The sequence below is a fragment of the Tasmannia lanceolata genome, unplaced genomic scaffold, assembly GCF_043159265.1.
Source record: "Tasmannia lanceolata isolate RefF3 unplaced genomic scaffold, GAP_Taslan_0.1 ptg000015l, whole genome shotgun sequence".
Lineage (NCBI taxonomy): Eukaryota > Viridiplantae > Streptophyta > Magnoliopsida > Canellales > Winteraceae > Tasmannia > Tasmannia lanceolata.
In genome coordinates, this window is record NW_027518692.1 from 23,280,981 (window position 1) to 23,338,158 (window position 57,178).

Genomic DNA, 57,178 nt, shown 5'->3' on the forward strand with positions numbered 1-57,178 from the left:
GTCTATCATTAATAGTACCCGAGTATTACACACAAACATATATATATATATATATATATATATATATATATATATATATAGAGAGAGAGAGAGAGAGAGAGAGAGAGAGTTTATGCAAAACACATCCAATATGCGGATGGGTTTGCAAATACAAATCCTAGAGGACCATTTGGATAAAGGGTAAAATAAATTTTGATTTTTTCTTGGAAAATGAGTTTTCTAATATTTGGCTAAACTTATTTTCATGGTTTTGCTGCTCAAATCTGGCTTTCGTACTCGGATGGGCCCCGTCCTCTATCTCGTCAAGCAGAAGATTAGTTGGACGAAGAGTTGTTGGTTGATCTCAAGCCATGCACTCACTGACAAAAGTTAAAGACACATGGAATTGGAACTCCGGGGGAAGCCTTCGACGCTCAACTCAGACAGAGGCAACATAATGATCGAGAACCGAGCACAAATGGATGAGAGAGTTCTCGGTAGTCTGAGTGGGGTGTCGGGTGTGCGCACCTGGGGGAAAGTTGCAGATCACTAGTATGGGTGCCAGTACGGTCAGCCAGAGATGGCAGGTCAACAACATGATGAGGTATGAGACGTATATTGACCTTGATGGTGACAACCAAGTGGTTGGTAGGAGATGCCACCTGGTATTGTCACAAATGTTGACAAGTCCATAGTTGGTGGGTGATAGGACCTTGTACGACAGCTAGCTAGCAATGATGAACTGATGGCAAAACAAAGAGTCGGTGAGTTGGTGGATGATGCCCTGTGAGATTGGCGAAGGCCATGGGGCCTCGGCCGACACATATTCGGTATTCTGCCACTCAGTAGCACTCTGTCATGGGCTATCGAGCGGTGGTCGGTTGAGGGCTTGCCTCTGGGCTAGGGGAGTGTTCCTGCCGCGAGGCACCTCTTGGATATGGTTCTCGGCTCCGAGTGCTCTCCCTCGCCCGAGGGCTTTCCTCTTGGCCGAGGACTGGTTCTTGGCTCCACGAAATGGGGTGGTCGGCGACGCTCAGTACTCGGCGATCGAGTACCTCTTCACGGTAAGAGCCAAGAGGCAGCCTTGCCGCTACATGTCTTTCGCGGGTCCCTTGCCATGTGTCTCCATGCCATTGGTAGCTTGATTTCCCCCCCAACACATGGAATTTGCTTTACAAGATAAAAAGTATCCATTGTTTTCAAAGAAAAATTTACCTTGTTTGACTTTGGAAATATTTTTTGTGTAATTGTTTTCTTAGCTCTGTTTCTTTCTACATAAATGGGTGCAAAACAAAATTTTACAGCCATTTTAAAGTGAGAAAATGGGCGTAAATTTTATTTTATGCCCATTTTACATCAAAAGAGACTCCATGAAATTTTTTACCCCATATCCAAAGTGCTATTGGTGAACAAACCCATAAATCTATTCCTCAAATTTCTATTTCTCTTTTCCTCTTTGTAATTTGACCATCTCGGTCTTTTTTGCTTAATATATTCTTGGCTATCATTCAAAAAAAAAAAAACCCCATAAATCTAAAGAGTAAGAGCCTTTTTCGATGCCACAAAAATTAGTCCTTATTTGCAAATACAATTATTTTAATTCAATCTTATTTGCTAATTAGGACATAAAGCCATGTTTGGAAGCCATTAACCATATTATTTCTAAAGCTGTTATAAAAGTTATTTGCAAATAATCATATTGAACTTCAAAGCCATGTGGAAACAAGGTTATATGCACATAATACTTAAGGGCTCGTGTCACCCTCAACTATTAGAAAAATGGCATAGCATTTGTCGTAAATGTTCTAGGAAGGGTTCATGTCAACTTCAAAACTAATATAAAAATTGTCTAAGCGCATATTCCTATAATTTCACCAACACAAGAACTGCCAATTGCCTTTGTCTGGATTGGAAATTTGTTTTGTTTGCCCAAAAAAGAGTCGATTGGTTTCCTCTGAGGATCTTTCCCTCATTCACCAACTTTCCAACTCTTTCCCCTTTTAATTTCTCTAGTAGAAATGTAGCCAAATGGGGTGTCTATAAAAATCCAGCGATTACCAAAAAAACAGAAAACGTCCAACGTGCCAACATGTCTTCTTCCTCTTCCTTAGCTTTCCATGTGCATGGGTCTGTGAACAGACCTTCAGTTCCACCCCATATTCATCATCTCAAGACCTTACTTTCTTCCAATGTAAATGTAATTCACTCAAGACCCAAACAATTTCACCTCATTTATTTGTTAGCTCTTGTCTTAGTCTTTTTCTTTGCAATGAATGGAGCAAGAATGAATGAGAGTATTATCATTAGTCACTTACTCACTTTGATTCTTTTTTAATTTTTAAAAAGCCTTTCTTGAGAGAGTTGAAGCAACTTCCTATGAGAATTGATATTTCTAAAGCAATAAAAAAGACTTCTGAGAGAATTTTGGATGCTTTTGTGGACTCCGTCTTTCAATTCGTCGATCAACCAACGCTCCCATCTCAGGTATGGTTGCCGGAGAAATTAGAGTTACCATTAATCTGCAGGGAAGAACTTAGTATTCTTTCTTCACACTAAAACTGTGATTGATGAACTTTCTACCATTGTTATTACCATCATCATTATTGCTCTTGTTTGATATTGGCACCGATTCTTTATTTTGACTCTTCTCATTGGCTTTACTTGGTTTTGGAGTGAAACAAAGATAAGGGAGCCAAAACCAAGATGTTTGGGTTTGCATTGTGTTTGTTTTCTAGTGCTAGTTTGAACCCATGAGGTATAAAAAGACAAAAAAACTCATGAAATCTCCATTTGTGAAATTTACAGATTAACTTTGGACCAGTTGAGGAGATAGGAGAAGCTGTGAAGGTTAACTGTATAGAAGGGGAGATTCCCATAGATTTTCCAGAGGGTGTTTACATAAGAAATGGTAAGTAAATGCTCTTGAACTACTTACACTTTGGGTGTGGCACTTCGGGTCTGTTTGGATGCACGTTAAGTAGAAGTGGAAAGAAAGTTAAATAATATTATTATATCGTTTTGCAAGTAATAACAAAGTACAAGTAAAATTCTCATGTCGTTTTCCTAGTATATACAGAAAAGTAAAAAATATTATTTACTTTCCTTCTCCTCTTGGTTTTAGAGGAAGCTCAAAAAGTCTATTATTTCAACAATGAAAGGGATTGAACCAGCATGGCAATAATCAAATGTACAATCCAAGTTTTAGCTTATAAAACCCCGGCTTTAGCTTGTAAAATCCAGGATTTTACAATCCTGGATTATAAAATCCTTGTATCCAAACTGCCCCATTGTGTGTGGGTGTGTTTTTTTTTTTTTTTTTTACATTTTGGAAATTTATAACTTGGGTGGGTAGCTAAAGCATGAATTCGGAGACTTGGGTCATACTCACGTAGCAGAAAGAGCTAAATTCCTCCTGTGAACTCTCTTTCGTATTCTTCATAGAAGAAGAAATATTGGAATATGGCACAACAGAGCTGAGAAACAAATTGCTTTTGTCAAAACCGTGAATACACAAAGTGGAAGCTCACTAAAAATAACGTGAAAGCACGCTCTGTAGAAGAAAACGTAAAACTGCACTCTGGACTTTCATTCACATTAACCGCATTACATACATTGAGTAGTTTTTCTTAGCTTTGTAACCAGTCGTGCAACTTGGGTCAAGGTGGCAAACGTGCCGTGCCGGGCCGGCACGGCCCGAACAAATGAGGCCCGGATAGGCCGGGCACGGCACGGCACGGAAGGGTTCATGGGCCATGCCGAAATCCTCGAGGCTAGGCACGGCACAGCCCGAGGCTAGCCGTGCCGGCCCATGTTTTTTTTTTTTTTTGAAAATATATGTTTTGGACGAAAATACCCCCCAAACTAGCCGTTTGAAACAACTTTTGGGGGGTATTTTTGGGTTTTTAAAAAAAAAAAACATTTTATAAAGGGGTATCCGGGCTTGCGGGCCGTGCTGTGCCGGGCCTTGGCAAACTGGCCGTGCCGTGCCGGCCCGCCGGGCCACTCAACCAGGTCCTGCACAGCCGGCGACTTCGTGCCGGGCTGGCACTACACGCTCACTATAGCTATTTGTGCCGTGCGGGCACGGCCCGTGGCATGTCGTGCCTTGCCGAGCCGCGGGCCGGCACGACCCGTTTGCCACCTTGAAACTTGGGTCAGGTTTTACCCGACCCGCATCGACCCGACCCGAAAATACCCTGGTTTGGGTTCTTAAATCATGGGTCTTGGGTAGGGCCGGGCTTCAGGTTGAAAAACCTGACTCAATCTAGGGTAGGGTCGGGTTTCATGTTGAAAAACCCAAAACTCAACCCGACTCAAAACATATAAAGTCAATATTGCACATATTAGTAATATCATTGAATTTAGTATTGTTGCATTTTAAATGAATATTATGTGGTTATATGAAATTTATGGTTACACTCTTTGGTTTGCCGTATGGTTACAAGTGGAGTTTCAATCATTGTCAACAATTACAGAACTACCATCCTCTGCAAACCGGGTGCATGTTTGCATTTGTTTGCAAGTGAGTCCTTGCTTAATAAGCATGGAACCAATGTTTTACATAAAAAAGGTTAAATGCAAGCATCTAAGCACTCATACACCTATATATCCCATGCCACCGAGCTTATTTCTCTCTGCATTTAATCTCAGTATGGCCTATCCATGGATGGCGACTCTGAGTTATTTTAGGTACGTCTTGGTTTCGAGCCCTGGCTCCAGATCAAGAGGTATCTCTTTCATTTATCGCCACTCGTGCTATGCTATGAGGGTGTCACCTGTTTTGAGAGTTCCTTGATAGAGCTCTCCTTCACATGTAGATGATCCAAAGGATCGACGAGGGACTCGTTCCCCTCGCCGCCTCCTCAGGATCGGGGTTCACACCCATTTTCCTAGCAGTGCTCTAACGGTAAAATAATGATTCTAATGAAAGATAAACTCAAACTCTACAACTCACAAAAAAGGACTCTTTGATTGAGTAGGTGATGATGTTCACAATTCTCCCCCTCAACATTGACTCATCAAACTAACTACAATTCAAAATCATCGACCTTGCCCCTCTGACGTCGTGCACGAGACACCGATGACTCTAGCACTCCCCTTCAGCGTTAACTCTCCACAAGCCACGCTAAGTTCCCTTTGTGAAAATTTTCGTGATCTATCAATTCGCCCCTCCTTGACACCTTTTGTATCTTCAAAAAATATTGAATCATCCACCTTACAAACACAAGCCAAATTTGCATACTTCGGATTTGACTTTGGAATACGTATCGGTCTATGTGGTTTGGAAATTGAACTCATGTTCCTCAAGATCTCCAAGTTGTGATGATCGCAATTCTTCTGGTGAAACTAGAGTATCTTTTTTCACGCAGTGAACTTTTTCTAGTCTTCCATGGATTAGAACTCTTGCTTGTCGAACTGCCATTTTGTGGGGTTGCCATCGAACTTTGATGTGGCCGCTACTCTGACTCTTACACATCGCCATTCATCTGTGAGCGATCAATTGTGATTTTCATCATTTGGATCGAATCTGGATTTGCTACATCGTGATTTTCTTATAGTAGCACAATTGAATTCAATCTCTCTTTTAAACTGCCAATCAAATCAGTTGAATCTGGCAATGCGGTATTTTCTATTGACCATCACGACAATGATTCATTGAACAACACATATCTCGACACATAGACCCTTTTCGTACATGGATCCAAGCATCTCCATCATTTTCTTTTCTCATCATAACCAATGAACATGGCTCGAACTGTCGCTTTCTCCATCTTTGCCCTCTCCTGCTTTGGTACAAGAACGTAGCAAACACAACCAAACGCATTGAAATGCTTAACTATGGCCTCCCCCCGTTGAGCTTTTGGTAAGGCGACTCATAACGAAGTCGTTGGCGAGGAAGTTGATTTGTTATATACGATCATGCATATACACTCTGCCCAATATTGAGGACGGACATTTCTCCCATGTAACATACTCCTGCTCATCTCAACTAAGTGCATGTTCTTTCTCTCTGCAACTCTCTTTTGCTGTAAGGTTTCAAGGCAGGTGAATGGTCTTTTAGTTTTGTAATCCATCAAATAAGTGGAAAGAAACTAAGAAGTGTATTCTCCACCATTATCGGTTCTCAAACAACCTATCTTAAATTTCATTTCTGCTTCCATATGTGCACAGAAATCTTTGATTTTTCAAAGACTTCAAATTTCTCCTGTAAAAAATACACCCACACGTATCTCGAAAAATCATCCGCAAATATAACAAAATAATAGTTTTCACTTCCAAACTTCTGCTTCATTAGACCGCACGCATCAGAGTGAACCAACTCCAATGGTCGTTTTGAGTGGAACTCTGATCGAGGAAAAGGTTGTGATGGGCTTTTCCAAACTGACATCCATCACAGGCCGTATCTCCCCCGCTCTCGAGAAGTGGTAAACCTCCGACAAGATTTCGTTTCGCCATAATTTTTAACTTGTCATATGCAACATGAGAAATGCATGCATGCCACAAATCTGGAGTTTCGTTACTGCCAGCTTTAGCAACATAAGCAGTTCCTATTGATAGTACGCACATCATCTTCATCCAATTCCCATGCATGATCGGATTGCCGGAGACATCCATTTACATCATCTGGTCCAAATAGCACGTATTGGCCCGCATATGTGATCTGTGCCACAAATACTAAACTTTTCACCATATCCGGAACTTGATACACATCTTCGAGGATGCTATTTCCCTCACCACACCGTGAGGTAACCATCACATCACCCACATCCACAGCAAGGATGGGATTATTAGCCGCGACAACCGCATGATTTCCATCATATTTCCACAACCACGAACTTATTTCGATTTCCAGTCATGTGGCGCGAGCATCCAGAGTCAATTAACTAATCATTTTCGTAATCAATAGTCTTCTTTCCGGAATAACTTGTTGCACACACTTGACTCTTCATAATAGGGGATTCTGCAACATTCAATGCAAAATAAACCCCCCCTTAAAGTCATATCCCGTAGCAGTCTCTTCCACTGCCTCATCATAAGCAAAAGAAGCTTACATATCCCATTCACCATCGTCATCCTCCTCCTTATCTCTGGATTTGATGACAACATTCCCTTCATCGGTCTCAATCTTAACCCAACAATTTCTTCTAATATGATCTAGCTTACCACATCGATAACAATAAAACTTACGTTTTTCTTATGCTTTATCATTGCTTTTAGCCTGATTGCCTTTCATACAACCATCCTTCAGCTTCTTATTTTACTGCCACTTCCGCTTGCTAGTCTCTGCAAGTGCTTCGTCACCCTCTTTTACTGACAAACCACCAATCTGCTTTATTAACATCTCTTGATTAATAAGAGATCCTCCATTTCTAAGAGAGAAGGTTGAGTTGGCCAACCATGTATAGTGGTAAGAAATCTGCTAAACTTGGGCCTCAAGCCGCGGATAATCAACCTCCGCACCTAGCTTTCACTAATCTTAAATTCCCCATCTAACTGAGAGATCTAATTACAACCGTGCATCATTCACCCGTGAAAAAAGAGATGAGAGTGCCTCCCATGCCTTTTTCGGAGTTTTTGCATCTCTAATATGCTCAATCAACTCTTTCTGTATTGACACTTTCAATACATACAACGCTTTTCTGCATGGATCTTCCACTTCCGCAGTGCATCCACTCTATCTTTTGGTGCCTCAGTGTCATTGCCGTTCACCATCTCTCATAGATGTAATTGGTATTGTTGAGCGTTTCGATCCCCGCTAACTTAACAACGTTTTCCATCATCTCTTCTTCCAATCTTGATATCACCTTGACACAACCAAATAACAAACAGGTATTCCAACCTCGATATCACTTCGAAGCAAACCAAAGAACAAACTGGTAATCCGATCGACCACTCTTGCTCTGATACCAATTGTGAACTTCTCTTTGGTATTCTAGAAGAAAGAGAACTATTGAATTTCAAAGGAGTTGTTTTGCTAAAAACATAATTCACACAATGAGTTGCAGAAACAGTGGATGCACACTTTTTTTTAACGTGAAAGCACTCAACATTTAATCGTCCAGCTTTTATATACATAACTTGTTGCTCTGTTGGATAACCAAACCAACCTCTAGATAAATACAAATCACTACTTTCATGCTACCTACTTTTACAAAAACTCCATTACTAAGCTAAGAATTTAGATAATCTAAAACTCACCATGTAACTAGCCCTACATTTTTGGATAAATAGTAAAACTAGCAACTTCTAGAAATCAAAGACCTAAAATAAATGGACTCTATGAGTTGGTGATGACTTCACACCTCCATTTTAGAGAATTTTAATAGCAAAAAGATCTAAACCTCTCACTCCGCAAATGGGAGCTAAACTTTACTACACTTTGCAGGCCCAAATCCCCTCTTTGGAGCTTTAAACTCGACAGTGTCAATGTTTGGAAGATCAAGTGAGACATGGATTGAAGGAGAAGGAATGCTTCATGCGGTGTATTTTACTAAGGATTCTCATGGAAATTGGAGCGTCTCCTACAAGAACAGATATGTTGAATCAGAGACATTTAAGATAGAGAAAGAAAGAAACAGACCCTCTTTTCTTCCCGCCATTGAAGGGGATTCTCCAGCTATTTTGGCGGCTTATTTGCTAAACCAGGTAAGAGATCAATACCGGTAAATTTGATGTAATATTTGGGTTTTTGCAAAATAAGCCTTCTACTTTGCTTTACTTTCAAATAGACTCTTCAAGTTTGACAATAAACAGATGCTTGCCATAATTTTGGAACCAAAATACGAATGAGATTAGTTGCTTAGGTCTTAAGTTGGCTGTTATGGTTTCTTTTTTCTTATAAATAGATGGTATCAAAGCATTGTAATGGACTTTTATTGATTTTATGAAATAAGATAGAGAAGAGAGAAATGTGTTTCTCCAATTTGCGCTAGTAGGTGTGATTGCCATTCAAATATGGTAAAACGCTCTCACACACATTGTAAGCTACATCATTTGGTATCAGAGGAATACTACAATGTATGATATTAGAGCTAGGCTACATCACTGCCCCATCAAAACATGAGGTAAAATGGTGGGCCCCACATGATTCATTGGTTTGATTTAAGTTGGTGGGCCCACCCTATCAAAACATATCATTGAGACATTTTGATCTTATTAGAAGGTGATTTACTGATTTTGATCTTTTAACATGTAAAGACATTTTGGTCTTTTTACAGGTCAAAAAAATCTATCATGGGTGTTTTAGTCACAAATTGATGGCATGAAAAGATTTGCAAAATTCACTCAAATGTGATGGCTCTGTTTGTATATCATCAAACTAGAATCTTTCTGCAAACTAACCCTATTTATATTTACATAACCAATCTTTCTGACTCCATATTGGGTTTCAACAGCTAAGATTCGGCAAAGTAAACAAGTACATAAGCAACACCAATATTTTCGAACATTCAGGGAAAATCTACACAATTGCAGAGAATCATATACCACAAGAGATAGACATCTCAACCCTCAGAACATTGGATAACTGGGATGTCAATGGAACTTGGGATCGCCCTTTCACTAGCCACCCAAAGGTTATTTATTTGCTCTATCATCTTTATTTCATCTGAACTTTCAATATTTTAAGCATAAAATGATTCTTAATTAGTAATTTAACTTTGCTAATTTATTATTTTATGTGGAACAGAGAGCTCCTGGAACTGGGGAGCTTGTAATCATGGGGGTAGATGCAAGGGAACCTTTCTTTGTTTTAGGAATTATCTCAGGTAACCACTTCATTTTCTTTAGTTTATTCCAGACACTTTGGTTGATGCACAAGGTAAAGAGTTTGAATAGAAAATGAAAATGCACTTTTCCATTCATGGGTTTGATTAGTTATTCTGTTTGTAGCTGATGGGAAGAAGTTAGCACATAAAGTCGACCTCAAGTTCAAGAGAAGCTCCATTTGCCATGAGATAGGTGTTACTGAGAAGTAAGATTGATTTTCATGTCATTTTCTAGTTGCTTAAGCTTGAAAGTCTTGTTAGGAACTACTGGAATCAAGCTTGATTAGTTTAAGAGGGATAACAAATAAGAAATTATATCAATCTATTGTGTTGAGAAAATTGGGCAAAATCCGATCTGATTGTGCACAAATAAATGGAAAAGTAACAGTAAATAAGCTACAAGATGAACACCAAGATTTACGTGGTTCGACCAAGATGCCTACATCCAGGGGCGAGAACACAATCTTCACTATGAGACATCAAAATACAAGGATTACAATAGATTGACAGAAAATATGCAAACCTGCAACCCTTTCCTTCTCCTCTCAACCAAGACCGTACTCAAGAGGAACCTGAGAAAAACTCAACAGAATGGCTGAGGAGCCTGAGAAAAATCCCAAGAAGAAACCCTACTCCTCTCTCTCTCTCTCTCTCTCTCTCTCTCTCTCTCTCTCTCTCTCTCTCTCTCACACACACACACACACACACACACACACACACACACACACACTCACACACACACACAACAATAGAAAATCCTCTCTTGTTTGCCTCTACTTAGCCTTCCCGCCAAGAGAAAACCATTTGCTAAAGAGCTTTATAACTAGATTTTTCCAATACCTAAAAACCTTTCTAATTTAGATTCCACTGAATTCCATGAAACCGTGGGAAACAAGGTAACTTTCCCAACATATTGGTTTAAATGGACAAATGTACCTTCTGATGTCTATAAACATGAACCTTGAATCCTCTCTGCAAATATATTCCAATGGTGTACCCAAGTGGCAGTTTTTGAGCCAAAATATAAAAATTTCTTGGGTAGTTGGACTTCCTTGGGTAGTTGGACTACAATGGAAACCTTCTTCCAGGCTGACAGAAACTTCTCTTGCAGATTAGTAGTTTTTAGGACTCAATATTTCTACCCATGGAAATGGAATTCTCAAGGGACTTATTCATGGAACTTGGGTATGAGAGAAGAGCCAAAGGCTTGGATCTAGATGGCTGAGAAAATGTAATCAAGGACTAATGCATTTGTGTTTTTGTTCTCAGGTACAACATAATCATTGATTGTCCACTTACTCTAGACATAGATAGGCTCGTTAAAGGAGGACCGTGAGTATTTTTCTGTCATGAAACTTCAATATTATTATCAATGAATCTGTCGTGAATCTTCAATTTTTCTGACAAAATCTGTATTTTGTATCATAGATTAATAAAGTATGAGAAAGAAGGTTATGCAAGAATAGGTGTGATGCCTCGCTATGGAGATGCATATTCAATTAAGTGGTTCGAGGTAGAACCACATTGCACTTTTCACATTTTCAATTGCTTCGATGATGGAGATGAGGTAATTAACTAGAAATTTTTGTTGAATATTTCCTTGTTACTGCCTCCAGGAGTTTCGATGTCTTGGTTGTTTCTGCTCTTGGTTTTAAATTTCGGCCGAAATACCGAAATTTCGGGTTTCATCCGGGACTGAAATTTAAAACCGAAACCGAAATTATAAGATTTTCACCGAAATTTCCACCAAAAACGAAATTTCATTTTCAGCTGAGGCCAAAACCGAAACTGAAATTTCAATCCTTGTTTTCGATAAAATTAATTAACTAGGACAAGAGCAAAATTTTGATCTGTTTCCAGTAAAGTACTAGCAATAGAGAAGCAGAACAATTCAATATCAATTAGAGAAATCTAATGGATGTTGTAACTTTGTATTCTGAAACAGGTTGTGGTGAGGGGTTGCAGAGCACTAGGTTCAATCATACCAGGACCAGATTTGGGTCTCAATAAATTTGAATGGTTTTCAAGAGGATTTAAGCCTATCTCTGCAAGTGAGGAGAGTGTTTATCATTCCAAAGAAGACGGGTTATTTTTCTCTCGCTCGTATGAATGGACATTAAACATGGAAACTGGGGTAGTTGAGGAAAGAAATCTCACAGGGACTGAGTTCGCCATGGAGTTCCCTATGATCAACAATAACTTCACTGGTTTACAGAATAAGTATGGGTACTCCCAAGTTGTAGATTCCATTGCAAGCTCTAGTTGTGGTAAGAAAAGATTCATATGCTTTTGGAATTTAAATTTTCTTTCCAATTTTGTAAGTGATTATTTAGTTGAACAAAACATTCTTATCTACTTAATTGCAGGTTTGTCTAAATTTGGGAGGCTAGCCAAATTACACTTTGATGAGCAAGATAGCAAGATTTCTAAGGTAACAAACTTGTATGCCTCTAAAACAACTACAACCATGTTTTTATTTCTTTATTTTACTTTTTTTGTTGGATTCAAAGTTTAAAAGCAATTTACTGTAATAATTAATCTGAATAGACAATGATTATCTATGCTTATCTATGGTTATCTTTGAATAGACAACACTTTAACTTCCTTTTCTATCTGTCAAAGTATAAAAGATAAATAACGCCTTTCTCCAACAGCTTAAGCTTTTGTAGAAGTTGGTAAGTTAACATGGTATCAGAGCCAAAGGTCTCAAGTTCAAACCTCCCGGATAGCAAAAATCCACATGCGATGGTCGGGCCAAAGTGGGACCACATGTGCCACGTGTTTACCAAGTGGGCCACACGTGTGGGGGAGTGTCAAAGTATAAAAGATAAATAATGCCTTTCTCCAACAGCTTAAGCTTTTGGAGAAGTTGGTAAGTTAACACTATCTTTCAAACCCCAAAATCAATTGTTAATGTGCCTTATGCTCATAGATGAGATTCTCAGTTGGATTCGAAGTTTAAAAGCAATTTAGTGTAATAATTCCACAGTCATTACTCTGAATGGACAATGCTTGTCTATGGTTTAACACTTTAACTTCCTCTTCTATCTTTCAACCCCCAAAATCGTTTGTTCATGTGCATTATTTTCGTAGATAAGATACTCTGAAAATCAGAATCTTTTGATTATCCAGCAAACAAAAAAAGAAGTGTGCAAGAGTTCTTGTGTACTAATAACAATGATTTTTGAATCAGAGGGAGAATGATTCTGGAGAAATGATCAAGGTGGACTATCATATACTTGGGGAAAACTACTTCTGTTCAGGAGCTGCCTTTGTCTCCAGGAATGGAGGTTCTGAGGAAGATGATGGTTGGATAGTATCTTTTGTTCATAATGAAGACACTAACATATCTCAAGTAAGTTCATAGCCTATCCAAAATATTGCAATTTGGAATTTCTCTCCTTATGGTTGCACTAGCAGTACATCACTATGTTAAAGTTCCAAGGGCATTCTATGACAAATTTTCACTCATTCTTTTTATAGATAAGATGGTGTTAGGCAGATTCTATCAGATAATTATTAAAAAATTAGAATGGTTCCATCAATTTCTACTCATATCTTAGTAAGGATGGAAAGGAAGTTATAGTGCAATACTTGTAAACTATAATTTAAACCAATTGGAAAGTTTCTGATAGAACCCATATTTCCAAACTTGTGGAAGAGATCTTGCTCCCTCAATATACATTGAATCGATCCAAACCCACCATCACCCTTATTTGACAGTGTTTGTCTGGGAGAAACCATGGAAAAACCTTAGATTTGTTGTCATGTCTAAATTTTTTGTTATTTTTAGTTTTAAATGTCCACTTATTCGTCCTTGCAGGTTCATATAATTGAGACACAGAAGTTTGATGGTCACCCAATTGCCAAAATAGCGCTGCCCCAGAGGGTCCCATATGGATTTCATGGCACATTTATCCCGAAGCCAACTTAATTTTAGCAAATAATTCTTCCCAGCTTATCCTGTCTTGAATGGAAGGATAAATCTTCCAGAGAGCTTGAATGAATTCATTAGAAGCTTCCATGTGAAAATTGAAAATACAGGGTTGAGGCTGAGTTAAGCTACTGTATAAATGTGCCGACCAAAGAAATATGTGCAGATGTTGGAAGATTATTTTTTTTAACCTGATCTGGGGTTTGAGAATCTTCAAAATCCAACCCTTGCCCACAGGTTGTCGAGTTCTCTAAAATTCCAGTTATGCAGATATTCCATGCCTTTGAAGTGGATTGGTGGGAATCATATCCATTCATCATCAGATGGAATTACTCGAAAAAAAGGCACCACCAATCCTAGACCCTAGACCCAAAGTTATTCTCAAGTTTTGATGAAGCAATCAGTTAATGTAGTCAAAATTGGAGGATTTTTGCTCTTCTCCAAGATTATTGCTGGAAGATTTTCCCTATTTACTGCCAAGGAAACCAGGCAGTGTTTGTATTATCTTATTCATTGACTCAGGCTAAAAACAAGTTTTTATTCTTGTCCTGCTGATCTCGAAATCAGTTGGATTTTACATGAAGATGAAAATGTGGTTATGCAATAATGTGAGCCTCTTATAATAAGTATTCATCTGTAGTCTATCCATATTTATTTGCTAGCTTCATGTTGAAGCTGTTTTATCTTTTCTTTATGTTTTTGACTTTTGAAAGAAATTATCATGGTTTAGATAACTGATCAATTTGCATTAGGCAGAGAGAGTGATTGTGGTGCCTCTGTCATCCCTCCATTTCATTAACCACACTAGCATGCGAGCCTATGCAAAGATAAAGTAACCAATCACATGCTGGAAAGTAAGCAAGCTGAGAGTAAACAAACACACAAGGAACTAAAAAACAAACACACAATAAGTCTAAAAGATGTAAGGAAAGGTTGATGGTGGCTCGGATGAGTGGAGCTCGAGCTCCCTCTCTTCCGTTGATCAACATATATAAAATTCACACAGCAACAGCAAGCGTCCCAATCGAAGAAGAAGAGGTGGCTATGCTCTATTGCAACCGGAAATAGCCGGATTCCGGCGAGGTTGCCGAAGGAAGACACAACAGCATTGCGCTCTTTCTCTGATTTCTCTTTAAAACCAGCAAACCCCAATTGGAATAGAAATGGTTGAAATGGGTTTGGTTTGTATTTAGGACTTGAGATTTGCTGAAAGAAATTGCAGAGGTGGCAGTAACAGATGAGATAGTAACAGATGAGATAGAAATTTCAAGGGGTTTAAAAGTGGTTGTGAAGAAGAAGAAGTGGCTGTAAATGAAGGGTCTGATGGTGATTGTATGGTAATGGTGAAGAAGCAATGGAGGTGGAACCAAGGTAGAGGATGTTAAAGATTTTTCAAAATCAAGTGTTTTTGGTCAAAACAATTTTTGGAAAATATTTTCTTTAAGTGTGTTTTGGAAAAAGAAAAACTTTTCTTTGGAAATAGTTGCTTTTTGCAAGAGAAAGATAATAGTGTAATGTAGTTGAAAAGATAGTCCCAAATCGGATGAGAGAAAAGAAAGAGAAGGGCTTATAAAGCACTACACTTTTCTATTACTTGTTTGATTGCACATTGGGTTGAACCCATGGTTGGACCCGCGGGACGGTGCAACGCACCGTTCGCGCACGCGCGGCGTGGGCAATGGGCTATAGGGCGCATAGTGGCGCTTTATTGGCGCTTTTTTAGGCGCACTTTGCACTTCGCTAGGAATTTAAATATCCCAACAGACTCTCTAGGATTGATCTGGTTCGTTGAATCGCGTATGGGCGCGATCTAACGGCCAGAATTCAAACCGATCTGGAAAGACTCTATACAGGGGTGCTTTTCACACTGAAAAGACACCAGAGGCTCTATAAAAGTTGCAGAACCCAATCATTTCAAAGTACAATCGAATTTACCCATTTCTGGATAAATTCTTAAGACTTCTAGTGCATTATACTCTCTTTCTTGCTCCCACCAAAATTCGTTTTACTAAACTATTTTCTTATTGTTTATCTAATTACTGTTATACTGCAGTAACAGAAATTAGACTGATTCTCTTAGGCTTGTAAGATTCTAAGGGCATTTCGGATTTGACTCCGCTTGTGCATAGCGTCGTCAAATTAGTAGGACATTCCTACTGGCTTCATTGTATCTTGGAGGCAGTTCGCGGATCCCCTTTGCACACTTCTAGTGGGGGCGAAATCTGTCTTAAGGAAAGCGATTTCGCGCCTTGAAGCAAACTGGTTACTGCTTTTTCTTTCCAACAGATACATAATTAATTCTCTAACAAGGATGGGTGGAGGTTGATGGTGGCTAGGATGAGTGGAGCTCGAGCTCCCTCTCTCTCTCTCTTCCCAAAATGAGACCCACCCACTAGTGCTTCCTTGGACAGCCCCCCATGGTGTATTTTTTTTTTTCATCTCTTATATTTTCTACGGGTGGCTCAGGTAATAAATGAGGCAGCATTTGGTTTTTGTTTTTGCTACACATGGGGTTGGTATTGGCACACCCAAGTTAGATATTTCACTCAATTTCTAGTTTAAACAAAGGAAAACAATGTAAGTACAATTATACTTTGATAATTGCACTAAACCAGCTTGTCTTGTCCTGCATTTTTTATATATTTTTCCTTAAAAATGTAATGGCCATTTGACTATGGTTTAGCACTAAAAGCCAAGGTAAGCTAATGAAAATATCAATGTACGATCGCACCAGCATCATCGAAACTTGGAGATTCCAACAGAGGAGTGCCAATACTAGAACTCGGGGGTATTTTGTAATTCTTCCAAATTTGGGGAAAATGAAAGGGAAGACTAAGGCAGTTAAACGAAGGGTTTTATGAGGAATCTGGAGCTTTTCTGAGCTTCGAATATTCAGTAAAGGTTTTACAAATAGGGTTCTTCTTGGAGTTTTGGGTTCACTACACATTTAGGGCTCAAATTTTCGGAAATTTCAGGACTCGACTTTAGGATTTGGTTTCAGAATTGGTTTCAAGAACTCTATTCCATTTTGGGATTTTATTCGATTCTGGGAACTAGGGGTCCGGTCAAAATGGGGAGTCTACAGGGCTCCGCCTCTACGACAGTTCATCTAGCTGGAGGAAATCGACTTCCTCAGATCGGGGAATCTCCACCTTCGGCTCCTCAAACCCCCATAGCACCCACACATGAACAGTTTAATTAGCTATTCCGGCAAGTGAAAGACTTGGATGGAATGCTTTGAGCTTTCGTCACTGGCACGACAGTTTTACCAAAGGGACAGCCCGCAGCTCGAGCATCCGAGGTTCCAGTCTCACCTGTCGTATCAGAGCAGGATGATCAATCTCCTCCTAGAAGAAATCCGAGGGGCATATGCCAACTGAGAAACTAAGTGGCCTCGGCCTCCGCGTCGAGCCCAGGTGCGGACCATGCGTACCTTTGAACATGGTTTTTTTTTTGGGAAAATGACCAAATAGAAGGGGTTTCTACTGACTATGACATTTCAAGAGGGGTGTTTTCTAAATCACCAATCAAGAGTGCATATGACTAAAATGCCCTTGACTCTCTCTCTCTCTCTCTCTCTCTCTCTCTCCCCCTATCAAATCACTTTTTTGAAATGATTACATTTAGAGAAAAACAAATCCCAAAACCCACCTTTTTCCCTCTTCTTCTTCTTCTTCCCACCTACCAAAAAACGTACGTATGAAAAACCCAAAAACCTCCATTGTTAGATGCCAAAAGCTCCATTCTATTGCTGAAAACCTCATTTTTAGATGTGAAAGCCTTCCTAACCCTTCATTGCATTGCACAACGCCTCCATTTTCAACAAATATTGGAAAAAAAACGTTATTGGATTTGGAAATCTTAAAAATCTTCACTAGAAACCACCATTCCATTGCAGAAAGCTTCCATTTAATGTAAAGGTGTGTATTTTTACCCCTCTCCTCTCTCTTTCCATTATAAGACATGTTTATAAACTTGAATGAAAGTTTTCCATGTTAAACTATTGTCTTCCATTGCAGAAAGCCTTCAATTACTATTTAATCTTATTTAAATTACTTTAAACACTTTATAATCATTGTTATTTTTCTGTAAACCACTAATTTCTTAAGTTTAACCAGTATTTCACTACCATAAACCGGTACTGAAGTGGGTGTTTATAAGTGGTTTATATAGCTTCTTTGGTTAAGAATCCTCCGTAGTAGTTTATAATCGTAATTAGTGGTTTATTAAGGCTTACCAGTGGTTTAGAGTGTTTAAAATTAGTTTATAAGGATTTATAAATGATTTATACAGGGTGAGCAGTAGTTTATAGTGTTTATAAGTGGTTTAGAGTGTTTACAACTGGTTTATATAAGGTAAACAGTGGTTTATATAAGGCTATCAGTGATTTAGAGTGTTTATAAGTGGTTTATGTAGGCTTATCAGTGGTTTAGAGTGTTTATCATTGGTTTATACAGGGTAAGAAGTAGTTTATACTGTTTATAAGTGGTTTATATAAGCTTATCAGTGGTTTAGAGTGTTTACAACTGGTTTATATAGGGTAAACAGTGGCTTATATAAGCCTATCAGTGGTTTAGACTGTTTATAAGTGGTTTATGTAGGCTTATCAGTGGTTTAGAGTATTTATACATGGTTTATACAGGGTAAGAAGTAGTTTATAGTGTTTGTAAGTGGTTTATATAGGTTTATCAGTGGTTTAGAGTTTTTACAACTGGTTTATATAGGGTAAACAATGGTTTATATAAGCCTATCAGTGGTTTAGACTGTTTATAAGTGGTTTATGTAGGCTTATCAGTGGTTTAGAGTGTTTATACATGGTTTATACAGGGTAAGAAGTGGTTTATATAGACTTACCAGTGGTTTTAGAGTGGCTTATCAGTGGTTTATAGTGTTTATAAGTGGTTTATATAACCCTATCAGTGGTTTAGAGTGTTTATAAGTGGTTTATATAGACTTACCAGTGGTTTTAGAGTGTTTATAAGTTGTTTATTTAGGATTACCAATGGTTTAGAGTGTTTATAAGTGGTTTATATTGGCTTAACAGTGGTTTATAGAATTTATAAGTGGTTTATATAGGGTAAGCAGTGGTTCATATTTCCTTGTCATGACTTAGTAGTGGTCTAGAGTGTTTAAAAGTGGCCCGAATTGTCTTAGTAGTGGTTTATGTTGTTTTATGGAGATTTAGTAGTGGTTGAAGTTGTGCATAATTCTAAAATGGCTGCTTTACTTGTTAATTGGAATGATTTTTTTTTAATTGGTTATTTTGACAATTGTTTAATTTTGTGTAAACAGAAGAACGGTAGAACGAAGAGCTTCTTTTATCTTACACGTCGACGGCTTTGTAAAGGATGCGGTATCATTTGAATACATCGGCGGGAAGAAGTTGCCCGTAATTGTGGGTCGAAAAAAAATTGTGAAAAAATTGGAAGCAATTAGGGGTTTAAACCAAACTTTAGGGCTCTAAACCATACAATTCTAAGAAATTAGGGGTTCAAACAAAACTTTACGACTTTAAACCATATATTTCTAAAAAACATAACCAAACTTTAAGGCTTTAAACCATAGATTTCTAAAAAAAAATTAGGGTTTTAGTTGTTGATTTTCCAAACTGAAAGAGAGAGAGAGTACCAACCCTAACTTATTGGTTTGAGTCTAAACTGATTTGGGAAAATTATAGAGTTTTCTAAACTGATTTTCCAAAATATACGGTTTTCTCAACTAATTTGGGAAAATATAGGGTTTTCTAAACTAAATTTCTAAACCAAACTTGGAGGTTTAAACCAATAATCTGTGAAAAATTTGGGGAAAATTAGGGGTTTAAACCAAACTTTAAGGCTTTAAACTAGGGGTGGACATGGTTCCGGTTCGAACCGAGGAACCGAACCGAACCGGAACATATGGTTCGGTTTGGTGCTGTTCTATATGTATATGGTTCGGTTCCGGTTCCGAAATCCGGGAACCGGTTCAGATTCGGTTCGGTTCTGGGTTTCGGATTCCGGAACCGAAAACCGAACCGAGAACCGACCCTCACCTTAAGTTCTTAAAATCACCCCCCGCCAATTTGATAAAATCACCCCACTATCTATATAAAGTTTATAAACACTCTGGACTGCCAGAAAAATGGAAAATGGTACAATAAAAAAGTGCATGAGAGGCCTGATATGCGCCCACCCATGTCAGATAGTGTGATCTGAACCCTTTGGTAGACCCTGTTGTGAACATGACATGATCAGAAAGTTAGTCTCACCGGATGATCCCAAACATCCAATCAATGCCTACAAACAGACAGCTGCAAAAACAGAGTAATATCCACAATCAGGTTGTATGGATGAATTGTTAGAAATTAGGGGTGGACATGGCCTAATAAACAGGGCCATTGGTGAAGGTTGGGTAAACCCAGAACCGAACCGATTATATATGGTTCTGGTTCGGTTCGGTTCCATATATATATGGTTCGGTTCTGGTTCCAATTTCAGGGAACCGATTATATATGGTTCGGTTCTGGGTTTAGCCCAAAACCGAACCGAACCGAACCATGTCCACCCCTACTTTAAACCATAGATTTCTAAAAAAATTAAGGGTTTAAACAACTGAAAGGGAGAGACTACCAACCTGTGAGAGGAGGTTCACTCAGAATAAGAGGATACCGGAGAGAGGTGCACGAACCTGAGGGGCATTGTGACCCTCTAATGGACGGTTGGGATCATCCCATGAGAGAAAAGGGCATTGTGGCCCTCTAATGGACGGTTGGGATCATCCCATGAGAGAGAGAGGGGCATTGTGACCCTCTAATAGACGGTTGGGATCATCCCATGAGAGAGAGGGGGGCATTGTGGCCCTTTAATGGACGGTTGGGATCATCCCATGAGAGAGAGGGGGGCATTGGGGCCCTCTAATGGATGGTTGGGATCATCCCACGAGAGAGAGAGAGAGAGAGAGAGAGAGAGAGAGAGAGAGAGAGAGAGAGAGGGCATTGTGGCCCTCTAATGGATTGTTGGGATCATCCCATGAGAGAGAAAGAGAGAGGAATTGTGGCCCTCTAATAGACGGTTGGGATCATCCCATGAGAGAGAGGGGGGCATTGTGGTCCTTTAATGGACGGTTGGGATCATCCCATGAGAGAGAGGGGGGCATTGGGGCCCTTTAATGGACGGTTGGGATCATCCCATGATAGAGAGGGGGGCATTGGGGCCCTCTAATGGACGGTTGGGATCATCCCACGAGAGAGAGAGAGAGAGAGAGAGAGAGAGAGAGAGAGAGAGAGAGAGAGAGAGAGAGAGAGAGAGAGAGAGAGCCCTCTAATGGACTGTTGGGATCATCCCATGAGAGAGAAAGAGAGAGGAATTGTGACCCTCTAATTGATGGTTGGGATCATCCCATGAGAGAGAGAGAGAGGTGACGGTATTTTAAAAATGAGGGTATTTTTGTCCTAAACCCTTGCAAACCAGTCACCATCACTATAGATTGGTTATTTCCAAGTCTCACCTCTTCATATGTCATAGTCAGTAGAAAGTCCTTTCATTTGGTCATTTTCCCTTTTTTTTTTTTTTTTTTTTTTAATAGATGGGTCCTAGGCATTTTATAATACTTGCCTCTTTAGGAGTCTTTCCTTATTGGCGAGCTTCCCTAAGGCCCTATTGGGATTGTAAGAAAAACATTTCTGGCATAAGTTTTTCCTCCAGAAATATTTTTCTTTACACAATTTGGGGGTAAATAATATGATCATGGTTAATTTAATGGGATATCATCATAAATTGGAGGTCCTTTTAAATAAAAGTTGGGTTGGGTTGGTTAAAGTTATCTATTTTCGTATCTAATAAAAGTAGGGAATTTTAGAAATATTTTTCCTTTCCAAACTTTTTCAGAAATTTCTTGCAATCCAAACAGGGCCTAAGGAATTGGTTTCCATGTTTATCTGTGATCCCTTCAATTTCCTCACGCGACTTGGATTCTTATTTGAACCTCCGAACTTTAGTAAAGTTGTCATCCTAGGTTCTGTCTTTCCCCTATGGCGCTTTCCGCTTAGTCCGAGGTTACTATGGTTGGAGAGCAGGCAAAATGACCTCCATGCCCTTTATCGTAAGCGGCAATTTCGGTTGCCAAAGTTGGCTTAGATGCGCATGTCATTCCTCTATTGGATGGATAGATTTTACTCCTAACAATAGATATGTAATTAAGAGAGGAAAATTTTGTGTCTGTTACATCAAGAGGGGAAAATCTTGGTAGATGCAATCAAATGTGTTGGTGCAATTCAGAATGTAAGGCCATGTTTGGATACCTCATGTTTTTGTATTTGGATTTGGATTTGAGTTTTGGATACAAAATACATCAATAATCCTCATGCTAATGCTGTAGAGAGAGAGAGAGAGAGAGAGAGAGAGAGAGAGAGAGAGAGAGAGGGGGACGTCTGGCAGTCAGCAGCAAGGTCGAGGAGCAGCGAGGGTGAAGGCAATTGCTACAAATATTGATTTTCAAATAATGTCTTGTAGAACATATTTGCAAATTGGATTTTTTTTCACTGTTGTAGCTGATTTGGAAATCTAAGGATCTGCAAATTGGATTTTTTTTCCACTGTTGTAGCTGATTTGGAAATCTAAGGATCTGATCCAGTTCCAAATCTCAACTTCAAATGTGAGAAATCCAAATCTAAATCTTGTGGATATCCAAACGGGGCATAGAAGTTTAAAATTATTCAAAATTCTATAACAAGAATGCAAATTTGTAATCAATGATGGGTTATTTTGGGTTTAAGAACATAATTAATGCTCGAATTAGGAACAGACACGTGGGGGTAATTTCAGAATAATTGGCTACTCAGTCAAGTAGGGGTGCAACATGGGTTGGGTTCAACTTAAGCCAAAACGACTACATGACCATACAATATTAAACCTAACCCAAATTACTAATTTTTGTTAAGTTAATAATGATAAAAATCAATTTTAGAAATATAAGGTCATAATCATAATGTAATACAGGGATTTGCAAGAAACCATGGCACAATGCATTTTACAGACGGGCTGTGGTATGAGAGAGCAGCCACCTCATATGGATTAAATGAATGAGACAAAATCTGAGCATATGTAGCTGCTCTCTCATGCAACAGCCCGTCCGCGAAAAGCCTTCTGCGATGGTCCCTAGCAACTCAAGTAATTTATTACTTTATTAGTCATCAGTTTAGGAGTTACATACCAACGTACAACTGTATGACTTGGTCAAAAATTATTCTCATCCATTGCTTTGGAAGAAATAGTCCCACATTGCTTTGGAAGAAAATTATTCCCATCCATATAAGAAGGAGAGTAGGAGAAAGGCTTGCCCATGTATAAAACATACGTGCGCAGGCCGGGCTGAGGCCCGGGTTTAAATGAAAAGGTTCTTTTTATTGCAAAAAACATTTCACAAATGTGACTGTCTGAAGAAAAACGTTTTGTCTCTTTAATGGTTATAAAAAGGGAAGAGAACACGGTATTTGAAGCACAAAGATTTCTGGTTTTAGCAAGCAAGGATACTTTCTGTTCTGTTTCTACTATTCCTCTTCCTTCGTTCCGTTCCGATTTGAGCACAGTTCTACGGTGGTTCTGGGTGGACCAGCCAGCGAGTGCACGTGGATTGGAGCCATATTTGGCTGTTTTATCCTGAAGCGTCGGTTCGGGAATCCCGGTTGCACCGGTAGGGGGCGGATACGATTATTAAGGAGAGTGACCAAGTGGCACGACTCAGCCTTGTCCTTTTCAATCAGATTTGAGAAAGGTTTTCTCCAAAAGGAATAAGTATAGTTTTTTATTTCGATTCCAACAGAAAATTATTGCAAAAAGGGGTTTGTATAATAAAATAGATGACAAGCAAGTCCAGATCAAGGCTTTGATTTTTAAAAACCTAACACAGTCAGGTCGGCGTAAGAGAGAAGAAATTGTATCTATAACAAAAAGGAATAAGTCAAAGAAAGCATGGGTTGAGATACGATGTTACGTTTAAAGATATTTTATGGATTACTTTGCTCAACACGATGAAAGCTACTTTTCAAGGAAACCAGTATCTTCATAGAGGGAAATGATATCCTTACTATCTCATTTTTATTAAATGGCACATCTCTCTTCATTTTTCCCACTTTTAAAATGAAAAAGGAAAATGATATCAGCACAACCATATTTTGATACTTTCACAAACCATCTTGTCTCTTAGTATTTAAAGAGCTGTCAGAAGATTAATATATTTACAAAAAAGCTCTCCCAGACCAATTAAAGAGTACATAGACAGCAGGGTTTGTGTAAATATCAAAATATGGTTGTGCTGATAACATTTTCCTAGAAAATTGTTTTAATAAATTGATCAAGAATGCCATTGTCAAAACATAGAGTGCAGGTATAATTTCCTAATCATAAATATTTTTTTTAGGGAATGTCTAGGCAAGTTAGCAAAAGCAATTTTCAAGCCAATTCTTATTCAAGAGAGGTGCCACCTCATTGCATTAAATGAATAAGACAAATTCCGCTACGAGGTGGCTCCTTTCTTGAAAAAGAACAGCTGCAAAATAACTTCATGCGAAATTGCCTAGTTGTTCCCATATTTTTATAGTAGTAACAGTAATAAAATCAGAATTCAACGACATGAAACCAAAAAAACAAAAAACAATAAAATTTGCCAAATTTAGAACCACAAAATTCATGTAAATGGCGTAGTTGCATGTTTTGCATATTTCAATACGCGTGATATGCATGTGATCGAAACTTGTAGAGGTGACATTAATGTGACATGGCCAGTGATGAAACATTTTGTTAAAGCATTTATGGGGAGTTTTATTTTCACTAATTTGTCCAATATGGTGTGAAACATAATATCCAATCAGGAAATCGTAAAACATCAGTTCCGTAAATACTCGCTCTTGTCACTTTGACAATCGCACCTGTTAGTGTCGGAAATCCCGCACCGGTCCTCTCGGGCTAGGTGGGATCTTGCGTGCGGTAGGCTCGGCTCCTTTGGATGACTTGCAACCGGCAAGCACAAGGAACTCGTTAGAGGGCCCGGAGTTTGGACTCCTAAGGATACTCCGATGCTTAAGTCAGGACATCCACCAACAAAAGAACTGAGTGCTAGGTTGGAAAAGCAAAGAACAAGGTGGAGAGAGTGTTGAATGTCTTGCGTACCTTAAAGTTTGGTCTCTTTATATAGACTCAGTCCTCGACAATTTGAGAAGAGAGCAGACCCGCCACTAGAAGAGATAAAATTTAGCACTTCTGTAAATTTGAATGGTGTTTCTTGAATTTGAACTCTACTGCAAAGCCATTTCTATGGGTGTAACTCGGGTCGGGTTGGGTCGGGTTGAGGTCAACCCAACCCGACCCGACCCGAGGAACCCATTTTTCCAACCCGAACCCGGCCCGACCTGATTTCCAACCCGACGAGGTTCGACCCGACCCGACCTTAGAGACCCATTTTTCCAACCCGACCCGACTTCAACCTGAGTTTTTAAGCTTAAAAAAATAAAAAATTATAAAAAATGTCGGACCTAACCCGAGTTGCACCCCTAGCCATTTCAGCATGCCCATCGTCACACTCATTATGTGACCTTCTCTCTTTTGCCTATCAGTATAATTTTGAAGCAAAAAAAGCCTCACGATAAATTAATGAATTTAGTATTGAAACCTATCAGCAAAGCCCTCCAATCATTTTTTTTGGAAAACTCAGCTCTTTCGAGAAATGCAGGAAATACGCTAACCTAATTGTTTTCGTTTCTAGGATACTTGAACAGTCCCTGATTTTGAATTATAAGTCTGGGACTACCCTCATTGCTGAGAATCATTGATCATTCACATATTGAGCTCTACCTTCAGATAAATGTAATGAACTTACGAAAACAAACAAAATTTTGTTCAAGACTTCTATGCATGTCTCTAAGTTGTATATTTGGAAGTAGGAATTGACTTGCTTTAGAATTGGTATTTGAAAGAAACTGTCTCGAGCGAACTCCATAGATATTGTGTGAACTTATGGCACAGAGATATGCTCTGTTATTCTATGCGATATAGGTTGCCAATCTTTGGATATGGTCATTTCTTTAGTAAATTGCCCTCTCCGCATGGTGAATAGGAAGGATCAAGTAAGGAAGTGCACCACTTCACGTGTTACAATTTAGCTTAGTAATCGTAAAGAGAGAAAAGCTATTCATGTGTGTGAATTTTGACAACGAAATTCTTTTAAGGGGGAAGAATGAAATACCCCATGTCTGTAAATCTCATTTAAACTAATGATATTCTCATCAAATTAAACTGAAAATCTGGATTAGGGCTTCCTAATCCCTAATATAAATACTAATCTCTAGGAGTTTTTTTTTTTTTTTTTGAAATTAATAATCTCTAGCAGTTTTCCCCAGATGAAATCCTAAACTAAGAGAGAAAAAGAGAAAGACAGGGGAGGTCCTACTGTCTTTTTCCCAATTTGGTACCAAAGAGTGTTTCATACTTCTATGATATTCCGTGTACCATTATTAGACACTTTCATGATCATTTGAAAGATTAATTGATGCCAGGTGATTGAATCCGAATCCCGAAGAGATTGGAGTTGCATTTTCTGGTATTCCTCGGACTTATATCATTGTTGGGTAACCCTATTCTTTTGAATCTGATATGTAACCCTCTTTGATGAAATTTGATTTGTAGACCTAACCTTCTTTCATGAACCCTTGGTCTAACATGCCTCTACAATTTGGTACTTCTGCTCTTCATATTCATTGGCTTACTTCTGATGCTACTCTATCAATGGTCATTTTATCGACTAATTTGTCATTTCGAATTGTAAACCCTTTTGGGCTTTGGTACTTTCACATGCTGTTGATTTGCCCGTTATTTCTCTGACCATGGATAAGTTTTGACTACTTATCATATTGATTTATCTGACAATGGATATGTTTTGACTGCATATCGCATTGATTCATGGAAACTTCAATATATGCTTCTGAGAAACTCTTGCATATATATACTTTCATGATTAGTGTGACATTCCGTTTTAGCACTTCCTGCTAGGCTTCGGTTTGAATTTCGAGCCTGCCAATGGGGAATGCATAATTTGTTAGTAATTCTTAATCTAGCCAATGAGAAACAAATAACACGGTTTTAATTATGGACACTGTCAATGGGGAACACATAATACATTGGTAATTTTGGACCTTGCCAATGGGGAACGCTTATAACATTGGTATCTGGATCTCGCATATGCGGGTTAATATGTTGGATACGTTGACAAGAATGTTAGAGTTGGTGCCCTAAAACCCAGTATATTTCACATGTTAATCAATAAAAGTTTTTTTTTTATGACAATTAATGAGCACTAAAAGTTAAATATGTGTGACATGTTACTTGTTATTGACACATATTTGTCTTTAGGTAGCAAAGTAGGAAACCCATGCTCATAGCTAGATTTACAGATCCTAGGGAGTAAGGAGATATGGGATTCCGATTCTTTGCAGACCTTAGTAGTTCGTAGTTTGGGTTGAGGTTGGATACCTCTTCCTGTACACAACTAGCATCTATCTTGCCTACATGCACGAGATGTGGAGTGACTTATCTCAATCACTTGGGTAGTGGACCCTAAGCAAGATGTAATGGGTACGACAATGAGATTGCGTACTGAACCGGATCACATTATAATAGCTTGTGGACAGGAGACAGTTGAGCTATTCTACCAGACGTGACCCTTCACATTTTCTTTGACCTGAGGGGTCATATTGGTCTGTTGGCGAGTCTTTCATTTTTTTCTCTATTTAATCATGATTCTCTTGGAGTCACCAGGGGATAGTACTGGAGTGTTAGACAAACCTTCGAGGTCAATAGTGATACTCGACATAGAATTCTCTACCTATTTAATAGGATAACATATATTGTTTTAGTCAGAGCAGTAGGCCTAGAAAAATACCTGGCCAGTAGATTTGATAAGATGTTTATCAAAAGGATTTCACAAAATAAGTTTTGAAATGATTTTCAAATACATTTGCAGGCCGCCACTGCTTGACTTGAAAGTATACCATAAGTGAGCTCAAGGGGTAGTTGATATCCACCCCCGTAGAACTCAACTCGGTAGATGTGGACTTGGGGAAATGACTTGCACATTTGATGTGATTAGGGATATGATGATTTGACGGTTATCTTCAGGGTTACGTCTTGATGGAGGCCACTGACTCAATGCGATTGTAGCATTAGCTATGGAGCAATAATCGCAGTGGGGCCCATTTGTGAGTTCTGCAGAATCTACGGTTAAATTCCTGCTACGATCCCACTCACTACTCGGTTGACCTATTATAATCTATTGGATAGAGGTCCCGCATTTATTTAGTTGCTTACACGAACTAGTTCCATGACATTGGATGCATTGAAAGGATATACACAATGTATATAGTGTATATGCACTATGGGATACATTGGGACTACCAAAATGGTTAAGTAATAACCATGAGGGTATTTTGAGAATATCATAAAATATATTCGAGCTTTAATCCTATTAGATAGGATTGGATTGTATTAATTTAATTGGGAATTAAATATAAAATGCAATGGAAATTTAAATTGGATAAGTGGACCTACATGGGACGAAATTGGGTGGGACCCATGTCCACACCTCATGTGGTGTGCCATTATCAATATTCGAATTCAAATAATATTTCAAATATTATTGCTAAATTTGTTTTTACAAATTAAAGCAACTCATGTGATGAAATTAGAATAAGAGAGAGAGAATAAAACATTAACCAAACAAAATTGAAAACAAAGAACACCACACAAGGCAACCCAAGGTTGCTTGGGCAGCAAGCATTCCCCCTTGAGACTCCCATGTTGGTTTTCAATTGTGGGGTGGCTTGTTAACCCAATTGAAGCTTCCAATTGTGACTAGTTTTCTTAGTTTTTGGGATTTTTCTAGAAACTTTGGATTGTGCATACGAAAATTGAAAACTCTATAAATACAAAACATATTGCTGGAGTTTTCTACAGCTCTTTCATAATTCCATGTGCTGGAAATTGGTAGAGACATCCCAAAGTCTTTCTCTTCTATTCTCTCAATTTCATCAACTAGTTTTGTCTTTTGAAGGTCGAAGACAACCATCCAACTAAGCTCCATTGATCTAAACATATAGTCTCATATTATATTTTGATTTAGATCAAAGTACTAAGCGAACAAAGAGCTGTGCACAAGATCCTTTGCGCAACAAAAGAAATCCATCGATTCAATTAGCGGTTTCGCGTCGATTAGATCGCGGGCGAATTTTCGAGGAGTAGATCAAGCGGACATGTTTTTCTCTATAGTAAGTAAAGGTATTTATATTTGTGTTTATTAAATCATAATAAAATCAATTAGTCCCTAGGAATCCTGGGTTAGAGCAATTTTTTTGTTCTACACAGTTTATTCTTCCGCTATGTGTAGCAATTTTGCTCGGGGTTTTTCAACCTTTCTAACAAAGAATTCCTGTAGGAATGAGTTTCGACACCATGGACCGTCGGTGACAAAATAACTAGCTTTATGTTTCTAGATTAAGCCTATGACCCAGAAGTATTTTGATTCTTATTCTGTTTTTGTTTCTATTATGTTTCTGTTTCCGTCTTCTTTCTATTTCTATTTTAGTATATGACTTATGCATATCCTTATTTATTCTTCTCCAATACGACCTTCTAACTTTTTATTACATAATTTTGTTAGGATTACTTTGGATTGTTTCAAGTTTACTTATGCTAAACTACGTATTGGAATTGATGCTCATATCATGTTTTGGTTTCGTCTTGCGCTATTATTCTGTTTTGAACATTGTTTCACATGCATACTTAGACCCTGCTAGAGTAGTTACAGATTACTTATTTGAGCTTTAGCACACTCATGATTTATATTTTCAGATTTTAAATCCTATCTCGGCTTGAGAGCTTGGAGAAAATTCTCCAGCTTAGTTTCGGAGATATATTGTTCATCCATACATCTGATTTAGATGTGATTATTATTTGTTATATTTATCTTGAAGGACTGTAAAGATTAATAGCTTACTGAAATTGAGAACAGTGTATGATTAAGTTATTTATGAGGTGTTAGTGGCTCTGAAAAATGTTTGGATTCATTGTATGTGATGTCGAATGCTTTGCACGCTTGCAAGGTTCACCTCTGAAAAATGTTTGGATTCATATTGTATGTGATGTCGAATGCTTTGCACGCTTGTAAGGTTCACCTCTGAAAAATGTTTGGATTCATTGTATGTGATGTCGAATGCTTTGCACGCTTGTAAGGTTCACCTCTCAGGTGTGCGACGTTGCCGGGCGCTTGGCCTATATCTTTGGTTGGGAGCGTGACATTAGATCTGTTCTCTGGTGATTGTCAGACCACCTTTGACCATATGGACTTTCCTTCCACACCATGTTGGCCGAGCCTGGAAGAGACTCATCGTCATTAATTGCTTCAAGCCGCTGGAGGTCACTACGTTTTACACTAAAAGAACTTACCCTTGAATCAAAACCGATTATTTTTCTTGGGAAATTACCCTTGAATCAAAACCGATTATTTTTCTTGGGAAATGATATCGACACAGCTATGTTTTAATAATTGCACAAACTCAGTTTGTCTTTCCTTTTATAATCGGCCTGCGAGAGCTTTTTTGGGAACTATTATAACCTTTGACAGCTCTTTAAATAATTGAAGACAAGAAGAGTAAGTGCAATTATTATATCATTTCCCTTTTTTCTTGGGAAATAGATTTCCGCTATTCTAGTGGAACACCTTTCGCTAGACAGACTTTCCTCGGGCACCTTATTGGCCATGGAAAAAAACTCTAGTCGATGTGGTTAGCCGGCCAATGTTTCTAGCTACTATTTTTAAATTTTATCCGTAGACCATGGAAAAAAACTCTAATCGATGTTGGTTAGCCGGCCAATGTTTCTAGCTACTATTTTTAAATTTTATCCGTAGAACATGTGTATTTTGGTTATTTTGCTTGAAGCAAGATTATTCCCAGAAGAGTCAGGTTCTCTTTCTTGTTTTCTTGCGTACTTGTCGCATGCAGCATCTGGATTTTTGCAAATTAGTCTATGCTTTGCAAAATTATTGTTAAAGTCCTTAAGAATTTCATTAGAATATAATATTTTCTAAAAATCATGCTTTTAGAAGACAATTACTACAATATCCCCAAAACAAATTTCAGTTACTTCTTTTTAAAAAAATTTAAAATTACAAAACTACCGACACCTACCTCTCTCTCTCTCTCTCTCTCTCTCTCTCTCTCTCAAAAGCACTGCACATACCATGGGAAAATGATGCATTCACCTCCGTTTCTTTCCCTGGCCACTCCCTTTAATAGGGCTGCAACTTGGGTCGGGTACTACCTGACCTGCATCGACCAGACCTAAAAATAACATGGGTCAGGTTTAGAAATCATGGGTCTTGAGTAAGGTCGGGTTTTAAATTGGGAAACCCGACTCAATCTTGGGTAGGGCCGGGTTTAGAGAAAAAAAACCCGAAACCCAAACACGACCTGACTCATATGGGTGTACTGTGACTTTCTTAAATACCTCGTCCTCTTGAATAATATAGAAAATTATTTTCCAACATATTGATACAATTGTTTTCATTGAGGTGATCATGTCTGTTATTTGAAAATATAGGTGTCCTTAATTTATACACTTGATGGCATAAATTTAGAGACTTTTGGTGTGAAAATTTGTTTTTTTTTTCTACAATCTTTAAAATGAAAACCCAACCTGACACGACCCAAACCGAGAAACTATCTTGGTTAGTGTCGGGTTTACGAATCTCGGGTTTTCCTATAAAATATTAGTCCCGACCCAACCCGAGATAATTCTCGGGTAGGATTTTGGAAAATCCGACCCGCCCAACCTGAGTTGCACCCCTACCTTTTATTGTAAAAAGAGTAATCATAACGAGATGGGGTGGCAGAAGGAAGAAAAGAGGGTAAATGTATCACTATTTTGCATTAAATTTACAAAGCAGGTATTAATTGGCAAAACCCTTTTGAATTTCTATTGACAAAGCGGTTGCGTTTTGGCTGGGCTTTCCTGTTACAGTTCTCAAAAGCCATCGATAAATTGAAGAGTGTCATTATAGAGTAACAGATGCTAAACTTAAGGGTATCCTTGCAAAAAAGGACTGAAAGGGCGCCCTCATTCCCTGAAATGCATTTAATACATTTATAAGCTTCAAGTCAGAGAGTATTAAATGCACTTCAGTTTAGAATTCCTCTTCGTAACAATAATAAATTCAGAATTCCACGGCGGTAAGCAAGCTAGAACCAGTTTAAGATTTTGAAAATCCACCAACTATTGCTTAAAAATCCCCTTAAATTTGTGCAACCTTTGTATATAGAAATGAGATGAGGTGGTGGGAGAAAACATTTTGATAATGTGTTGATGAGGAGTTTTATTTTCACTAACTTGTCCAACATGTACAGTAGTGGTGTGAAAATAAAACCCAATAAGAAAAAGTATAAAATAAAGTGGGTAGTGCCAATATCAAAATATACTAGTGCTAATATCAGTCTCACTTTCATATTCGCATCCTTCGTTTCTTTCAAACTTCTCCCATTCTCACCAATTTCGTAACAACTACTTAGATGGATAAAAAATAAAGATGGTCCATTGTTGGAATAAGAACTACATCATTAAATGACTAAAATACCCTTGTTTAAGGGTTAAAATTTTAAATTAATGCTAGCAATGGTCCCCCGGCCAGCAGAAAACCAATCAACTATCTACATTAGATTTTATATTGGTTTTTTGGTGCCCAACAAACCACTTTTTCACCATTGGATGCCACTGGGTCTTAGGGGTGCTTTGGTAATTTTAGAAGAACCCAACTTCTTCTGAAGAAAAGAACGCCAATAACAAAACAAAGCAAAACAGAGAGTAGTGCCAATAGCAGAACCGTGTATATTTTTTTCATTTCGTGTACACAAGGCATATATATATATATATATATATATGTAGTTTTTCATAATCAGTAGAAACAATCATGTGAAAATATGTAGGGAAGTGATATATTCGCCCCATTTTCTTCCCCAAGCCACCCCCTCTCGTGTATTTATGATTTTTTTTTTTATGGGCTGTATTTATGAGTTATGACTACTCCTTTCACACTACAAAGGGGTGGCCCGGAGAAGAAAAAATAGCAAATATATCATTTTCCAAGTATATTTCTTACATCATTCCTACTGCTCTGACTAAAAAAAAAAAAAAAAGAGAATACCTTCACCAAATTGCATCTGTAAATTTTCCATTGACCCTCATGTAGCCGGAGACAAAATTAACCCAGTCGATATCTTCATACGTTTGAAATCTGTATTGAACTTTGCTGGGATTCTCCTCTTCTTTCTCTACCAGAAAACCATTGAACAGTCCGTCTCGCAATTGGCACCCAAAGCCTCCTTACCCTCTCCTCTTTCGCATTATTTATATAACTAGATGAATCTTTAATTCTATTCTTCCCATTAAAATCCCCAAACCTAGACATATTTGTGATCTCCGATAACGATCTCTTCCCCGACGGAATCAAAAACCTTGAAGTATCCCAATTCGAAGTAGAAGGAAAGCCCGATGTCGAATCTAAGCTACTTTTTTTTTTGGCGTTAACCTTATTTTCAAACAATCTCTTCATCTCTATTTCCTCTCTAATCTTCAAAATTTTCTCATTTGATGAAGACCCATTATCTAATTTTGGGTCGAACCTCTCACTATTAGAACCAGGTGAAGGAAACCTCTTGCTTGAAAGAACGTTCATCATTTCGGAATTCAAAGACAGTAGATCGGAAGAATTAACATCACTCCACCGGCTCTTTAACACAAAGTTGGAGACTATAATCCGGTGCTTAAATTTATCCAAGAACTGCTTATCTTCACCTCCTTCTGGGATCAGCAATTCATCCTTTTTACCTGATGAAGTATAAATGATTAAATAACACCAACTCTAACAGGTTACGCTTTTGGAGTAATTAGTTGTTTTCACATGGTATCAGAGTACGTCTTGGGCACAAAACCCAATTGCTCTTACACACGTGCAACGTCTACGGCCAAAAAGAGAGGCCACACTTGAGGGGAGTGTTGAAGTAAAAATGATTAAATAACACCAACTCTAATCGCTTAAGCTTTTGGAGTAATTGGTTTTCACATGGTATCTGAGCTATTGCCTCATGGCAAATCTTGGGTTCAAAACCCAACTACTCCTACACGTGCCTTGTGTATGGCCAACCCAAAAAGAGGAGCCACATGTGAGGGGAGTGTTGAAGTAAAAATAATTAAATAACACCAACTGTAACAGCCAAAGCTTTTGGAGTAACTGGTTGTTTCACTTTACCCATTAAGATCTTTCGGAAGCTGCTTCCGATGCTGAATCTCCTCGAGCCTTCATTCTCCGGTTCTCTATGGACAAAGAGTTCGAGATCCGTTCCCTCACCGATATCCGATGGATTCCGCGATAATCTCAAGCTGTTTGAATTCATAAAAATATTGCTCAGATCATTGGTCGCAACCTTGTGTCGGCATAACGGGCAGCTTGAATGGCTTTCGAGCCATTCATCAACACAGTGGATATGAAACGCGTGTTTACATTTCGGAAGAAGGCGAAGAATTTCACTATCTTCGAATTTAGAGAGGCAGACCGCGCATTCGAGGCCTTGTTTGGTTCCTTTCAGAGAAGAGAATTTGAAGAATGGTAGAGACTCTATTACTGTTTTGTCAATTCCTGAAAATCGAGATATTGAGTTAAGAATCCCATGGTTTTGGTGGTCCGCGTCCTCACCGTTGAAGAGCTCCGACGTTCTGATGTGGCAGAATTTCGCATACATGAGGAGAAGAAAGGTTAATGAAAACATGATTGAGAGAATTCCGATGACAACGGCGATGCTCGGCTGGAAACTTGGTCCCGACTTAGAGATATCGTCGTCGTTGCTCATGTTGGACTGATTTGTCTGAGCTTTGACAACGAAGAAGAAGAGAAAGAGGAAGCAACATATAAGATTCATTGTAAGATAGAGATTGCGATCTTGCTGGAATTTTCAATCAGAATTCTAGAGTTTTCCGGCCATTATCTTGCCGGAGAGATATTCGTATGTGGGACGCAATGGCGTTTGGAGTGGGTGAGAGTTTGTTAGGGTTAGGGTTTTATATGTCATGTGGGTCGTACCCCAAAAAAAATAAGAGTTTGTTAGGGTTAGGGTTTAATATGTCAAGTGGGTCCCATTGGGGGAGGGTTATCTGTCTTGTCGGATTCCTAGGTTTCTTCTTCCGTGGGTTGTCTTGGGCTTATCTACAGTTTTTAATTTGAAAATTCAGAATAGTAGAATTAAAACCGCTGACTTAATAGACTTGGAATAAGGGGCTTTTTAACTAGAGAACTGCTAAGAAAGGCTCCTTCCATGAAGTCGTTTTTTGGGTCCCACATGTGTCATGTGGATGTGATCGGGTCCATTGATCTAAGCAACATTGACCCCACCTTAACATTTAGGCTTTTGCCAAATAAATCTGGATCGTTGGATCGAGGATATGTACGTTTTGCATGGGACCCAGACCACGTGGCTCGTCTCATCATGGTCTACAAGATCTACCATCCCGATCACACTCACATTTCCTTGCCGGGGGCGAATGTCGAATAGTGATATTCCGTGTAGTAACTCATTTACCTAAGGATTTGGTAGTATATTTGAAATGGAAATGATATTTCCACACCAACTTTTGTCTTTTACCTCTAATTTTGCTTATGATGATAACCCTTGCTCAAACAATTATGGCTTCTCTCACATGCAACACCACATCCGTGAAAAGCCTTCTGCTATGGATGCTAGCAAATCCCATCCTTTTACCATGAAAATGATAGGTGATGGCTCCCAAGGAAGCCTTCATATCCCATTGCCATCATAAAGCGTTAGAGTCAGTCTGCCCACAACACAATTCACGTTACAATGGGAGCACATTATCCCCCCGGAGAGGAGGGGGGGGGGGGAGTCAATGGACCCAGATGGATAGTCCGAATCCAAACCTTAATAGACAGGATCTAGGCACATTAGAAGGATCCATAGACATATTTTGGATCCTCTTCGTAAGATTAAAAAAATTTCAGATCGTGATCAAGACATAGCGAAAAAATCCGATGGATAGTCATGATCCGAAGTCTTTTTACTAAAATACCCTCAAAATATTTCTTATAATAAGTCTCAAATGAGGGGTATTTTCATAAAAATGAAGTAAATATTGCTTTGCTTATGACTTTTGACTTTCCTCCTTACATCTTTTTCTCTTTCTTTCCTCAATTGATTTTTCTTCCTGTAAACTTGCCACTCACAATCAACAAGGGTTAGTTACTAGAAAGTTTTATTGTCACGCACCCTCGAACATTGGAGTTCTTTCCAACAATAAAATCCTATTCTTCATCGAAATCATGGGTTGTTATTAGATATAGTGACTAATTCTTTTCTGAATTGAAGAAGTTTTGGAGTTCATTTCAACTGAAGAAAGCTGAGTTTTTTTGTTGTTTTGCAAGTAGGATCTACTAGGACACTCCCATGGACGGTCCAATTTGAAATGGATCATGACCGGGACACAAGAAGTAGGATCCGAAGAACACTCCGAATCCGATCGGACCGATAAGAGATTTGAATGGATCGTGTGACTATGACATAGGTGGATCCAATCCGAAGTGGATCCGTTGATACCTTATCTCCTTTGCTTTTGTGTAATCAAACAACCTTCTTCAGAGTGAAGAGAGATGTCCTCAAATTTGAGTCCTCTCTGACAAAGATGATGGCTATAGTCTACCCAAGCCTTCATCAGCAATTGGAGAGACCTTCATCTGCAATTCAACCAAGCTCTTATTGAGAGGGATTCTATTCGAATGTGTGATGGAAAAATATTTCTAGTAAAAAAATATTCCTAATAAAATTTTAAGTGAAATGATATAGTTATGGCTTATTTAGAGGGATATCATTATAAATTGAAGGCTTTGGCATAAACAAAACAGAAATGTGTCCTTTAACGCTGGCCCTTTCCGCTTGTCTCTTTATTTTCAATTCTCGAGCAGAATTTTACAGTAATTAGGAACAAATTCTCGAGCGAAGCAGAATCACTCCACATGATTCTCTTCTGTCTGTTTTGCCCGATCTAAAAAACTGAGAATGAGAAGCATTGAAGAAGAATCTCTAAAAGTCTACCAAGCAAATCAAACTCTGAATGCTCAAATTGTTAGGTGGAATGATGCTGAATACATTATACATGTATCAATCACAATGTTGAGCACCCTACTCAAGAAAACAAGCTTGCAAATGAATCATGGGAAAATCTTTCTAACCAACAAAATACTAAAATATAATATAAACAACTGATCAAAAAATTGTTTGTTTTGGATTTTGAGAATCAATTTTGAGTCCAAAAGTTATTCTTGGCAAAATTGGGTGTATTATTGCTGGTATGTAGAATAAATAAGTCCAAAATCAATTCTACAAAGCAAAACAAAAGCCTCATTTTTCCAAGAACGATTCTCAAAATAAAAAACAGAGAACAACTATACAATTGATAGTCATGGTGATATTCAGGGAAGTATCTTGGAAGTCAGATTCTGGGATAACATTTGCTGAAACAATTCAAATACTATTGGCTACAGATACAATTCAATGCCCTCATATTTGAAACACACAATGTTTAACTCCTAATGAGCCATCACACCACTAAATAGAAATGCTTATTAAAGTTTCCAAAATAGTTCATGCCATCTTGAAAAATATACAGCATGAAATGCTATGCCTCAAATTCCTAGGAATCTACATATTTCAATTCTAACACTAAAAAATACAACTCATACATATCAATACTCTATGGCCTAAGAATAAGAAAGAATATGTATCTGGAATTGATGGGCCTACTCTAACAAGAAGGGCTCCACAACCAGCAGAGGAATGATGCTTCTTCCAAGCCATATATTTACAGAAAATTCTACAACTTGCCTTTGCAACAAAGTTGAATGAATGGCTTACAAAGTTGCGAACTCCGAAAATCTGAAAGCCCTCTGATATTCTTTTCACCGCGTCAACGAGCACCAATCGGGATAAATGGACCGCAGAGAACACTAGATCGTACTTATATGACAAAGGAAACAAAATCATCAATCCAATTTCAGATGATGGATTTTGGATTTCCATCACTCTATATGGAGAAGTTGAACAACAATAGAGATAAATCTCTGTGGAAGATCTGCGGTAAATAATGTGTATAAGAATCAGACAACCTGTTTGAAGCTTTTTACCAGTCTTCAAGCCATTCCGGGGTGTTGAGCTCAGGTAGATCTCTGGACGGAGAAGATAGAGAAAGAGAGATGTCATCTACATGATTATCAATATGTAGAATTATACGAGAAGTGATTTCGTGAGGTGTTGGGAAGGTCCTTTCTTTAATTCCATTCCAATCAACACCATTGAACCACCGGTGATTTTTAACAGAGTCAGGGCCCTGGCTTCCAAGTCTTGAATTTTCATCAACTTCGATTAACTGTGGAAAGTCATATCGACATGAAAGTTCAGCTAGTAGAAATTCGATTTAGTCAATTATTATAAATGGTCACTTGCATTTTATAGGCAGCACAGCAGAATAAAACAGGAAATTGAAAGAAAGGAATAGTCAAGTGAAACCTTGGTGATGAGATCAACCACTTCTGGACTGAAGGTATGGGGAAGAGTCAGTTGTCCTTTTGCAATCTTTGCGAATGTGTCGAGCTCGCTTTCTCTCCACGATCCGAATGGCATTTCAGCTTGCAGCATAAAATAGATCAAGACTCCCAATGCCCACCTGTAAAGTCATTCATTAAGCGATTCTCACCCATGACATTTCATAACAAGTTCCAATAAAAAATTATAATAGATTTCAACAAAAAAATAGATGCTGTTGAAGTTTTTGAAGTCGCACGGTAGAATTAAGAGAAATTAACTAATTTGATATGCAGATTTCTTTTTTGCTTCATATAAATGCAAGGGTATATCATCAAAGATTGAATATAGTCTGAAGCAGCCCTTGTCTTTATCTGCAAGACATATTGAGGCCAAAATAAATACTTTGACGCAATTTTTTTTTTTTTGAAATGTACAGATGCAATCTTTCCTTCTCTAAAATTTAAACATAGGGTCCTTCTCAATGATGCAAGGTATGTCCCAGCTCTATAATATGGAAAGCCAAATGCACATATTATTAGAATCTTCAACAGAAACTGGCTTTAATAAGTCCTTGGGAAGATATTATACTGTCGATGCCGAACTTAAGTAATAGAGGAAAATTAGTGGCAAGTAAATCCTAACTCATAGCCAGGATTGTACATTAGCCACATCATTTTTCTCCTGAGTTGCAATTTGTATTCGACAAACAGATGGTTGTTTAGAACTTCCAGTCTTCATAATTAACAGGTCAAGGACGATGGAAGCATGTATGGTTCTTCTATGGTTACAACATATGGTTTAGCGGCCAAAATTCCATAAAATCTCACTAATCATCAAGAAGGTCTACAGGCGGCTAAACTTCCTAACTTCAGTTCAAAAACTTTTATAACATTTTGGAGATTGAATCATTGGAATATTAGATCAGAAGGTCTTCTGTACTGAAATCAATTCTTTTACATATTTTATGAAATGAATTGAATAAGCAATACCAAAATCAAGTTTAAATTTTTCATATCATAAAGGTTTCGAATCCTTTGGATGGAAAACTAATGAGGTTATGGATATACTTGCAAAAGAAGAGATACTTCAGTCATAGTTGTGCTTTGAACAATCTATACCTTGTCCTAGTTACTTCTATCAAACATTACAATATAATATATTTATATATGTGTGTGTGTGTGTGTAAAGTGTTTCTGATCTCGAGCGTCAAAACCTTATGTGGGCCCACATTTTTAGGGTGATCCAAAGCATGCCTACAAAAACTCAAGTCCATAGGATCATCCTAACCCATCCAAAAGTGGAGGGAAAAATGGACAGATACTGTTTCTCCACAGATCGGCTCATTTTTTCCCTCCACAAATGGAAGGGTTAGGATGATCCTATGGACCTTTCAAATGAATGCTTTGGATCACCCCAAAAATGTGGGCCAACATGAGTTTCTGAGCTCAAGCTCAAAAACACTTTCCTCTTCTCTCTCTCTCTCTCTCTCTCTCTCTCTCTATATATATATATATATATATATATATATATATATATATATATATATATATATATATATATAGAGAGAGAGAGAGAGAGAGAGAGAGAGAGAGAGAGAGAGAGAAGAGTTCTACACACTAGTGTAGATAAGTTATCTACAAACTAGCTTAAAATACAGTGGAGGCCACATTGTTTGGGTGATCCAAAGCATTCATTTGATGGGCCCTCACATAGTTAGGGTGTGCCCAAAAAATCAGCTCCATAGGATCATTCTAACCATTCGAACTGTGGAGGAAAAAAATGGACAAATTTGTGAAGGTTTATACACATCCATTTTACCTCCACAAATCGTAGGGTGGGGATGATCCTATGGAGTTGATTTTTTGGGCACACCGTATCTATGTGAGGGCGCATCAAATGAATTCTTTGGATCACCCAAACAATGTGGCCCCCACTGTATTTTAAGCTAGTGTGTAGATAACTTGCCTCCACGGTTCGAATGATCCTATGGAGCTGATTTTTTGGGCACACCCTATCTATGTGAGGGCCCATCAAATGAATGCTTTGGATCATCCCAACAATGTGGGCCCCTATGTTTGTGAGCTCTAGCTCACAAACACTTTTCCATATATATATATATATATATATATATATATATATATATATATATATATAGAGAGAGAGAGAGAGAGAGAGAGAGAACATTTCCTACACACTTGTAGGTAAGTTACCTACACACTAGCTTAAAATACAGTGGGGGCCCACATTGTTTGGGTGATCCAAACAATTCATTTGAATGGTCCTCACATAGATAGGGTGTCCACAAAAAATCAGATCTATAGGATCATCCCAACCCTACGATTTGTGGAGGTAAAATGGACGTGTATAAACCTTCACAAATTAGTCCATTTTTTGCCTCCATAGTTTGAATGGTTAGGATGATCCTATGGATCTGATTTTTTGTGGACACCCTATCTATGTGAGGATCATTCAAATGAATTGTTTGGATCACCCAAACAATGTGGGCCCCCACTGTAGTTTAAGCTAGTGTGTAGGAAATGTTCTCTCATATATATATATATATATATATATATATATATATATATATATATATGAGAATAGTGTCCTGTGCAGCTGCTTATCTGAGCAGCTGCTTCAAAAACTCATGTGGCCCACATTTTTGGGGTCATCCAAAGCATTCATTTGAAAGGCCCTTCCATGGATAGGGTGTGTACCAAAAATCAGCCCTATAGGATCATCCTAACCCAATCAAAGGTGGAGGGGAAAATGGACAGACACTGTTTCTGACCATTTTTCCCTCCACAAATGGCAGGGTTAGGATGATCCTATAAGGCTCATTTTTGGTACACAACCTATCCATGGAAGGGCCTTCCAAATGAATGCTTTGGATCACCCCAAAAAATGTGGGGCCACATGAGTTTTTGAAGCAGTTGCTCAGACAAGCTATCTGAGAAGCTGCGCAGGAACCCCTCTCTCTCTCTCTCTCTCTCTCTCTCTATATATATATATATATATATATATATATATATATATATATATATATATATATATATATATATATATATATATATATAGCTCTGACCCCAACTAGTTTGGGACAAAGGCATAGTTGAGTTGAGTTGAGTTGAGAACCAGACTCGACTCAAAAATGGGTATTTCAAAACCTGAGTTCGACGGGGCTGAATCTACAAAATTCCGTTAGTTATAAAGATTAGCTGAGTTGATAATGAAATGACTTATGTTTCAAGTTGATAAGTGAGCTTTTGAACAATGGCTTCATAGTGAAGTATCTTTACCAGTCGGCAGCAAGACCATGGCCTTTCCCTTGGACTATCTCTGGGGCTAAAGAATCCGCCATCCCACAAATGGTGAAGGTTCTTTCACTAGATAACTTCTTCCCAAATCTGAAGTCCGCAAGCTAACACAAGAAGGCATGTCTAATGAGATAATTTACACTTAAAATTTACAAGCTCCTTTTCATCATTTTGTCACATCACATAACAAACCTGTAGATAACCTGTTTGATCGAGCACAAGAACATCCGGTGAAATACCCCTGTAAAGGACACCATTCTGAGTCCAAAAAAATGTAGTATTAGTAAATCTGCATCCTACCATTAGATGATTTTTAAAGAAAATTAAATTGCTCCTACAGATCTTCAAAAAATGAAAAGAATTTCAACTTTCAGAGAGAAGACCTTGTGCAGTTCTTCTAATGCAATAACAACTGAGGCTGCACAGAACCGTGCAGAGGGCTCATCCAGGGGTGTGTGGAGAATCGAAGCCAACGGGCAAGCCAGGCATGTATTTAGCAGTATGCTGACATAATTTTGATCGGCAAAAGTATGTAGAACTTGTGGCACACAAGTTGATGGGCTCAGACTCTTCATCAGAGCTTTCTCCTTCAATACTTGTGTTTCCCTTCCAAGATGTTTGATCCTATGCTTTGAAAACCTTTTCACGCTCAGCATGTTATCTGATAACCAATCAGGTCAAGAGTGAAGAAAGCATAACTACATGTAGAATATATGGGTAAAAGTAGGCTCCTACAACATAAAATTTTGCACGAAATATCCACCAACCCATTTCCTCATGGAAGTCATAAACAATTTCACACGCGAAAGTGAGAGAGGAAGTAGTGTTCTCAGACAGTTATAAATTTCGGCAGAAATCTCGATTTCGGCCTAAATATTTTGGTTTGGGTTTGGACGGAAATCGAAAGTACTTTTTTTTTTTTTTGAAATCTTTTGTACATTGAATCGGTTTTTTAAAGGATTTTGGCGAAATTTCGCCGAAATTTACAAGATTTCCACTGAAATTTCGGCGACATTTCCACCGCAATTTTTTATCAAATTTTACATGATTTCGGCCAAAATTTCCACCAAAACTGAAATATTTCGATTTCAGTTGTGGCGGAAAACGAAACCGAAACTGAAATTTAAATCCTTCATGGGTTCCAATTAAGAAACAAAGTATCATCTGCCTACCTGAGCCTTTCAAATGGACAAGCCTAATTTCACTGCAGTCAGTTGAATATACACCCATTCTCCATTCCTGTAAAGATAAAGCAATTAGATGGTCTCCAATGTCCCTATCTAGACTGAGTTGCCAGCAATATTGAAGCAAACATGGCCAAAAGTAATAGCATCAAAATTCAGGGGAGCGTTACCCAATCAGAGAAGTTAACTTGGCCAACACTTGGAGCATTGATATTTGCAACAGATTCCTTAGAAGAACCCAAAGAGTAATCATTCATCCTGAGTTCCATATTTCAGGTGTCAGGGCCATGTATAATTTAGACAAACAAGAAACTCTAAGCATTCACATGGGAAGCTTAAGATCATAGTTTTAAATTTCGGCTGAAATTTCGGTTTCGGTTGAAGTACATTGAATCGGATTTTTACATGATTTCCCCGAAATCCGAAATTTCATTTTTTACCCTTATTTACAAAATTTCTACCGAAATGTTTAAGATTTCCACCGAAATGGCCAAAATTTCCACCAAAATTTATACATTTCGGTGGAAAATATTTTTAAAAGAAAAAAAAACAATTTTTTTGTCAAAATTTTACATGATTTCGGCCAAAATTTCCACCAAAACCAAAATATCAGTGGTGTCCGAAACAGACATTTAAAACCTTGCTTAAGACTTGGAAAAATAATTATAGTTTAAATTCAGGAATAAAATTAGCTGTATCAAATCATAACATACATGCAATCATCTTTTGACAGTCTTGCTAAGCGTCCCACAGCAGATTCAAATTTCTCCTTTGTAATAACTGCACATACCACATCACCAACAGCAACTGCACTTAAAGAACTAAGAACTTCACCAACAAGTACCCATTCACCAAAATAGCTTCCCTCTGTCTTCTCCAAGGAATGTTCATTATTCATCTGACTATGATCTTCCTGTTCGAGATTATCAGATAAAAGGCTGCGAACATTTGGGCTTCTTATCAGGTTTGGGTTGTACGTGAGTCGCACCTGACCTTTTTGAATAATATATAATGCAGAGATACATTCATTCTGTAAAACAAAAAAAATTAAAACAAATGTAGTCAATGCAAATAACCACCACATGTAGAAACATAGCCGTAGTACAACAATTACTCTACTCCTTCAACCCAAAGTTTTAAAAGAAACTCGAGAACTTGAAAAATATGCACATTCCAGAAGGGCATTATATAATGCTAAAAGGAAAAGGAGACCAATTTTATGTGCCATCTGAGAGTTGAACTGAACCCAAATGATAGAAGAAGAAAAAGCCTGGAACAAGACAAGTTTTTTTCAGACTTATCAAAGATTAATAAATGATAGAAACAAGTGAATTAGAGTCCCTTGAACCATAGTCTTTGAGAGAAGTAGCAACTGAGGCCACTAGCCTTGAACCATAGAGTCTTTGAGAGAAGTAACAACTGAGGCCACTAGTCAAGGCCACCTCAACTGAGCCTTTGTCCCAAACTAGTTGGGGTCGGCTAATGAATCCTTTAGAAAATTTACAGGAAGAAGGTGAAAGGATCTACCCTACTCAAATTGACTAAGTCTAATCCTGACACTAGTTGGGTTCGTCTACATTAGAAAATTTCCATTCTCTCCCATCCAAGGTCATGTTCTCTGTTCTGTTCCTAGCCATCAAGTCTTTCCTCACTGTTTCTACCCAAGTTGTTTTCGGTCTGCCCCTACCTCTTTTTACTCCATCAACTTGGCATGAGTCACTTCTTCTCACTGGAGCATCCAAAGGCCTATGTTGGATATGCCCAAAACATCTTAAGTGGTGCCCTCCCACCTTCTCCTCAATTAATGCCACCCCCACCTTTTTACGGATGCCTTCAGTTTTAATTCTATCTAACCTTGTCTGGCCGGACATCCATCGAAGCATTCGCATCTCTGCTACACTCATCTTATGCACATGTTGCTTCTTTGTGGCCCAACATTCTGCATGCCCACTGAGAATGTATTTTATTTTATTTTATTTATTTTTTTGATAGGTGCCCCCTAAGAATGTATTACTGATAAAAAAGAGTACGATGACAGTTCAACTGAAAGGATAACCCAGAAAGGTTATCCTTGAGAGGTCAATGGGGAGACTTTGCTACCACCAGATGGTTGAATAATAAGAGAAAGAAAAAAACCAGCAAAACTGTGAAGATATCCAACCAACATATCCCTTGACAAAGTTAAGGATGGATGTCTATCATCAGATCACCAAAATTGAGCGCATGTGGAGAAAGTATTGTACGGGTGATCAAGCAAATCAATCTATTTTGTCTTTCAGCGAAATTATAATGTAGAGTACAAGGATAAGGGCATTAACAACAATGGAAGAGACCAAAATTAGTCTAGAAAATTATTTGAAGAATGAGGACATGTGACGTAATGGTGTTGGGAACTTGTGTGTGAAATCCAAAATAGCTAACATGCAGCACAGAAAACTTCAAGTATGACATAAAGATTCAGTAGCTAATATGGTAAATTAAGGCATAAATATAGATAGAGTTCTGATTTCCAATGTGACATCAAAATGCAAAACCTTATAATGAATCAATGACCTGCATAAATATGGAAAAATAATGACAAACAATAGAGGGCAGCATACCTTATCAATTATCATCTGTCCATCCGAGAAGGAAAGTTCCAAGAGAGAATCGGCGATGTGACTTAGCTGCAGGATTGTCAGCCTCGAAAGAATATCTATTGATCGGAGCAACTTTAAAGATGATAAGTTAGAAAATTCTGACATAAGTATCCCTCGAAAATCTTCCCTCTTCAAAGCCCAGAGTGTTCCATCAGTAACCGCACGAACAGATGACTGGAGTGGTTTGTTATACCTTTTTTACCATGACCATCCAGAAAAACAATAAATTTTTTTCTTCGAAAGATAAAAGGAAATATTGCCATAGTATTTCCCAAAAGAACAATTTGAAATTAAAAAAAACACTAAAAGTGAGACAGCTAAGACCGTCATTCTTTTAAAAGGAAGAATTAAAATGAAGTATCTTACATTAGTGCTAACTCTCCAAACGATGACAATTTTTCAGCCGTATATCGGTGCAGAACCTTATGAACCTCTTTCTCTTCATCTTTCTGTTCCTGCAATTTCTCGTCATCAGCTGACATTTTCCTTATGAAAGTCAATGCAAATCATTAAGAGAGAGAAAGAAATACAGCAAAAGAACGCATAGCCCTACGCACAGAACCAACAAAAAAAAAGATAATTACAAAACCAAGAGCGTAATTCACAACCAATCTGTAATATTTGTCCCCACACAAAAAACTAAAGAAACTCAGGAGGGTATTTCACAACTAATCTGTAATGCTTGTCTTACAACTCCACACTTAGCAAGACCATTCTCCATCTGATTCCCACTACTATGGACATGTTTAAAGGATTGAAAAATATCTCTAGGGAGATCACTAATGGCCATGATGGTGTTATCTGAACTACAAGGATTCATCTTTGACGATGAGGCCCACGAGATGACATGACAGTCAAAAACTCTTTGAAAGATAGATTACACTAACACACCAGACAGACCCTATAACATCAATTCCAAATAGCAAAATAAAAAAAGCACGCTGGGTAATGACTAAATAAATTACCCGTATATCATGTCAGAGGGTAGTTTTAAATATCAAGCATAATGAGAAATTGGGCGCAGTAAACATAAAAGTCTGACACCTGTGTTAAAGCGTAAAATATTAAATAACACCATCTCTATCTGCCTAAGCTTTTGCAGTAACTGGTTGTTTCGCATGGTATCAGAGCCAAAGGTCATGAGTTCAAACCAGCCGGATAGCAAAAATCCACAAGCAATGGCCAAATCCAAAAGAGGGGCCACATGTGCCACGTGTAGGGCAAGCCTAGAAAGAGGGGCCACACTTGAAGGGGAATGTTAAAGTATAAAAGATTAAATAACGCCATCTCCATCAGCTTAAGCTTTTGGAGTAGTTGGTCATATCACAACCTGAAATAAACAAATAGACTAGACTACACATGCCTCAGGCTAAAATCAGCACCTGGGTGGCTAAGACTTCAAACTCCCCACTTCCAACAACATAGAAGCAATCACCCTCTCCACCCTGCAATGTGGCACCAACTAAATTTCTGAGTTAGGGTTATGGAACACTCCACAAAACCTGCAAGATGAAAATATCATATCTCTTCTCCAGAAAAACTTTCCTATCAGAAAAGAAAATAACCTGTTTCACGACTACATGACCAGGCTGGACTTCAACTCTTTGCATGCAATCCAATAATACATGACATTGAGTATCAGTAAGTTTTCTGAATAGGAAATGGTCACGCAATGCCCTCTCAATATGTGCCTGTAAAGGAAAGACGGAATAAAGTGTATCAGAAAGTATCCAAATGTAGGTTCCAATCCGTAATGCATGGCAAACAATTACGGATAAGGAATCCAAATAATTAGAATTTCCACAATGCGTGAATATAATTGGAGATCTACTTCTTCTTCCCAGGTCTTCCTATGTGATGGAGATGGAGGAACCCAAATATTTCCATTCTCAAGAGAGGATTCAATGGCCCTGAGACGGGCCCGCGACAAATCATGCCTTGCACGAGGGTTCCTAGAATTCCAACTTATAGTAGAAGGAGACTCAACTCCCGTCACTTCTACAGTTTGATGCAAAGGTTTGATCCTAGTATACGGGGTTTCTTGAACAGGATTAGTCTGTCAAAAAAATCGAAAACTGGTTAAATGAGGGAAAAAGGAAACACCCTTGTACACACACACACACACACACACACACACACACACACAGATCACTAGCCAAATAGATCATAGAAGAAAAGCAGCATACATCAGTTAGTCCATTAATATGCACAACTATGACTGTAATGTCATCGGTACGAGTTTCATACTGTAGCCAAAGTCGATATGATTCAGCAACAATTGCACCACATGCATCACGGGGATCCTTAAACTTTGCAACCTGCAAATTCCGATCACAAAGAGTGGAGAAGAGTTAAATGGCACAAGCATAGGGAAAGAAATAAGGAATACTACACAGAGAAAATTATTTCAACAACAGTAGAGCATGAGAAGGATGAAACTTGGACTACTAGAGGTGAACTTATCCATTTATCTGCCTGCAAAACAAATAAATTGGAACAACACAACTGAAAGCTTAGGGAGAAATGCATCTATGCTAATGCCCAATAGACGTTGGAACTGATGGATCGCAATGATTCTCATTACAATGACAATTTTTTAGCATCCCAACGGTAGTAAGTTATGAAAGCCAGGGATAGATATGGGCTGTGAAAGAACACTTTAAATATAGGCCATTATACCCATTTAACATCAGCGGCTTTTTTAAACTCTACGGTCATGTTTGGAAATAGGTTTTTTTTCTCAGGAAAAACTTTCCTTTAAAAATGAGTTTTCATCAATGATTTGTGGATACGGACACAACTGTTGCGTGTCGACATGGACACGGAGTGTCGGACACAGCAAACTCCCAAAATTTAGAAACGGAGACACAGCTAAAATCGAAAGTATATATAATCATGATTTGTGGATACAGATTCGTGTGCTGAGTTTTGACACTGATACAAGTTGTCTGACATGGCAACATCTAAAAATCTAGAAATGGCGACACTTACATACATATAAAACTACTGATTGCTATCACAAATTGTAACAGTATAAATAGGGAAATGATAACAGAGCTACAATGTTTTGATATTTCTGCACAAGTTTCTCTCGCTGCTTGTGAGTGCTTTTTGGGAACTGTAATAACCTTTTGACAACCCTTTAAATACTAAAAGACAAGAAACTTGCACAGAAATATAAAAACATTGCAGCATTTCCCTATAAATATGGTGTTTTTAATGGTAACAATATAAATATGGTCTTCATTTAACAAACTAATAAATCTTAAGAATTAATCAACTATAATCTAAAACAAACATGAGATAATCAAATAAAATGCATTCATCAATTTAATCTAGTTCTCTTCCATATTCAATATACAGCGAGAGAGTGAGACCAATATGATACAATTTAGATAGTATTAGAATAAGAGTTTGTTTAGGGTTTTGGTTTTAGGGAAGGGGATATAACAACAAATATTAGTTAAAGAAGAGCTAAAAGAAGATTTGATAATAAAAGAAGAGCTAAAAGAGGTAAACTCAATATTCAATAATAGAACAGAATGTCATGCTTGACATAGTACAAAAACGGGTCCATAAGCACACATTAAGATAAAAAAATCGCATGAATTTTGGAAACTTTGAAAATCACGTGATGCGGCGGAAGCGGGTAGAAAAAGGCAAAGATCTCTTCAACCCTTTGAAGAAGAACGCCATCTCCCTCGAGAAAGAAAAAAAAAAAATTGATTCCACAGGGAATGAGAAGGAATCCTTGAATCATCCACCACCACCACCAGCAGTTGTTGTTCAATCATCATTCATTCATCATGTCTAAAAGAAAAGTACCTTGAGGCTTACAACATAAAATTAAATGAAGAGAATTAGAAACTTCTAAACCTTTGGACAAATACACCCTCTAATGACTTAAAAACTCCATCCTACTTAAAATTCCCGTAATACATATGTGGGGCCTATTAAAAACACTCGTAACTCAAAGAAACCAAGTGATATTAGTGGAACAAGATTGTGGTACCCCTACTATAACTTAAGGGATCTAAAAAGACACCTAAAAATTAAAAGTTGGACCTTAGGGCAGTCCCCATCACACCGTCTTTGGGGTATAACTATTTTATGTTTATTTTTTCCATCTTAGAGAGTTCTTGGAGCACCTCACCTTGAGGCGAACGACTCATGTGCCTTTGAAAACATTAAGCAGACCCACTTCACTAGAGTTGGGTCCATAATAATGAATTGCTAACCAGGTAATCTCTATCCCCTAAAAATTCTTCTTTTTTTCTCCTTTTTTTTGATAAATTTCTCTCTGTTTCACAGAATACATAAATAAAATAATTCCAATAAAAGATTATGATAGCTGTCATTCAAAAAAAAAATTGCGAGACTCTGAAAGAGCATTGTTGTGGTACTTATCTCAAGTATCACTCTTGCATTTTCACAAGGAATGATAATAGAGAATACGAGAGAGTTGCCATCCATGAATATTGCAATATTCGTGGGAGTAGTTATGTAAGGTTAGGAAAATACTGTCAAAACCATTTTCTTGTATGTATCATCCTGTGGTCTATATGTTTGTTGACTTGTTAATGGTAAAGAGGCATTGTATTCTATAGGCACATCTTCAAACCTATCTCTTGCAATAACAAAGAATGTTATTTTCATATTTTTCATGTTTTACATATTACTTCCATAAATAGTTTCAAGACCACATTGTTGTTTCTTGCCACACACACACACACACACACACAAAATAACCAACTCGTCAGTGACATTGAATCCCAATGTGACCCATCATGCATGTGTCCTTCAACATGAAGAAAGGATAACCAGGTGCATGTGATGGATGTGCAATGCCGCGCACCATATACAAATGCACATACAAATGTGTAGAGACATGCATTCCTATGTACATATTACATAAACATGTAAAAATATGCAAGTACAAATACATTATGAATTAATATGCACACATTTGTCAATATATGTCCTGTTTCTAGTTAATAATTTTCTCTCAATTTAGGAAAGTGGTAACAATTATTGCTTTGTACATCTCTTGGTGATTTCTTAATAAAATGCAACAACTCAACTCAACTCAACTAAGCCTTTGTCCCAAACTAGTTGGGGTTTTAATAAAATGAATTAATCATTAAAAAATGAAAATAGACAAACCATCTCTAAATACCAGGCAACACTTATCAATAACTATATCCAGACAAATAAATTCTAAGCAGCACTAATCACCAGTCCAGCCTCGACCAATGAAGCTTTTCAATTATGAAAAGGGAAACTAATTAGCAGAGATCAAATCCAACAAAGATTAAAAATCAGAAAGGAAACAAGGTAACTAAGGACTTCCTTACCATATCAACCACTGTTTGGCTAGAAAGAAACTCGAACACCCCGTCACTCGCAATCACAAAGAAAGGATGGTGTGGTGCGAGATCCAGAACGACAATCTCAGGGGTAGCAACAACACCAATAGACTCAGCAATAGAATCCCCAATACTCCGTGTGAATGCTGTACCAGGATACATCCCATTTTGCACCCACAATCTTGGAGGATCGCCATCATCGCTTTCTTCAGTTCCCCAACATTGTACATCCGGGTTCTTTAGGCCCTCAATCTGATCCAAAGTGAGAACCCTAGCCCCACAAAGCTTAACCCTTTCAAGCTCATCAGTTCGAAAAGGAGTCTGATCAATTGAAAGGTCCACTGCCACAATATCTTTTCCTCTCCTCTCTGCAATAACAGCCCTAGAATCACCTGTATTTGCAATATATATTGTCCTACCCTGAACCAATATTGTTATCGCAGTGGTCCCACTCATGGTGTCATCCAAGCTATCTGAATGCAACTGGGAATTTGTTGTCAAAAATGCTGCATGGCACGCCTCAACAGCATCCGCGTGGAACCGGCTATTTCGGAGTAAATTCTCGCATAGTTTCTGCTTCACAAATTGCGAGCACTGAGCCCCGAATTCTCCATGCCCATCAAAAACCCCAAAAAAATGGTCATTAGGGCTCATCCCAAATGGGGTGTGGATGCAGAAACTGTCCTGGTTTGCCTTATCCAGAGCATCTGGGTAGTACCCTCTTTGGGACAAATAAGAGTAACTCAATTCATATTTTGCTGATGGAACCCTAACTGTGCGGGACCCAACGGGAGGAAGAAACTGCGATGAAACCCTTGAGAGCCTATTGATGGCAAGATCAGAATCCCTAGTTCCTTGGTCAGATGAAGAAGCAGGAGAAAAAGCAGCTCCCGCATTCTGACTTTCTCTTACCCTAGAACTCCTCGGAGAAAAAGGGGCTTGCCCAATACAACCCTTCGAATACAAACACCCCATCACTCGAAAGACCCCGGCGAGATAAACCCAAATCCCAGAATTGCAACAATATTCATCAGCTCCAGCTTCAACAATTTCTGGGTACCACAGAGAACAGATTTACAAACTCGTCTGCAGTCTACTTGTCCAGCGAAACATAAACATATCGAAGACAGACAAAATATTTCATCAAAAATCACTCAAAGCTTCAGAAACTTCTCACTACTACTTGTAATTGCTTATACTTTCCACACCCACTTTCACCACTTCGACAAATTGGTTCCACAAAAAAAAAATCCACTTCAGTAACCTCTGTATAGTAATAAGAAGGCAGTTACAAAATCAGATGAAAGATACTTGTTCAACCAAAACATACCCAAATCCCAGAATCTCATGGAATTTCATTAGACACTACCACAATTTCAAGGCACTTCTCATAACTGGTCTCAAGACCAATTTCCGCTATGTTACAATTCTGATCCAAAACAAACCCTAATTCCTCAGTTTCAAGAGATCTCATCAGATTCCACTTCAGCTAATACATATACAAGCTCAATTGTGCTCTTTTGATTGAAGACAATAAAAACCCAATTCCAAGAAATGTCCTCAGATTCTAATCAAAGCCCCAACAATTACTGTACATAGCTTTCAACCGATTTACAAATCCATTTTCTGATTTCCACCCAACTGTTTTAAGAAAGAGAAACCCAAATTCTAGAAATTCAAGAGAATTCATCAGATTAAACATAAAACCCAAATTCCAGAAATTTAAGATAATTCATCAGATTACACATAAAGCTTCAATAGTTTCTGTATATTTACTATAAACCCACTTACAGTTTTATATGATCTAAGTGTTTAAACAAGAACAGATAGAAAGAAAAAAAAAAAGGCACAAATGAAAAAAGAGATATAAAAAGTACCTTGCTAATCCGAGTAACCAAACGCGAGAAATAAAAATCCAATTTCTAGAGAGTTGTAGAAAGTAGTAATAACAGTAGGAATCTTGAAATCTAACTAGAGATCGCTTTAAAGAAGAAACCGATGGGTTTTGTCACTTTAAGTTGATGGATTTTCTTACTCTTTTGGGACTCACATGAATAGAATACGCGGGGTGCGTACCATTCCTAACCTTTCTCGTAGCGGATTCGGATCATTGGGAATCCGAAAGTGCATGGATGGATGCTAAGGGTCCGAAACTGTCTATTAGATCCAGATCTTTATGTCTCACTTAATGTACGAAAATGCCCTCATTCACAGGGGTATTATTGTAAAATTAAAAAAACCTTTCTTAAAAGCTCTCTCTCTCTCTCAACCATAGCCCTATTGCGTATTAACTTACGTAGGACCTAGGACACTCCCTATGGTACTATTTGAAATGGATCATGACCTCGATTGTGAGCCCTAAACCGATTATTGGACTCAAAAATTAATCTCTACCTACAAGGACAAATGAGCATAATCAATATTATATGAATAATGATATGGAGACCGAGTTGGGGACCAAGAGTGGAATCGAACTAATTGCCTCTTCACAAATCACAACTTAGCAATCTTGGTCTCTTGGTTTTTTGGCTAATTTTCCCTTAAATGGCAAAACTACTCTTCCATGTCATGTGGCATGTAGGAATTTGTTGGGTTCCACTCTCGTTAACCAAATCGGTCTCCTGAGCAGCACTCGTATTATATACAGGGGATTGATATATGTAGTACCAGATTTTACCATATTTTGATAACGACGCCACTCTCTTTATTTTACACTATTAAAATCCGTCGTCAAATGCTATTACAGTTCCAAAAAAACTTCAACCAATCAAGAAAGTGTAAAACAAAGTAATCGGTGCCATTATCAAAATATAGTGTGTGGATATCAAGTCATATCCATATAGCTGCACGACCATGTTTTGATTATAGGGACGACTTACCTTGTTTAACATTTCTATAATTGGCTCCTGAGAGCTTTGTGGGAATTGTTATATCTTTTGATAGCTGATTTAAAAAAGTGTATAACAATGTGATTCATGCCAGAAAGTTTTATAGGGGGACTTGAGCAGACTACAGTTAGAAAAGATCTTATTTCTACAGAGATTCAATTTGAAACTATCATATGTCCGATGTCCAAGGTCCAACATTTACGGATGGGTTCTAAAATGGCAGGCTTTATGCTTTTGTCCTTGTTTCATTGGATAGCTGACATGGTAGTTCCCTAGAGCGTGTCAGTCCACTTGAGCAATGAGAGAGAAGAGAGGGAGAGAGAGGGCTAAATTCAGTCAATCAGTCATAACCACTAACAACAAAACTCTGATGGTTAAGCATACAAAGGCTACTGAACCTAAGCTCATGGTAGGATCAAGATGTTCTATAGCCTCTGGCTCTAGAACTGCTAAAGCTAAGTACAATATCTACATAGAGAGAGAGAGAGTTGATATTCACACTCCCTTATTTCAATAAGGGATGGAGTTGGTTACCAATTTTTTAGAGTGATTTTTGGATTTTGGAGTTTAAGATGATGGAATATTAATAATATGGTGTTTGGTTAACACCATATTATACAGTGATTACCTAGTTATGGACTTAGGCAATCAAATCTCAGCCAACTTTTTTGAAGTGAAATGGAGTTTGTTGTGCGCTTCTTTGGAATGATTGTTCAAAAATGTAGGAAACTATGAATGCATGAGCTACTAAACATGATTTCGTTTTTAGAACCACTCCAGAGAATGTGAATTATCCTTGGAAGTGATTCTGGAGTTTCAGAAAAAGGAAAAATCGGAATGGTTTGATTGGTGATTGATGTGTCTTTATTAATAAGGGCCCAAATGGGCCATCCTTCTTTTTTTTGTTGTTGTTGTAGGTAAGTTGGGATAGAGCCTCCGGACCTCCATGTTGAAGAACAAAGTCTTAACCATTGAAGTAGACCATTTTTCGAGACTGTTGATTTGGCTGGCGGGCCGCTATAATTTGTTGTGCATGTCCACTCCCTTGTTCCTGATCGGACTAGAGAACCATTTATTGTATGGACTGTGGTGCCCACTCTATCACATGTGTCCCATGTTCTATGGCCCTGACAATGCCCTTTCTAAATTTATGTTTTGTTGTTGACTCTTAGACCATTTGTGGTAACCGTGGAATTTTTTTCTATGGAATATTAGTTTTTCAAGTGGTGAGAGAAATGTAGAGATGGTGGGAGAAGGATAGACTTGAGAGAGCATGAGTTAGGAGAGGGAGAGAAGTGGTTAAAAATAGGAAAAATAAGTAAATTATATTTTGAGTGAAATTTTTTTTTCTTTGTTTTCAACCTTTTTTCACCTCTCCTCACTTAATCCCTCTCTGGTCTCTCCCTCTCCCGCCCATCCTCACCACTGGGTAAGCTAACATCCCATGCATGGAAAATAAATTCACAGTTGCCAAACATGGCCTTAGTATGTATAAAACTTACTCAACGTAAAAAAAATGTGTAGTTGTAGACCTGAACAATAGTAAAACAAGCAGGAAGTGTATCACACAACCCTCCTTATGTCAGGATTTTCGCCTTATTTTACTTGCCTTCCAAGCCCCACTAACTGAAAATGATATCTACTTCCCCTTCTGCATTCTTTATTAATTTCAATAGAGAAAAAGAACCTTGTGGTGTAGGCTTTTTTGAGGATTAAGAAAACAAAGAAAAGGAAAAAGAAAAAGAAGAATAAGAATGAGAACATGTGTGGAAAGTGAAGAGCCTCAGCTTTTTGATATCCTTCTCCTAACCAACCAAGCAAATGCTAAGAAGACTCGCCTGTATTCTCTCGTCTGTAACCTAGAATTGATCTTGGCCGTTGATCCCGAAGTTACTGTCTGCTAGTTGGTTCTCAAACTCTGTTCATACAATTATTCATTTCAGCTCTCAATCAATGAAACACAATCATTCCCACCTTTTTATGAACTTCTGTTCCCTTCAGAAAAAAACACTTGAAGATTAGAATCCCACACTTCCAAAAGGGCCTCCAACTACTACATTTACTTGTTTAATATAATGGGTGTATATTGCTATCCACCCATAAGGTGACATGTACCTAAATTTCAACCTGACAACCTCTATTTTTCTTTCCTGAGAATGACATCCTTTTTTGTACTGAAAATTAACAAAAAAATTACAATGCTCATTTCCCACTAACATTGATTGATCATGAAGAAAATCAACAGCTTAGAATTTATTTGATTGAATCAAATAGTTGGAGCCGAAGGAAGCTGAGTCGACCCTTCAAGACCAACCAATCGCTCAAACCCAATGAAGAGGTGAACTCCCGATCACTAGATCAAAGGTCAGATCATCATACAAATGTGTCACATGGAATGTATCCACATCGTCGAAATTGCTAACACCCTTTTTAGTCGCTAAATATTCATTTTTGTAGGTGAGGGAGAGAATCCCAAGGCCCTCTTTGGATTGCAAGAAAAAACAGTTATGATGGGTTCTTTTCTTTCAGCAATTTGGAGGGGAAATGATATGATTTGGAGAGAAATTTTCTTTCAGCAATTTGGATTGATTGATTGTTGAGGGAAATTCTCTTAACAAGATTAGATGGATGGACGGCAGTATGCTGTACCCACGGAGATTTACGGATTTAATTTATGAGATTCGTGGCCGTGTGGAGGGCTGTTCATCCGCTTTTAGCACATCCGTCATTCGGCTAATAGTAAGGCATATCGGTTGGCTAGGGAGTAGGTGAACAGGTCGTGATTGGAGATTTTTTACTTTCTCACCTGTGTTTTTTTGGTTTTTCTATCGTATATTTTCCTTTTCCACATTGTTTTCAATTCCTTGACCGTCTCTCACTGTCTCACTCACTCTTTATATATATAGGGAGCTTAAGGTAGAACTCACTCCTAAAAGCTAGCCATTAGAGGGAGGGTGCCCATTCTCTTATAACCCATCCCCATCCTTTCCACTTATCCGATGTGGGACTATTTGCTTTTGCATGGAACCCCATCAATCTCCCCTACAAGCAGAAGCAACGTGGACAATCTCACCCCTCCACGTGGCAGCAATGTAGGAACCACGAGTTACTACATCGGGGTTTCCGAGATCTTCCCCAAGGGACATTCCCACCCTTGGAGGCAAACTAGGGTTACCAGGCCTAAGGAATTCAACCGGGTAGAACTCACCCCTAAAAGCTAGCCATTAGAGGGAGGGTGCTCATTCCCTTATAATCCATCCACATTCTCATCACTTTTTCAATGTGAGATTAGTTGCTTTTGCATGGAACCCCAACAATATATATCAAAATGATATGATTATGGCTAATTTAGAGGGATATACTCTCATAAATTCAAAGTCACTCCACGTAAAAAATGAAAAGGGTTGGTTCATATTATCTTTTTTTTTTAGTTACAAACGTAGGAAATT

The 57,178-nt window shown here is 38.1% G+C and overlaps 3 protein-coding genes across 6 annotated transcripts; 1 reads left to right on the top strand and 2 right to left on the bottom strand.

Annotated features, from left to right (window-relative positions):
* The first annotated feature begins 758 nt into the window (after positions 1-758).
* On the top strand, positions 759-14,220 carry LOC143891868 (carotenoid 9,10(9',10')-cleavage dioxygenase 1-like). The gene is made up of 13 exons (XM_077396372.1): positions 759-1,043; positions 2,326-2,463; positions 2,785-2,887; positions 8,366-8,625; positions 9,375-9,554; positions 9,668-9,746; positions 9,871-9,952; positions 11,016-11,078; positions 11,175-11,313; positions 11,692-12,013; positions 12,113-12,177; positions 12,940-13,101; positions 13,570-14,220. The coding sequence occupies exons 1-13, from the start codon at positions 759-761 to the stop codon at positions 13,678-13,680; spliced, it is 1,989 nt and encodes a 662-aa protein (XP_077252487.1). The 3' UTR covers positions 13,681-14,220.
* An 18,339-nt stretch (positions 14,221-32,559) lies between these two features.
* Positions 32,560-34,907, bottom strand: LOC143846090 (E3 ubiquitin-protein ligase ATL42-like). Its single transcript, XM_077354508.1, has 2 exons — positions 34,003-34,907; positions 32,560-33,581 (listed from the first exon to the last, which is right to left on the bottom strand). The coding sequence occupies exons 1-2, from the start codon at positions 34,667-34,669 to the stop codon at positions 32,974-32,976; spliced, it is 1,275 nt and encodes a 424-aa protein (XP_077210623.1). The 5' UTR covers positions 34,670-34,907; the 3' UTR covers positions 32,560-32,973.
* A 1,024-nt stretch (positions 34,908-35,931) lies between these two features.
* LOC143845488 (protein phosphatase 2C and cyclic nucleotide-binding/kinase domain-containing protein) lies at positions 35,932-52,893 on the bottom strand. 4 transcript variants are annotated; one of them, XR_013234442.1, is made up of 17 exons: positions 52,719-52,893; positions 50,830-52,509; positions 47,662-47,793; positions 47,307-47,531; positions 47,041-47,166; positions 46,858-46,920; positions 45,842-45,930; positions 45,437-45,668; positions 43,550-43,866; positions 43,007-43,094; positions 42,825-42,891; positions 42,036-42,313; positions 41,845-41,910; positions 41,635-41,756; positions 38,321-38,477; positions 37,670-38,180; positions 35,932-36,492 (listed from the first exon to the last, which is right to left on the bottom strand). XR_013234442.1 is itself a non-coding variant. In XM_077353856.1 (16 exons), the coding sequence occupies exons 2-16, from the start codon at positions 51,814-51,816 to the stop codon at positions 37,935-37,937; spliced, it is 3,195 nt and encodes a 1,064-aa protein (XP_077209971.1). In that variant the 5' UTR covers positions 51,817-52,482; positions 52,719-52,893; the 3' UTR covers positions 37,256-37,934. The 4 variants fall into 4 exon arrangements, 3 of the variants coding, with proteins under 3 accessions (XP_077209971.1, XP_077209972.1, XP_077209970.1); XM_077353856.1 differs by lacking the exon at positions 35,932-36,492 and having other exon boundaries at positions 37,256-38,180; positions 50,830-52,482; XM_077353857.1 differs by lacking the exon at positions 35,932-36,492 and having other exon boundaries at positions 37,256-38,180; positions 45,842-45,924.
* Positions 52,894-57,178: the final 4,285 nt, after the last annotated feature.

What these genes read in the sequence shown, in the direction of transcription:
- LOC143845488 (XM_077353856.1), bottom strand. Translation starts at nt 51,816, where the DNA reads ATGGGGTGTTTGTATTCGAAGGGTTGTATTGGGCAAGCCCCTTTTTCT. An exon ending in GTCATGTAGTCGTGAAACAG is followed by an intron (nt 46,921 to 47,040) that starts GTTATTTTCTTT and finishes GCCACATTGCAG; the next exon opens with GGTGGAGAGGGTGATTGCTT. An exon ending in TGTCCATTTGAAAGGCTCAG is followed by an intron (nt 42,314 to 42,824) that starts GTAGGCAGATGA and finishes ATTGGTTATCAG; the next exon opens with ATAACATGCTGAGCGTGAAA.
- LOC143891868 (XM_077396372.1), top strand. Translation starts at nt 759, where the DNA reads ATGCCCTGTGAGATTGGCGAAGGCCATGGGGCCTCGGCCGACACATAT. An exon ending in TGTTTTAGGAATTATCTCAG is followed by an intron (nt 9,747 to 9,870) that starts GTAACCACTTCA and finishes TTCTGTTTGTAG; the next exon opens with CTGATGGGAAGAAGTTAGCA. An exon ending in GCTTCGATGATGGAGATGAG is followed by an intron (nt 11,314 to 11,691) that starts GTAATTAACTAG and finishes ATTCTGAAACAG; the next exon opens with GTTGTGGTGAGGGGTTGCAG.
- LOC143846090 (XM_077354508.1), bottom strand. Translation starts at nt 34,669, where the DNA reads ATGAATCTTATATGTTGCTTCCTCTTTCTCTTCTTCTTCGTTGTCAAA. An exon ending in CTTCCGAAAGATCTTAATGG is followed by an intron (nt 33,582 to 34,002) that starts GTAAAGTGAAAC and finishes ATACTTCATCAG; the next exon opens with GTAAAAAGGATGAATTGCTG.